Genomic DNA, 72,089 nt, shown 5'->3' with positions numbered 1-72,089 from the left:
ATTTTTTTTTAAGTCGGTTCAGTACCTCCAAAGTTGATAAGAAAAAAATAATTTTTATTTTTTATAATTCACAACCGGTAGACTGAAAAATATATCATAACTAGTGTGTTAAGATCGGCTTGACTTATGACAAAAAAATTCAAAATCTATTCGTTTAACAATCAGTTAAAAGAATAAATTAAATATATACACATACATAGATGTGCGCGCGCGCACGCAAACTCGCACAAAAATGCAAATAAAATCAACAATAATCAAACAAAAATCAACAATAATTTGATGATTATAAAGGATTAATATAAAAGCAATAAAGGATTAGGACGCGCGCCCGCGCGCCCACACACACATACACACGCACACACACACACACACTACAAGCAGGGTTGAAATAAGTTATTCAATACTATTTTTTAAAATATAATAAAAATGGTAATACACTACATTCTATATTAAGTATATTTACATTATTAAGTCTATATTAAAAAGCATATACCATGATGTTAAAATAAAGACGTTAATTTTGTTTAAATAAAACAACACACATTGAAACGTAAATTTTAATTTCGTTTTTCGCCCGTAACGCTAAGCGACTGGATCGAGTGAGTTAGGCTGTATACATGTTCGTCCATCTCCGCGTACAATCGGTGTATACACGTCTTGTGTATAATGTTACGGTTGTTGTTTACAGTTTTTTATTATCAATTACGTAACACGTACGCGCACCCTCACATATACATTAAAAATATATTTTAAACAACTAAAATAATAAAATAAATGTTAAAATAAACAGTTAAACATAATTAAAAATTTAATTTTATACATAAATATTTTTATTTATTATCAAAAGTTAATAAACTAAATAAAGGTTTATTTAAAAAAGAAAATAGATTAATATTAAAAAAATTTAATTAAAAAACCGTTTAGAAATCGAACTCAGATTTTAAAATATACTGATTTAATAAATTATATTAAGCTTACCACTCTTCCGATCACCGTGGCGGTGTGGTAGCGTCTCGGCGTTTCATCTGGAGGTCCCGGATTCGAATACCAGTAAGGTGTAACATTTTGCTTATGCTAAAAATTTCCATTTTTACATTCCTTTGTAAACTTGTACGGTGAATCATTCATCAGTTGTAGAAAAAAGAATTGATTCAATTGAATCTCATTGAATTTCAATTAAAATTTTATCTTCCCGGTAATGTATTATCTAATACATATACAATTATTTATTATATATACACAGTGTATCACGAATTTCTTCCGGGACTTTCACAACCTACTCGCGAAGATAATGGAGAAAATTCGTAATAAAAATGTGTCCTAAAATGCTTCGTTTGCGAGTTACGTCGGATTTCAGCTATCCCGGTGAAATAATGTCACTGAAATTTTTAAAACATTAATTAAGGGACAAAATTAGTGAATCGTTTTGTTTTTGACAAAAAATATATCCTAGAACCGTATCTGCAGTAGTAGTAGAAATCTAGTGTGAAATTAATAAATCGGGGTAAAAACCCTGTTTTTAATGTTAGACGTACAATAACTTTGTTAAATAACTTTTAAACAAAACTTGTAGAGGATTTAATTCTAAACAAAATGGTATAGAGTAAGTTGAATCAAACAAAGAAAACTTTTTCACGTCTCTTTCATTAGCCGTAAATCGCAAACGAAGTATTTTAGGACGAATGTTTAAATGAAATTTAAACGAGTAGATTATTTTCACGAGTAGAAAAGGTTATGAAAGGGCCCGGGAAAACTTTGTGATACAATCTGTGTAAATATATAATAATTTTTATGAGGCTGTTATTCTTTCACGCAAAATCTACACGGCCGATTGAGGTGAAATTTTGTACTAACATAGGTTTTATAACCGAAAAGAATTTACGACTATTAACATAACGAAATATTCCATCGTTTCATGACGGTAATCGTTTAAATTGCTTGCGGTAACAACCGGATTCTGTTCCTTTCCTATATTTAAATTTACTACGGTCAAACCGTTGATCAATCGAATTCTGACACCATTTACAGTTTTTGAAATTAAATTTTCTACAAAAAAAGGTCTCTCTCTATCTTTTGCGATACTATTTGGATTATCGGTAAATATACCTTTGAATGTTCGGCGTACATTCCTTTAGACTTGCCCTTTAGATTCAAACACCTTCGGTTTTCAAATAAAGTCGCTTGCTTTATGCTCATGTAGAAACAACGTATATATACATATTCCAGAGAGAAGAACTGTAATTCTGTATGCAATTTCAGCGTTTAGATTAAAGAAAATTGGTCATTTTCTTGTGGTGTTCGTCGGATAACGCTATGAATCGTGCAAAGTACATTTTTACCCGTACGAAAGAGCGTAGAAATAACGCTCAATTACAGTTATTTTTTTTTAATAGTTTTCTTATGTTCGAAATCCTGTTTAGATGAAATTTAGTAACTGAAATCTGATAAACTTCCGTTATCCAATCAAGCTGAAATTTCACGTGTATGCAAAACACGTGTTTTGCATTTCACGTGTGTCATCTAAACAGGATTTCGAACATAAGAAAACTATTAAAAAAAATCATACACGTTTGGCATGAATGATAATATAATATACCATATTTAATATCGTTCTAAAACAAACATGTCGAACATTTGTAAAAACATATTTATTTGTTTACTTACGGGTAACAAATCATATGTTTCGGTAACTAAGGGTGTGTTGTGGCAGCGAAACGATTTTGTTACGATTAGAAAATGGATTTGTTACTATTAACTATAGTTACTGATTTTTTACTGTAAGTTATCTGATTTTGTTACGACGACAAACCGATTTGTTGTCGTAAGTAAATGAATTCTGTTACTATAACAAAATCATTTTTCTTCGTGTAGTGTAGATTCTCATTGGAACAAAAAGATGAAACTAGAGTACAAAACAAAAAAAAAACTGCAACACACCGTAAAATACGGTTGGAGAAATAGCATGAAAAGCGAGGGAATGAAAGCGAAAAGGCAAAACGGGCGAGATTTGACGAGTTGATTTTTAGCGGGTGAAAGTTGAGTTTTTATTTTATTTATTACGCGCCCGCTACTAGAATAAGAAAGAATGAGAAAAAATTATAAACCGATGTGAATGAATCGATAGCATTTGAACGAACAAGCGAAGGCGGGAGACAAAAAATAAAAATAAATAAATTTAAAAAATGGTATTCTTTTAAAAAAATTTCTCTAAAAAGTAGGAAATAATTTTTCAGTAACTGTAATATAATCAAAGTAATTTTCAATATTTGTAAAAAGAAATCCATTGTGGCTCATAAAATTTTACTGAAGAATTGGAATAGGTGTTCTGCGAGGATTAATAAAGGTAAAAATGCGAACGAACGTAAATTAAAATGATAAAACTAAGTAATATTTTGTGAGCGCAAAATTTTTACTAATGTTGAAAATTTTTACAAATTACAAATATTTTCTAGTTTTTAGAGCAATTTCGTTTTAAAAGAAACCCATTGTTTAACAATTTAAAAAATTTTTTGTACGTAAATATATCAAAAATAAGATACAAACCCTTTGGGGCATAACTATCAATATTCCTGCAGAAGTAATTTTTAAAATGTTATCAATATCCTTTTATGAAAAATTTTACATACACGCGCACACACACACACACACACACACACACACACACACACACACATGTTAGGATTCAGTATGTAGCATATGTAAGCATTATTAGTGGTATGTATTCCTGGTTGAAGTCTTTGTTACGTATGTTATTTTATTCAGTTTTAATTAAAAAATCACTGTTAGCATTTACACTTAACATCGGCTAATATAATATAATTCTGGAAGAATATTTATATTGAAATAATTTTTTTATACATATAATAAAATAAAAAGTTTGTTTTTAAAAAAAATATTTATCATTAAGAAATAACTGTGTGTATGTGTGTGTCTCTATCTCTCTGCGCGCGCGCGTGTGTTACATGATAATTAGATGTACAGTTAAACCCACCTAGGTCTAGTGGTTAACGCGTCTTCCCAAATCAGCGGATTTGGAAGTCGAGAGTTACAGCGTTCAAGTCCTAGTAAAGCCAGTTATTTTTACACGGATTTGAATACTAGATCGTGGATACCGGTGTTCTTTGGTGATTGGGTTTCAATTAACCACACATCACAGGAATGGTCGAACTGAGAATGTACAAGACTACACTTCGTTTACACTCATACATATCATCCTCATTCATCCTCTGAAGAATTATCTAATTGGTAGTTACCGGAGGCTAAACAGGAAAAAGAAAAAGATGTACAGTTAAACCTGCAAAATATTCGACATAATATTGATATTTTTATTTGATGATATATTTTAACAGTTTGTTAGTTATAAAGTAAAGTTTGTGCAAATATCTTTTTAATAACATTTTTCATTATCCATCATAATCACCTTCTCCGTTACTTTTACTATAGTTTTATCAGTGCTTTCTTGATGAGTATTTAAAATCATAATCCATACATAGTTATACCTAAAACAATATTACCCTAAAATATGTAATTGGTTTTTATACTGCAAGATAAAAATTATTAAAAAAAAAACAGACTACTCCTGATTGTACACATCTACCTAGAATAACAAAAAAATAGTCGAGCGAGTTTTTCTTTATTTTAACGGCATTTTTTTCAGATTCATTAGTATAAAAAAATTAGGGTTCAAATACAGAGATAGAAGAACAATTGCTAACATGTACAAGAACCAAACAGCAACAGTAATAATTGAAGAACATAAGAAAGAAGCCGTAATAAGAAAGGGAGTCCGACAAGGGTGTTCCCTATCTCCGTTACTTTTTAATCTTTACATGGAACTAGCAGTTAATGATGTTAAAGAACAATTTAGATTCGGCGTAACAGTACAAGGTGAAAAGATAAAGATGCTACGATTTGCCGATGATATAGTTATTCTAGCCGAGAGTAAAAAGGATTTAGAAGAAACAATGAACGGCATAGATGAAGTCCTACGCAAGAACTATCGCATGAAAATAAACAAGAACAAAACAAAAGTAATGAAATGTAGTAGAAATAACAAAGATGGACCACTGAATGTGAAGATAGGAGGAGAAAAGATTATGGAGGTAGAAGAATTTTGTTATTTGTGAAGTAGAATTACTAAAGATGGACGAAGCAGGAGCGATATAAAATGCCGAATAGCACAAGCTAAACGAGCCTTCAGTAAGAAATATAATTTGTTTACATCAAAAATTAATTTAAATGTCAGGAAAAGATTTTTGAAAGTGTATGTTTGGAGTGTCGCTTTATATGGAAGTGAAACTTGGACGATCGGAGTATCCGAGAAGAAAAGATTAGCTTTTGAAATGCAATGCTATAGGAGAATGTTAAAAATCAGACGGGTGGATAAAGTGACAAATGAAGAGGTATTGCGGCAAATAGATGAAGAAAGAAGCATTTGGAAAAATATAGTTAAAAGAAGAGACAGACTTATAGGCCACATACTAAGGCATCCTGGAATAGTCGCTTTAATATTGGAAGGACGGGTAGAAGGGAAAAATTGTGTAGGCAGGCCACGTTTGGAATATGTAAAACAAATTGTTAGGGATGTAGGATGTAGAGGGTATACTGAAATGAAACGACTAGCACTAGATAGGGAATCTTGGAGAGCTGCATCAAACCAGTCAAATGACTGAAGACAAAAAAAAAATTAGTATAGTCAGCGATATGAAATTTACTATTACTTTTATGCGTTATCTTGTACTCGGGAGTTACCACCTCATATAGCCTACACAGGCACCCGACTACATCAAATATAGAAATAATATTAAATTTCACATCGCTAACTTACTGTATCATGAAAATGTGCTTGTAAGAAAAGAAAGAAAAACAAATATTTTTTGTCGTTTTTCATAATTATTCTAGGTAGATTTTTGTACAATTAGAGTAGTCAGAATTATTTTATTTAGGACTTTTTTGTTGTTTACATAACTTTACCTGGCGTACATATTTTTGTTTTTATCTCGAAAATGAAAAATATTTCTTTTTTTATCGTTTTATGTTCAATTAATGAAATATTTTGCTTTTACAAGGGGAAGGTACATCGGTTCGAATCCGACTTCCTTTTTAAAAATCCGATTTCCTTTTTTAAAAAAAATGGAAAGTACATAAAATTTTATTTCATTAATAACTACTGATTTTTTTTTCATATTTTTTATTATTATTGAATTATTTATTATAAACCTTTTTTACAATCAAGAGGTTAATAATTATTAATACATCAATATAATTTAAAAAGAAGTTGAAAAAAAAAGATTTCACCGGTGCTAAGGAGGAAATAAAAAAAATTGGCGATATCAAAAAACTTTACTTACAAAAGTTTTAGGCTCTTATCCAAAGAATCGTAGAAACATAAACTAATTCTATATTTTACTTAACAAAAAGGTTATAGCAATATTTTGTTTTTTTCGAAAAAGCCCTCCATTTCCATCCCCATCGTCCGATTTTGGCCGTTAACAAACTCGTACGAGATTTTGGGTCGCATCTTTTTTTCAGTGAACAGTTTGAAAGTGATTTGCGGAAAATTACGGCAGTTATCGTGTCCACGAGAAAATGAAATATATATAAGCTTTTGAGCTGACGGTGGTTTTGGAGTCTGGAGGATGTGAAACGCGAAGATATATCGAAATTTTCTCGAAGTCGAATCATGGTATCCATTACAATAGGTAGCTTTCTAATGAAATGTACCTAATAGCTTACCTACCTCCCAACACATTACGAATATACTAGTTGGAATTCAGAATAAAATTAACCTGTTTATCTTATTTATTCAACTAGTTTAGAGGAACATATATCAAGACTTGAACATGTTTTTGATAGATTTAGATCCGCTAATATTATACCCCGCATTTAAAAATACATATGTAAAATTATATAAATGTGAAATTCGTTTAAAAACAAATCGTGAAAGAATTCCTTTAAATTCAGAAATGAATTTGACTCCAACACCTAAACCACTGAAAATACTTCATATCGATAGGCTTTTTTTTTTTTGTTGAAAACAAAAGATTTTGTCAATTTAGATAGTTTTTTAGGTATACACAAGTATAATGGATTGAAAGATCACAATTAACAGAAGCAGCTGATAAATTATTAAATTAATCTACCCGTCATAAAATACCTGAAAAAATTTATTTCTAATAATGATACCGAATTCAATAATTCAAAAATGAATGCGGATATATAAAATTAAAATATATTTTACAAGCACAACATCCATCGTCAACGTGAAAGATTTCAGTCTACGGTAATTGAACATATCAGAATCTTTAATAACCGACAAGAAATTAAAAACGATAGTATTAAAAATGAAATAAAATATGCAGTTATTGCGTACAAGAGTAGTATTTATTCTGTTACCAAATTAAAACAGTTTGAAAATTTTATGGACATAACCCAACTTCATTGTTAGAAGCAGATATACAGCGGCAGATAATAAACGATTACGTCAAAAATCATAAAGTAAAGATGATGAAGTAAAGAGAAAAATAAATATGATGAAGGAAAAGTCAGTTCAGTGAAAAACAGCACGACATATACAAAAAGTAAAATACATTTAACGACCTCGAAAGGTTAAACAGATACAACAGAAAAATCCTCCGATACAGAAACTAATCTGTATTTAAAATATCTTGCAGGTCCTAACTATTAATTCGGAAACGGTCCCGATAGAATTAGATTTAGCCAAATTAGAGGCTTTTTACCGGTACATTTATTCATTATGATAAAGTAGTAAATCTATTTATAAAATTTGAATTATATTTATGAATATTTATTAAATTGTTTTAATTATACCTTTTAATTATAAATTGTATAATATAAGTAAGAACAGTCGTAAGTCTAGAGATGGAAGTAATTATTTAAAATTTATTACTCGTTCGAAAATGAATAAGTTAAAAATAGTCTTGGTAAGTAATAAAGTAAGAAATAAAAGACGAATTGTTAATGGTCTCGGTTCGATTGTTCTTTACTACCAATTTACATGCTTATGATGGAGAAAAATATAAAAAATTGTTAGAAGAAATAAAACAAACAAAATGTTATTGTAAATCAGATGAATGACCAGTAGTCTCTTAGTACAGAGATTTTCATAAAACAGTTAGTATAATTGAAGATAATTTTATGGAATTAAGTAATATGTAAATCATTCTGTTGAATTAGAAAAATTAAGAAATGTAACAGAATTAATTAGTAAAATAAAGTTTTTTTTCAAAGATATTATTCGTTAAAAGAAATAACTTATATAAATAAAAAATATAGATTGTCTTGTAAATTAATAAAATTAAAATTAGATTTTCAAACTTACCTTATTTTACATCCAATATCCAAAATATAAAATTTTGAAAAATGTAAATTAATTATACACCTTTATCCACTGTTACAAAATGTATTTGAGTTTATTTAAATATTTCTCCCGATTATGAATTCATGTCTGCTACTTTCAAAATGCTATAATTACTGTGAATGTTTATATTCTAATAATAATTTTTAATGAACACTGTGATACAGAATTTATAAATATTTAATTATTTAATTTTTAAGAACGTGCCTTTGATAAAGATGCTTTGGTTAAAGATGTAGTCCAAATACTGAAAACTTTAACCTAGATCAGTAACCAAAGAAATTTTAATATAACCGTTTTAAAATGAACCCACCGTGTTGGTCTAGAGGTGAACTTGTCTTCGCAGATCAGCTGATTTCGAAATCGAGAGTTCTAAGGTTCAAATCACGGATTTGAACAGTAAGATCGTGAATAACTGTGTTCTTTGGCGAGTCGGGTTTCAATTAATCAACACACCTCAGGAACGGTCGAGCTGTGACACTGTCTGTACAAGACTACACTCATTCATCCTCTGAAGTAATAATACATTATGTGGTTCCGGAGGCTAAACAGAAAAAAAAATTAAATGATTATTTATTTATATAAAAAACGTTAAAATTAGGTTGTGTTTCAATCGCTACTGAGATACATATTATTCGATAAAACTGCATACTACTCCTTCCTGTAATAATCCGACTGGATTTGGATTCACCTTTGATAAACATGTACATATTGCCAGTTAAAAAGTAAAAATCTACTTTTTGCAAGGAGAGGTTTGCACACTCGGTCCTGAGTTCCATTCCCGGTTTGACTTCATGATTATTTTATACATATAAAATTTAGTTACTTTAATCTCGTTTACTTTATCTAGTGAAAGGTTACGCTGTTATCTTAAAATTTAAAAATAAAAAAAATATAAAATAAAATGATCGCAGTAGGATTAGAATCACTGAAAAGAAAATATTACAATATAGAAATATAATAAATTACAAAATACCTAAATTTGAAGCAAAAAAATGAATTATTTTCGTAAAATAACTGACGTAATATTTAAATTGACAGGTATATTACCTCCGATAAACGATCTATGAATGTTCGGATAATCGAAATTTCAGATATTAATTTAAAAAAACAGTTACTTCAATTTAGATATTTTAATGTTATTTCAGCTGCAGAAAGAGAAACAAAGAGATTTGTTTAATGTTAACTTAAGAATACTGAAAACAACAGGAACGTTCGGATAAATGAACGAGAGAAGTCGGTAAACCGAGAATCTTATAATTAAAATACCTATAATAATTCGATTTTAAATAACAAGATTAATCCACAAAATAAACTGGCTTTCCTCTTTTTATTGTACTGGTACTTAAAATAAGTTATTTTACTTTGTAATCTTAAAAGCAAATTTTTATCTAGCGGACTGGCATTAATTTGTACGAATTAAATAAATTATTGTATTATATTTGACAACTTATATTATGAAAATAACAATATTAATTCGCTATTACTTTTCTTTCTTCTTATGACCCCCGGAATGTTTACTACAGTTTAAACCTCATTACTATCACTACTATATAAATAAAAATAAAAAACAAAAAACCTGTAAATAAATAGCCTAAAAAAAACTTTTTTTACTAGATTTAATGTAGTTGTATATGTCGAGAGATATCGCCTAAATCGAATGTTTATGTCTAAATCGATCGGTTTACAAACCAATTTGGTAATTTGTAAAAAAAAAATTAAAATATTTAGTTCATTTAATTTTCACCATTCCCGTTTATTCTGTCACCACATTATTTAGTACCGTACTATTTTTCTTAGTACAAAATACTAATATTTAAATTACTTACCGAGTTTGTGTAGAAGAATCCTTTTCTATTTTGTTTTTGTATTTATACAAAATATTCGTAAAACGCAAGATAAATTAACTACAAATAATGCATTTTTCATCGACGTAACACGATGTTTTGTTGCATGTAGTAATCAGATCTGACTGTTCGGTACAGAAAGAGACAAATAACGTATGAGAAAGACAGCGAACGAGACGGGTACAGCAGCTAGCCCACACACAGCAAACGCAATATAGACTACTTACTTCTCTTGTGTCTTAATACATCTCTCGTAAGCACACTACATAAAGTTACCCCGCTCTTTTCTTTATCGCTTATTTTGATTTAATGTCGTTTTTTGTTACTGATAGTTCTATATTAACGTAAAATTATTTGGTTTAAATTTTCGAATAAACATTTCATTATGTCCCATAGTTTTAAAATATTTACAATAATAATATATTTAAAATGGTATTTTTTATTTAATAAATAAGTTTTACAACAAATAAATCGGTTCGTTTTAATCGATCAGAATCGCACCATCTGAAATAATTTTTAACTAAATTGATTTCTGAGGTGTTAACGAATATTGAATACGATATTTAACATTTTATTTTTGAATCGGAAAATTTTGAAGTTTCGGAACCGTCTAAATTTTTTTTAGCTCTTACCGGTAGTTTACATAGTTTAATGCCCACAGGAACTCTTTATAACAGTATTTGTAAAACAACAAAATTTGATGTATTCAAATATCAACCGATGAACCGAGTAAATTTATTGATTTATTCAGTAATAAAAAGATTACTTATTTTAAAGACATTCTGGCGGTGTTGAAAATCTTTATATATAGTTAGTCATGTATCATAAATATATGTGACTCCAGCGTTATTTATGATAAAATAATCACAACTCTTCTTCGTAAACGTACAAGCCTATCTCTCTCTCTGTGTATGTGTGTGTGGGTGTGTGTGTATGTATGTATGTATAAAATTCATAAATCTAATGGTTGATAATTCATTTATCTAATGATATCTGACATGATACAAATCAGTGTGTGTGTGTGTGTGTGTGTGTGTGTTGTATTTGAGATCAATGTCGTAACAATTATTTCATGTCTTATTATTTTTCTCATTAGGTTGTCGTTTTATACAAAAAAACAAAATTCGGTAACCTAAATTGTTTATATTGAGACAAAATATTTGTCATATTTGTTAATTAATTAATTAAGATGGGTTAATTGAATATTTGTTTTAGTACAATCATTTTTTTGATAACCTAAATGGCAACATCTTGTTGCTAAGAAAGTCAACTTCCCCTTCTTCACTTCATTAAACTACAAGCGTTTAAAGTTAGACAGTTTACGACAGTCATTAGCAGTGTCAGCCTTGTTCAGTAGCGGTGTTATGTATATAACTATTATTTATAAAATGATTAAACCGAACCAAAATATAAAATTAAACTTCAACATTGTAATCGATTCATCACAGATTTATTTATTTTTTTTAATCGTGAAGATTATTTCGATTGAAATTATTGAAAACATCCTTGTAAGTCAATTCTTATCTACGAAACCTGGCTAAACAGTTGTCGGTGATGGTGTCTAACATGAGAGTCGAACCGCAGACCTTCAGTATATCAGTAGGTTTTTAAAATCTTTTATTACGAATTTATGTATAAATGTCGATATAAAAAATATTTATTTGCATAAGAAACCAATAGATTGTGATAATAATCACTATTATTAATAGCGATTGAGCATGTGATTATGTATATTGTAACCAAGAATTGATCCTTTTAGTTTACAGCAATATTTCTTTTTTTTTTAGTGAACGACATTTGGGTATGACTTACTAATGCAAATTTGTGTCCAAAACGAAAATCAATTCCAAACTTTCAACATGTAAATCGGTTTTTAATGATAATTAAAGCCAAGAATTAAATCTAGAACCTTCAGTAATGATTTTTTTTTGGGAGGCGATAGTCATATGTGAATACCTTGTGATCTGGGGGTGTCCAAGTTAACCCACCGGGTTGGTGAACGCGTCTTCCCAAATTAACTGATTTGGAAGGCGAGAGTTCCAGCGTTCAAGTCCTAGTAAAGCCAGTTATTTTTACACGGATTTGAATACTAGATCGTGGATACCGGTGTTCTTTGAAACCCAACCGGGTTTCAATTAACCACACATCTCAGGAATGGTCGAACTGAGAATGTATAAGACTACACTTCATTCATATTCATACATATCATCCTCATTCATCCTCTGAAGAATTATCTAAACGGTATTTACCGGAGGCTAAACAGGAAAAAGAAAGGGGTGTCCAAGTTAAAAATCGATCCCGACACCTTAAACTTCACATATTACTTTTTGATAGTATTAAAAAATAAATCTCTCTCTCTCTTTCTTTGTGTGTGTGTGTGTTTGTGGGCGCGCGTATTTTTATTGTAGATGTGCTTACTGTTAACGTACTAATCGGCTAAGTTAGATAAATTTATAAATAGTGAAATCATATCATTACATCCTTATGTACCACTCGTTAATCTTTTTTATAATATATAATAATTTGTAGTTCAGTTATTTTTCTTTAAGATGATTAGCTATTGAAGAAGTTACAGTCTAGTTGTGGAAAATTCTTCAAATACTAATCTGGAATCGAACCCATGATCTTTGGTGTATTATGTAGCAAGGAAGTACGCTTTCTGTGACACGGTCGCGGCGACATTATATTTTTATTGTTAATTACAATATTCGATTTTTTAAATTTCTGCTTTAAATTAAAATAAAAATATTTAGTAATATTTACAAAAAAAAAAAAGTATAAAAGCGCGCACGCGAATGTACATATATATATATATATGTGTGTGTGAGTGGAATCATCACGTTTACGTGCGCGGATGTAATTGTATATATAAATTGAAAAATTAGATAAAATTAAATTAACTATGTTAAATTAACTAATTAACTAAAATTAAATTAACTATGTTCTTTAGCTAACACATACAAGTGAATTTTAAAAGTTGCTTTCATTTATTATGTTGTAAGTTATCACGGTTTATGAAAAATAAAATCAGAATAAAAATTTTAGTTAAATTTTTGTCAAAAAAAATTAATAATAAGTCTGACCATCTAACATAAAACCGACCTGCATAACACATCAATGTAAGTTTCAAGAAAAGTAAGAAAATATTTCTAAGTATTTCAAACTGAAGAACAAAGTGAATTTACTTTCTAAAATAGATAGTTAATTTATTAATCACCAAATGTAAACACAGGCAAACGGATTTGTTATTAACAGAAATCTAATTTTTTTTTAAACAAAAAATATAATTTCAATAAAATATTGATATCCGAAATAATTAGTAAGAAGAGCAGATTTAAATAGAAATAATAATATTATTTTATTAAAACGTAAATAAAACGTTTAGTCTACAAAAGAATAATTTGCTTTCAAGCAAGTACCTATTCTCTTCTAGTGTACCGGTACTTACTTGAAAGCAAATTATTTTAGTTCCATATTTTTATAAAGTAAAATGTACTTAAACAAAATGTTTAGTTCATTAAATTCCCATAAGTTAACCATTATTTAATTGAGTACTATTTTTCTTATTACAAAATATTATTTCAAAGAACTTACCTAGTTTACATTTAGAAATATTTTCTAAAAAAACACCACTACAGATCGTAAAGAAATAACCATTTACTGTACGACAACGTCGTTAATAACACTTTTGTTAGATTAATAAATTATCAGAAAGAAAATGTTAAATAATATTACTATATAAGATTTGTTTATTTTCTCTACATCGCTTAATATAATGGAAACAACTAATAATATAATAAACACAATACAATATAACACATTTTGACACACTCAGTTGTTTTTGATGAACCGGTGGAAGAACGAGAAAGTCAAATGCACTCAATAGTTATAATACTATCTTGTTCCATTCTCTGTGCACACTCCCGAATAAATATAATTTTTCATCTACGTAACATATTTTGACATACGCAGTTGTTTTTGACGAACCAGGTGGAGAACGAGAAAGTCAAATGCACTCACCTATCTTGTTCCATTCTCTGTGCACACTCCCTCTCACAGTCTCCAATACGTACAAACTTACCACACTAGTAATTTTTTCTTTCATTATATAGGGTTGTATTCATAAAATACAGTTCTAACATTTAGTGATTAACAGATGCTATGTTGCCATTATCCTGACTTTTCCTTCCCCCTTGGCCCCGTACCTGCCAAGTTTTGGCATCATATAATTCGCTGCTTGCGTTTGAATTATTCAACACTACATAGAATAAATCTTCCAAGGTAAGGGAGTGAAAAAAAAATGTAATTTTTACGGTAATTTTTTTTTTTTAAATTTAATAACGAATCAATATATTATAATAATTTTACTATTATTTATTAAAAAAAAATTCCTAAAATAATTAAAATCGATGTTATATTCTCCGTGATATATTTATTTCTTCCTTTAAGTTTGTTTTCTTAATATTGTTTTTGTATTAAATATAAATTTAATAAAAAAAAATTCGAGTACAAAATCTGACCTTTTCTGCTCGAAGAAACGATAATACTATTTTAATCCAATAATTTATTATTATTTAATATTCACTATATTCGGTTGGAGGTTGTGTGGGGAAGTACCGTATTGAAATTTTGAAGTGAATTAAAGTTTCAAGCCTGACCGGTATACGAACCGGGACCTTTCGATGGATAAGAAGGAATACAGCGCTTATTTGTATTATAGATGTGCTGGGCTGTACTGTGAAATACGGTAGTCGACTTGAGATAAATTTGGAAATAATCGTTTTATATCATAATCCCCTTTTGTACTATTCATTAATATTTTTTATCATCTGAATTAAAATAAATGGTCCTTTTGTGTTTTTTCAGATTAGTTCGTAAAGATGATATGGTCTAAGTTGTAAAATTTTGTTCAGATCCTGACAGAGAATCGACCCCGACACCTTTTGTGTAACAGGCTAGCTCGCTACTTTTTGTGATACTAAAGTGGAGACTTAACATTTTTATTTTTAATTGCACTATTATGTTTTTTAAAACTGATGTTTTTTATATCAAAATAAATAATAGCGATATTTAGTAAAAAAAATATATGAAGGACGCAGACTGGGGTTTTTTTTTATACAAGTGCAATTATAAAGTAAAGTAAGTGTAAATTATATTAGGTAAAAAGAAATAATGGAAAACCTTATTACCGTTTGGATATCTTGATTACGTTCGTTTGTTAACGTTGTTTAAAAAAATTAATATTAAACTCTCCGTGACGGTCGGTCGCTTGTTATGAGAGATGAAACAATGCATTACCCCAGAATTCAGTATTCTGGGGTAATGTCTTAAAATTAAGAGATTTTAACTCGATTCTAAGAAACAAAATAACATTGTAAACAGTGAATCACAATTCCTGTTTAAATCAATTTATAACATCGCTCATGTAATTACGGTATATTGTGTATTTTCAATATTTTCTTTTACCTTACAGTAAAATTATTATGGAATATTCTTTTGTTCTAAATAAAAATCAACAACCATTATTCTTGTTAGTTTCAAAATAAATATATTTATTATAATAATGAAGAATTGTGATATATTATGATGATATGTAGGCACGATGAAAACAAAATACTGAAAATAATACTGTTTTCATTGCTATACGAGATACACAGTTATTTGTAAAAACAAGAGAAGTAACACCATTAAATATTAAAATTATGTTATTGAATTAGGATATATATTCTAGATTTTAGGAAAGATTGAGACAAACATTTCATAAAGTCTATAAAAAGTAGAACATATTCTATCTGGTGATTTAGTGTATATTTATGTTACAATAATGTTAAATGTTATTAAATAAATATTTTACTTTACTTATAAATATATATCCAGGAATCTGTGAATGGACTTATTAATATATATATATATATATAGATAGGTTAAAAAAAAAAATAGTAAATTAACTCTGCTAAATATTGCAATAATGTTTATTGAGAAACATCTCTGTAAAAAGAAAAACAGATACCTATCTAATCTCTACTAAGTAATTTGATGGAAATAAAATAAATTTTGGATAAAAAAATTAAAATGTATGTGTATATAGAAAAAAAGATAATGAATTCGTGTGAATAAATAATGTAAGTATAGTATTTTAATTTAATCTATCCTTATTATTAGGTTTTTATAAGTTCCAGAATAATGCTGATTTTAATCCATTTATAACACTCACTTGACTTGTTTCCAGGGTAGATTTTTAAAAAACGCATCAAACATGGCGGCAGATTAACATTGTTTTCTCTTAAGCGACGTGAGAATGCGTTAAATACATCAACTCACATGGTTGTATACTGTTGACGTCTTTTGTAACGGTACTGTTTACGGCTATTTCTCAGTTAAACGATTTAGATTAATTTGTTATTCCAAGTAATCTTACTTGAATGCTTACTAAGAGAATTTGATAGAAAAATAATTTGACTGATTGGTTTCAGCTAATAAAGAAATACTATTTTGCGTCGTGGTTCTTACAAAAAGTAAGTAATGACATGTATAGTTAATTGTACACAATATGAATGTGAATTTTTGAACCCGTTTTACATTATTTACAGTTAAACATACTAATAGTTTTAAATAAAATTATAAGTAATTTTAAAGACGTTATGTTTATAGTGTATTTAGACCTAATTCTGGTGTATCTTTTAACTGAAACTTTTTTAATATTTTTTATGAACGAAGTTACGTTTTATTACTTATGCTTGTTAGTTCTAATTTCCATGTTAATAAGTATTTTGAATATTATTAAGGCATTAATCTGAAACTGATAGTCAAATTGTAACCCTAATATAGAATCATTAATTAAAATTAAATGTAAAAAAATCCTATTTAGAGAATTAAAACTAGAATTCAGATTTTTATAGGAAGAAAAAATTAATTGGTTAATGAATCAGTTTCTCCAAGGGAAGAAATTTTGTTTTAATTGTTTTAAAACAAATTTTAACTTTTCCGTTTTACAAAACAATCCAAATTTATTTTTATTTGTGATTATAGGCTCAGGTTATGTCATTTGAACACTTGTCCAAAATTCTACTTAACATTTTATCTCGATGTGTTTAATAAATACTATATGTTAATTAATTGTTAACATTATATCTTATAATTACGGTAGATCATTCTTTCCATTACTAAATTTTAACTAACTCAGTGGTGGCAGGGAGGCTTGGGTTAGATAATATCAAACCACAACTCCTTACAGTATGATGATTCCACAACAATGTGCAGAATAAGATCCTGGAAATTGAAGATTATAAAGTAAAGTAAAATGTTATTGGCCAAATGATGAAGAGCTTGACAAAACCCTGGCCAGCATAGTTGTACAGTGTAAATATTCACAATGTTTTTTTTTTTGTTTTTTTATGTAATAATGTTCTTTTAAACAATTGATTCTTAAACTTTTTCACCCACCACCCACATTAAGAATCAAAACGTTTCTAGCCTAAAACTTACCATCTGTTAAAAATAATAATTGTAGTTCTCTTAAAAATAAAACAACTGCAATTGTTTTTAAATGTGGCATATCCTATTTCTGAGTTGAATCGTACACTTTAAATGAGAGCAATTAAAATGCATATTTAATTGTATAGTTATATAACAATATATATACATCATCATTCATTCTATGCAACCTCCTACCTGCAAAGACCTAAATTTTTCAGGAGAGCAGAAAAACCTTTGGAATTGAATTAACAGAATGCAATATTACAGTTATATCGTAAATTTAATCTAAGACTTCTAATTACCTGTTTTTAAGATAAATTCTTTTTTTCATCTATTTAGAAGATTTCTTACAATTAAAAAAAATACTATGTGTTTGTTTTGCCATGTAGGTGATTTGAAACAATGGTGATCAGCTACATAGGGCCTTTTGAACTTTATTCTTGGATGTTTTAGTTATAGTTGAAAAATATGCTTTGAAAAACATCTGTCTGCCTAAAAACTTAATTTTGCCTGCCTTTTTCTTAAACTGAAACCTAGTACGTTTATGATATTATTAGGTCCATATTATAAAATGTTTTTCTTAATTATTGAAATTACTAGGAAACAAAGTAATTGCACAGATAGAATGTGAAATACATAGAGATAACAGTACAAAAATACATTATAAGAGATATTTAATTAGTTAATTACCTTTAGGCTTGCAAACTAAAAATAAATTAATGAATAACTATTCCTTCATTAGTACACTGAAAATATAAAAACACTCTTAAAAATTAAAGTAACAGTTAAAAGATAAAAAAAAAATATAGTAACATTACAAGGAATATTTAATTAGTTTCTTATCTTACTGACTTATATTATAACTTAATCAGACTTTTATAAACAAAAAATTAAACTTTGTATTGAATTATTACAATTAGGTTTACCAACTAAAAATAAAACTAATGAATAACTGTAGCTTCATTAGTATACCGTGAAAATATAAAAACACTCTTAAAAGTTTAAAGTAACAGTTCTGTACATTATAGTTTTACATAATAAATGTACAGTATAATATTATTTTATTAAAAATATTAATTTGTTGACACCTTTCTTTACATTTTTTTTTATTTCTTTTTACCTTAACATGTTCTGTTGCTCCTCCTTTTCCTGCACAAATGAATGGAAGACCATCATAGAAGGGCCAAAAATCTGTATAACTTTTTTAAGCTCCTGGAGATTTTGATTTTTTTGTGTCACTTATTGGGACTTACCTCTTTTTTTTGTAATCTCTCTTTTGCTTCTTTTCTGTTATTTTATCAGTCTGTCCATCTAATTCATCAATTGATTCTCCATTCTCACTTATCTTATTGAGTAGTCCTGATCTATAAACCCATCTTTTAAATGTATCCTCTCCAAGATCAAGTGTCTAAAAAAAAATTCTACATACCCTTATCTTCTCTCCACCATCATTTTCCAGTAGGTTGTCATGTCCCTCCAATTTGACGTATGCAGCTTCTTCTTTTAATAATGGGCCTTGAATTAACTAAAGTTGTCACAAATGTTTGTTTTTCTTTCCAAGAGGTAGGACTATGCCAAAAATGATTAAATATTTCCTGTTGCTTGGTATCAGATACCGTAGTGCACAAAAAAGTTTGATTCGTTCTTTTCGAAGGTTCGGGTAATAAGACACGGTTACATTTACCTTTTAGGGATCTAGCTTCCTTTACAAGTGTTCCTACAACCTGTCTTTTATCTCCTAAATACTTTTTACTTGAAGCTCTATGTTTTTTGTTTTTTTTTAAATTTATGTTTCATGTTTTTTTATCTCGGCAATACTTAATTTTTTTGGCTTTCTAACCTTATTTACTTCCTCACAAGAGGTGTTAGTCGCAGCAGGAATATTTGAGCCAACTTCCTCAAAATAACAGTCAATTCAATACTAGGTCTTTCAGAATTTACCTCAGAGTCAACCAATGATGAAATAGCTCTTGAATTATTGTTTGGTGTGTTATTTGAGACAATTATATCAATAAACTCTAGCTGGTCTTGTGAATATTCATTATTAGAATCTAAAAATATATAGACAGCAGTGTTACCTGAAATCGGTATCAACGAATTACAAAAAAGGATTCTATCTTCATTGGCTTCATCAAAAGAAGATCCATTTCGTTGAACTAATTCGATACTGGCATTTGCACCTATATGGTAGCGAACAAAAATTTATGAATGTTGGAATTTTATTTTGTTGACAGAGCTACCAGATATTATTTAACCGATTTATATTGTTTACTTAATAGCATGGGATCATCACGCAAGGCATTCAGCATGTTAGATGTGCAAAGTGCAGATCTAAAAAAAAGTAATTATCAAGAAATTATCAGCTTACTAGAACATATTACCAATTTTAAACTTATTAAAATAAAGTTAAAGGATGGATTGAATTTAGTGTGTAAAATTGGCTGCAAAGACTGCAATTAAAAAAATCTTTTAAACATCAAGACTTACCAGTTTTGTCTAAAGGACAGGAGCTCTGGACTGCTTCTGTTTCAATTTCATTAACAAATTCATCTTTTGTTTCCCCTTGGGTTTCTAGAAAAAGAACATAATACAACAAAATCATAACAAAAAAATGTGTAATGACACAATAATAGTTTTGTAATAGTAATAGTTTTGATTAGCCTAATCACATCTGCAGTGCCTCTATTCCTTGTAAATCTATTTTGTTTTAAATCGTGTGTTTTTTTTTTTTACTTGGTCTTTCTGTTGAAGAGAAGATTAAAAAACTTAACACAATGTTTCTTGGAAATGGAATCATGATTGTTTTAAGAAAATCTGACAATATCCCACTGTTATCATTACATAATTTTGTTATTTCCTGAAATCCTCTTATAAGAATTAATCAGTTATGTTGATGCTAATAAAACTTCCAATTTTAGGTTTGCTGCTTCTGTTTCAGGTTTTTCGATTTAATTACAGCCTTCATAAGAAGATCACTTGGTTTCATTTTGAGCAGTGTTGTACTTATTCCAACTTTCAAATACATTTTCTTGTTCCTATAACACTTTACTATTTTTACTGGTAGTTTCTTTAATACATCAACTTATTTCATGTTGCTGTTTTTACTTTTTTGCACATAAGTTTGTACTTCCCTGCTTTTTCTGAATTTTTTACATATCAGCAGGCGTCTCAAAAAGCCATTTCTTCTTTACGTTTTGTGTTCTTCTTAATTCCTTATTCAGTTTTGTACATGATTTCTTGTAAGAAGAATAATACCCCATGGCCGCAGAGATGGCTTCACTCACACTTACAATTTGCCACAGAGCTTGCTTCAGTCGCCATTCCAATCTAACCAGGGGGCTTAACCCCTTCAACCAACTCACTGTATGTTATCCTCATGGTTATGAGAATAATATTGATAAATAATATTTTTAGTATTCAAACTTTATAGAAACCTGAAAAAGAAAGTAAAGATAGAATAATAGTAACATGGTAACTAACGTACACACACCTTTGACAATGGAAAATTCATAACTTATTTCTGTTGCCATGATGACAGAAATATAACAATAAAAGGAGGATTAATGTGTGTTTTCCTTAATGAATATTTTTAATATCATAACCATGTAGACAATGTCTTTAAACCTTCCCTGGGAAAACATGAATATACCCTCCAAATTTGAAAGTAATTGGTTGGCTGGTTAGTTAGTTCTTGCATGATGTGATAACAAACAGACAAACTATGTACATATAGTTTGTCTCTGAACAACCGTGATCTGTTAAATGGAGAGTACAGGATGCATGCAAAAGTTAAAAGTTAGCCTTCAACTTGCTAAAAAATACAGTTTGAATTTTGAAAATCGGACGATTGTTTGCAGAGATATTATGAGAGCACCTCATTGCACCTTCCAAAAGAACGCCCCATAGGCACCCTTTTTGCCTTCCGTGAGGAGCTCGCATATCTCACCATTCTAGCCTCACACAGTCTCCACGGGAAGCCTATTAGCGTTAAAAAGAACTTTATTTTCTGTAACGTAAATATAATTCTATTATTTTTGTAACACTCATTCGACTCATTCAGTTCAACCGCAGCTCACACTCACACTTTGTTAATTCAATTATTAAATGCCTTCCCAATACTAATCTGTATTACTATCGGAAGGCAGAAATCATTTGTTTTTGTAAGTTTTATGTTTATTTATAGTTTGTTTGATTGTTACTGTTTGAGCAACTTAATATTACTTTTTTTCCTTTTTCCTGTTTAGCCTCCGGTAACTACCGTTTAGATAATACTTCAGAGGATGAATGAGGATGATATGTATGAGTGTAAATGAAGTGTAGTCTTGTACATTCTCAGTTCGACCGTTCTTGAGATGTGTGGTTAATTGAAACCCAACCACTTTGGTTATACCGGAATTATCCTGTTCACTTGTACCGATTCATTGTATCCCATAGAACTTACAAATTATAATAGGGTAGTGTATGATACTGCAATAATTTTTTTATGTACTGTATATGTTTTATATGCAAATTTAACTACAGTTGACATAAAAATTTTAGAATGAAAAATTAAGTCAACCTCCGTGGCGCGAGTGGTAGCGTCTCGGTCTTTCATCCGGAGGTCCCGGGTTGGAATCCCTGTCAGGCATGGCATTTTCACTCTACAAAAATTGTCATTCACCTCAATCCTCTGAAGCAATACATAACTGTGGTCTCGAAGGTTAAAAAAAAAAGAATAGATAAATGTGATAAAAAAATGAATCCACCGGGTTGGTCTAGTGGTGAACTCGTCATCGCAAATCAGCTGATTCCAAAGTCTAGAGTTCTAAGGTTCAAATCCTAGTAAATGCGGTTACTTATTTATGGAAGTAAGGTTGTGAAATATCGAATTGATTTTTTTTATTGTTACATAAGCCACCATACTCACCATAGCTAGAGTAAGAATATTGATGTGTTCTCTTCTTTTTTATTATTTTTTTTAATATATAATTATAATTTAATTATATAATTATACTTTTTATTCATAAATGTGATATTTTGTCTTTAGTACTGAGAAAGCTTTAGAGTTATTCTACAATATATCTAATTTAACTAATAAAAATGAAAAGTTAATTAACCAAATAAAAATTAAAAGTTAAATTTAAGTACAGTTAGAAAAAATTAAACTATTTTTAAAAGTTTGAAAGGAATTAAGAATAAATATAGCAGCTAAAAACAAATGATCACTCAGGATAGCGAACTACCAGTAAAATACTGGAAAATGTGGACAAGATTTTGGAACTCATCTGTGAATTATCTATTAATTTTGTAATTTGGTTTGGGGTTTACCAAGAAAAATCTTAACCAAAAACTTGAGCATGCATCATTCACATGACTGTGAGGTTAGCTCTCAGATACTGCCACCCAAAAGCAGCTATGTGTTCAGGAGAAAATGTGCCTGTTTGTTTAATATCATTTGTCCTTTAGACAATTTTTCTTCCATTTTTAGATTTTTTTAGTAAAACTAAAGTCAGGCTAAAGTTAAAAAGTGCTACTAAAACCTAAATTAAATTATAAACTATGTAAAATAAAATAATGTAATTAAAATCTAGCAACGTATTTCCAACCTATTCCACAGTTCATGTTATTGTAAATTTGGTCGCTGTAAATTTAAATGAAATTAGGTCAAATGACTATATATGTCAAATGACATATCTCTTTAAATCTTTGAGAGTCTTGCAAGAAATTTTAGCTTGATTTCTGGTAACAGTTACGGAATTTTTAAATCGCATTAGGAACAAATTATAAACACATCAAATTGAGAATTTTTTGTTCTTTGAAAGTCTTAAAATACAAGTATTAAAGTGTTGTGATTAAAAATATATTTTTTAATATGACCATTAGTAATTATTGTTAGTAAAAGTAGCGATTGTTGGGTTTACGAACTATAATAAATTAAAATAATATTTTAACACTTATAATTCACAGTTTATATGATTTTGGTGTGATGAAAACTTTCAATGGCAGTAATGAGAACTGATTTTGATTGTTTATGATGATGTTCTGATATGTGAACACATTCTTAATAATAATGTAATTAAATGGATAAATCTCAAAGAGCTGCCAGCTTTTGTAAATTGCAGTCGGGCTCATATCCTTACATTCTCTTGCCGATTTTGTCCCTTCTCCTTTTGATATTGACCTCAATATGTGTCACACTCTTCAACATATTTTACTCTTCTTGCCTCTTGAATATATGTTGCTCTTTCATCTTTTTCAAAATACTTAGTTTAGTTCAAAATATTACAGTCCGCATTTACATTACATGTAAATCTCCATTACATTTGCCATCCTTTCCTCACACTTGCATTCCGGTGTATACAGTTAATATTCTGCTTTTGAATTCTTTACGTATTTTGTTCTTCAAAGAAACCAATGTGCTTTACTAGTCATCTGGTGTTTATTCAACATCTGATATCATCTGTAAATTTCTTGTCATGCTCTCTTCAATAATAAAGAGTGTTATTTACAGAAAGTAAAAATGCTAGTTTTGAACACCGTTCTTCAAAATCTCATCATAAATATCATTGTTTTTCTGCTTTTCTTGAACTGTAATGGATTTAATGTTTAGTCCCTTTATGGATAGTCCATCATCGATTCCACCATTTTTCAATCGTTTAAACCTGGAGTCTTCACCATTCTGAACTAACTTATTTTTATTTGCCGAGGGGGACAGATAAGCATTTTGTAGCTACGTCTTTTTTTTATAAAATTAATGTAATTACTATTGCGTATCGGTTGCTATTTTAGACGCTTATTATTGAACGGGCTGAAACATTTAGAAAGGATGAAAAAAATAATTTCTTGAGATTATTTCTTTGTTATATATTACTGCTGGTGTAAAACTACACAAGTTTATTAAAGATGACAAGAAATTTGCTTCGCTTTTATTCACTCGTGTAGTAAGTACTTGAGGGGTGCATACCCTCAAAGGTATTATCTTACTAATTTTCATTTTTAGTTATTTAAAAACATTTAACATAATTTTTATTTAAACTGCGGATAAACCTGTAAAAATAAAAACAAGTTTTTAAGAAATGCAAAAATGAAAAAAATTGCAGAGAAATAATGTAATGAAATCGCTATCAAATGTAATGTGTCTGAAATGAAAAAATATATTTTTCACGCGATTATCAGAATGGAATCAGGATATTTGTCATTGTAATAATTCAGTATTAAGCAATGACACGGACAATGTAATGATGACCTATTTCTTCAGATTGTCAGGTAGATAGTTTTTTTTCCTTCGGTACCACCGTTCAGTATTACTTCATCTGAAGTAATACCTAACTTCAGATGAATGACAGTTTTTGTAGCATTTGAAAATGTCATGACCAGGATTCGAACTCGGATCTCCGGATGAAGGGCCGAGGCGCTACCACTTGTGCCACAGAAGCTGGCACTTGTTAATTTATCTGAACATAACTGACAAGACCATTAGAGGAAGTTCTTTAAAATAGAATTTACATCTGATCGATGAGGAGTATGATGTGAACATACATACCTACATACATATTCGTATATAAATTTCATAAAAGTTTTTTGTTGATTTCAGACCTTTTTCTTTGTATTAGTTAAAACGGAAGATAAACCTACAAGTAGGTTCAAAGGTTCAAAGTAGGTAAATTTAATAAATCGATATGAATATGCCACTATAGTTTAGCCGATGAAAGAAGAAATTAGAGTTTGAGCTGTTATAATTTTGATGCTAAGCGCTAAAAAAAAATAATATCCATGAAATAAACCTATCACATTTTGTACAATTTTAATGAGACATGTAAAACTTGTTGAAATAATACATTCATAGAAAAACATTGGAATACTTGATTCTCATTCCTTTTAAATCTTTATACATTTCCTATATGAATTTCAGAGCTTTATAACTTTTACATATTATGTTTATAAAATATTAATTTCAAGTTGTTTCAGTGATTATTTTGAAGATAAATTGCCCTTATAAAAACATAAAGTAATAGCTGTGTCTTTATCGTATCAAAATCTTTCTGTTTTACTTTTTGAAATTTTACTCTTCTTGGTATATGCAATTTCTGAGCCGTATAACTTACACTAAAGTATTCTGCAGAATACCTAGTTAATTTACATTAAAATCTGGAATTCTATTCGTTTATATCCTAACAATTATTTGTTTGAGGAACAAATAATTGTTATATAATAATAATAATAACAATAATAAATTGTTATATAATAATTGTTATATAACAATAATAACATTTAGTTATTATTACGGGATAATAATACCCCGGATATTTTGGTCTATTACAGGGATATTTTGGTCCATTATATTATTCTTTCAGAAAATAAACATTTATATACGGCAAAAATTATCGGATCAAAAGTATTTTCTTTGCTGTTTTGAAACAAACTTAAAGCACACGACTAAGTGCAACAATAAATCTATCTGTTTATGATTAAATTTCCATAATGAAGGTAATATTGCTATTAATTATGTTGTTCAACGATGCACTTGGAGAAAATAATTACCTTTAATTACTACTAAGGCATTATTTTGAGAAAATAATTGCTATTTGTTAAATATTATCATTGTATCAGTTATTTTTAGAACCCATAGTTTTTAGAATTATTAGCTAACTCGTATAGAAAAATTGGAGAAACTAATACTACGGCTATTCAAAAATTTGCTGCTCCAACATTTTTAATAGGATGGATAAATATAAACCGGTTGCCATAATTACATGTTGCACATGTAGATTGGCCTTTAAGCATCCTTGATTACTCAAACCTAGTGTAAGATGCAAATTCAGAAGGCCAAGTGACTGACAGGCAGAACAGGTATAAAAGCGTTTTGATGATATTGCCTCATATAATTAAAAAAAAAAAAAAAGTTAAACTATGTATTTTCTATAGACTAATCCTAAGACTTTGTAAAAAAAAATTTTTATCGGTCTATTATGTTTTTAGATAGAAGAAAAACCTATCTGGCACAAACTTTTTATCGCCCAAATTATTTGTTGAAAATTTCATTAATTCTTTGAAAACTGCTGAAATGAACTACATTATTCATATATAGAGAATCATTTTATTCCTATGAATTTAATTGACATATTTTTTTCTCTCCGATGACAATAAAGGGGTTGTTGGACGTTTTTCTTTTCTGAACATTTGATTTCCCATCATCAAAGGATGAAGGAAAAATTCTTGAATGTGATTTATTCGTAACCTCACTGCCGTATATTTTCATTATCTGCTTTTAAATTATTACTGGCCGGAAAGTTTCCTGAATTTAAAAACCGTATTGCACTTTTAATTTCAGAATTATATATTGCAATTATAAAACTTAGCGTGGGTCAGACTAATACTACAGAGAATTAACTTAGTGCTACTTTCACATATTCTTTATTTTTCTCGTGAATATATTATGTGTTAATATATTATACCGTTGAAAAATTTGATCAAAGACTTTTAAATTTTTAGCATTTCGAATCAAACTAAAAGAAAAACAAGCATCAGCATACAGTACCTTATTGGTGAAAGCTTTCACTTGTTTCATCAGTCGTATGCATTATCAATAATGGATTTATTTTTGTTTTTCTCTGTTAAGTTTTACCTTCTCAATATTATTTTACCTTTTATTACTCCTTATCAAATAAATAATTATTTAAGTAATAAGATAGTTATTAAAATCTATTTAAAATAGTTATTTAAGAAGGTCTCTTTACTTTCCTTCTTTTTCTCCTTTATTTATTTATAAATTCTAGGTGCTTTAGCTAAAATGATTCATTCTTTCCCTTAATTTTTAAATATATCAGTCCGTTTTGGCCCTTCCATCCGAAGGTCCTGGGTTCAAATCCTGGGCAGGCATGGCATTTTCACACACTACTTCATCATTCATCTCATCCTCTAAAACAATATCTAATGGTAGTCTTGGAAATTAAAAAAAAAATAAATCAGTCAATTCCTGAGCTGGTTAAACGATTAAAAAAAATTGAAAAAATCTTGTTAAATTTGAAGCAGTTCAATAATAATATAATGATATAGTAATAATAAAGAGTTTTCCTTTTCAATTTCTAATTTTATTATAACGTTATAACATCTTAACAGAAATATTAATCCGTTGATTTTTATTGTAAATGGCACCACTTTTTTAAATATAACGCTGTAAGATATATGGTTTAACACTTTTTATTTGACATTAACTTAGTGTACAGGTATCCCAAGAAGTGTTGGCAAAATTTTCAGGATATCGAAGTAAACAAAAAAGTTAAAAGTAGAGAAATGCCGTATCTTGATTATTTTCCTCTCCATGCCATTTTGTTTGTTCAATAAAAAATGTACATCTCAGAACAGATTTTAAAGTTTTTTAATCAAATTATGTATTAATTAAAATTTTAAGCCTTTTATTATGAACAAAATCGCATTTCATTTGTACAAATCGGTTTATAAATGACTGATGTACGGGTAAAATTGTTTAATGTATTAATTATTTGTTAAATACAAAAAATTATCTAAAAAACAAACCTAAATATCTGAAGAAAAATAATAAAATAAAAATAAATAAAATTAATAGTGATAATAAGCTTTGCGCTTTATTAAAATACTTACAAGCAAGCAATAATGCGGGTTAATTTTGTTGCAAACTAATCAATTTCATTGTACCACAAGGATTTGTTATCAAATAAATATGATTATATAAAGTATATATATATTACATAGGATATTATATATCCATTTTCAATTTTTTTTTCCTTTTGTTATTATTATTTTACATAAGCTTTTTCTTAAATTTTTTTGGTAGAAAGTTAACAGATTGAAGGTTAGGGGGCATATCTATATCTAATTACAGTTTTGACATTTTATTTTGAAATATTTTTAATTTTGAATACCAATTTGCTTTTCCCAGTCATCGTCAGCCATCTGCTTCAAAGAAGATGTGCATGCTTGCATGTTAGTTTAATTATTTCAAACCAGGGTCAGCTGATTTTGGAGGTGCCATAATAAATTCTCATTTTATTCACTAATTTTGTTATTAAAAAAATTAACTTTTAATGAAGAATTGAGATATGACATATAGGCACAATGAAAAAAGTAATAATGATACTATTTTCATTGCTATAAGAGATACACAGTTATTTGTAAAAAAAGAGAGTAACATTATTAAATATTAAAATAAGATAAGTTCATATATCAGAAGTTATAGTATTTTGTACTTTAGCTGTTGAATTAGAAAGGATTTATATTCTAAATTTTAGGAGAAGGGTTGAGGTTTACCTGACTTATACCTCAGACTGGTTTTGTTTGCAACCTTCTAGAAAAGAAACAAGAGTTCCTCGACACTACGACAGGGAACTTAAAAGCAATTTAGGAAAGAGGGAATGGTAAATCAAGACAACAAATACTTGATTGGGACTATAATACGTTATTGTTTGGTGATTTAGTTCATATTTATGTTACAATAATGTTAACTTAATGTTATTAAATATTTTACTCTACTTATTATAAATATATATTCAGGAATCTGAATAATCTACACACACACACACACACACACACACACATATATATATATATATATATATATATAGGTAAACAAAAATAATAAATTAACAGAGGTAAATATTACAGTAAACTTTTATTGAAAAACAATTGGTAAAAAAATAACTATTTAATCTGTACTAAATAATTTGATGGAAATAAATATTGTGTTTTTTCTGTGATATATTAAATAATAAATTTCAAACCGACAGACAGACCAAGAGAAATAATTTGATAGGTCTATTGATTGGTTTCAGCATATAATGAAATTATGGTATTTTGTACCATGGTTCTCTACTAAAAAGTAAAGAGTTTTTGAACCTGCTTTACATTAATTATTTTTCAGTCGTACTGTATGTAAATCATAAAAGAATATTACAAGGTAATAATAATAATAGTCATCTAAACTATAATGTTTGTGAAAAAAAAAGATAATGAATTCGTGTGAATAAATAATCGAAGTATAGAATTTTAATTTAAGCTGTATTCTTTATTATGTTTTGATAAGTTCCATAATAACATTGATTTTAGTACATTTATAAGACTAACTTTACTTTTTTCCCGCGTAGATATTAAAAATTGCATCAAATATGGCGGCAGATTAAAATTATTTTCTCGTAAGACACGAAAGAATGCGTTAAATACATCAACACACACGGTTGTAAACTGTTATCGTCCTTTTTAACGGTACCGTAAACGGCTATTCAATTTATCGATATAGATTAATTTGTTAGTCCAAATAATCTTAGTTCGAGTGCTTACTAATAGAAATAATTAGATAGGTCTACTGATTGGTTTCTGAGAATAATGAAATACTATTTTGCGCCATGGTCTTCTACTAAAAGAAAGTAATGACTTGTAGTTAATTTTCTTAATTGTACGTTATGTGAATGTGTTTTACATTAACTATTTACAGTTGTACTTCATACTAATTGTATTATCTAGGTAATATAAAACTATAAGTAACTTTTAAGACGTTATTGCTTATAGTTATTTTATACCTAACTTTTTGGTGTTTATTTTATCTGAAACTTTTTTACTATTTTAATATTTTGCGGTCGCGAACAAAGTTAGGTTTTATTATTGATGCTTCATGATTTTTTTCATAAACTATCATAGAATTATATATAATCCAACAGAAGAAAATGGAACATAAATGGGTGAGATCGTAGTGGTTATGTTACTTAATTGGCTTAAGTTAATGTGTAGCATTAAGTATCTTCAAAATAATTGTTTTAAACTATATTAAAAATGACAAGTTTATTCATTGCAATGAAATGTTTTTAAATGAAATTTCTTTTATGACACTTTTACAGATAAAACATTGTCCCAGTAGTATATAATTCTGAATGAGTTTGTAAATGCACTATATTGTTTGTTTTGAAGAAGCCACTGTAGTTATAGTTTAAGTTATTAAAAAAAAGTTATAGTTTAAAAATGAAATAAGTCTTAAGAATTCTTAGAGAAAATTGTTTTTTTGATCAAGTTATTTTAATTTGGCATCCTAATCCGAATGAAATTATAAAGTGAATTCATCTAAGATCTTTTATTTTGATCTTCCTGATAAATTTGGTAATTACAGTCATTCAGTTAGGGTGGTTCAATTATAAATGTGTTAATCCTATTGTCAATGAAAAAAAGATGTGAACTATAATAAAATAATGTGCAGAATCAATAGCCAAGAGTGTTGTAAAAGATTGATTCAGTTTTGTTTCTGATAGCTATGGTACATTTCAAAAGTTTATAAACATATCTTATTGTTATTTTATTATTATTTTCCTATCATATCTTCTAAGGATCACCCATGTATAGTCCCAAGTTCTTCTTTTTCCAAATTCTTTCATTTTTCCCCTAAAATTTTCTCCTTTCTTTGGTCGATTCACAGTGTTTCTTTTTCTGTTTCTCTGGAGATGTAGATTCTTCCCACTAGTTTTCTGAAAGATTTTATTAAAAACTATTTTTTTGGAAATATTTAATAATTTGAGATCTTCAGTTTGGAAATTAGACCTAAAATTTGAACTTTGAGTATGTTTGTTTTATAATGTTGTAGTGTTATCGTCATAAATATTTTCAATATTTTAACCAGAAATTCTCTATTGAATCATATGCCTCTAGGAATTTTAGAAAAATAAATATTTCAGATGTAATTTTTTGATAAGATTATTATCTTATAATTAATTTTTTTTTAAAGATCAGCTGTATCAAACCAACTAATATTTTTAATTTAACAGTCATTTTCAATTTTTTATCTTTACTAGTAAGAGCTGTTTTTAATTGGCTTTTAAACTGAAACTGAATAACAATTGGTAATACTACTTTTTTTATCTAAAGAGAAAAAAATAGATTTTCTAATTTTTCAACTGGAAATAAAGTACCGATCACTTCTGAACGGTGTAATCATTCCCAAAAATACTTATTTTTTTTCAAGTAAAAATATTGTGTTTAAGTATATTGCAACTAGTATTTCAATTACAATAGACTTAAATTAAGTAATATTTAGAGTAATCTACGTAAAACTTATGGAAAGCCCACTTTACTTTTGTTATCCTTTTGAAAAACAACATTTTTTTAATTTTTTGTAGCCAGCAAGGTCAGGGGGAATTGAAAACATCAAGTTTAACTTTGTACCATATTGGATGCCTATAAATAAAGAATGGAGTAATACACTAATATGCAAAATTATACTTGCATATAAGATATATTTTTTCATTAATTTTTATTTTATTGAAAAAATTGTTAAGATTTAAAATTAAGATTTTAAAATTCTGTCAGGTTTTAACTTATTTATTTTTAATTTTTGAGGTTAATTATTTAGTTGAAATTATTAAGTTTTTATTTTTTGTATTTTCCAGACAGAAATGTTGGACTGGTATGTAAACGATTGGGTCCAGATCATAGTTCATTGTTCAGCGATCATCATCAACAATAAAACCATTATCAAAATGGAAAATAACCATTACCATTTGCAGTAAGCCACATGAATATAAAAAAAAATACAGTTTTAGAAGGGATTCTAGAGAATGTCCTACAAAAAGCAGAACATTATTCTTACGATTCTTACATTTGGCCTACGTCGGATACAGGTTCTGACCTTTCCAACATGACAACTCTGCAGCCCTGAAATTATGGAACCTTACAGGTGGTTCAAAGTTATTTTGTACTAATTATAAATTGAAGGGGGATTCAAGTTATTGATGAAGCCATTATCAAAGTGGCATTCATGATGTAAAAGTATTTTTAAAAATTCAAATCCAATGATGTTTTGATCTCATTGAATCAAACTCCTCTCATACACTCGTATCTTTTTACTCCAATTATTATTTGCCTGTTGTAATAGTTAATTCTTAAGTGAAAATTTATCCTTGGAGTAGATTTACAATATTATAATAAAACAGTATACTGCTTTCTAAGTAGTTACGCATTTTCACAACTGTTATTACAATTGTTTATCGACAAAGATATTGAATATCATTACATATGAAGTTTTATTGAAAGTAGTTAAATATGTGTATTCTTCAGATTTACGATTAATTGTAAGTATCAGATTAGAAAGCATTCTAAGATAATAAATTATGTGAAGGTTCTTTTGTAGGTTGAAGAATGATTTATTGAAAGTAGAAATAAAGATTAATTAAAAATTTCTTTCTCATTGGCTTAAAGTATTGCACTGCATCACTAAAAGTAATTTTGTTATCTGGTTTGATAAAAGTTAATATTATTATATTTTGTAGGAGTGATATTTAAAAAAAAAATTTGATACAATCATAAATGTAAGCGCAAGAAAATATTAAAATTTTTAATTTAGTAAAAGGTGGTTTATATGATTTTTTTTACTGGCATAAAAGATATGAGTGCCCATTTTTCTTCTGATTTTTTTAAAGTAAATGTAATATTATATTTAAGACAGAAATATGTATGGGAATAACAGTTATTTATGACTAGCTTAGGGATTGAGTTAGATGCGTCAAAACAAAACAAGTGGTTTAATATTGAACTAAACAAAATCAATTTAATCATTCTATGAAAATTTATCATCTAACAAGACATCTCAAACATTTTACACAACGGTTCAAAATGTAATTCCATTATTCATTCAAGTGTAAAATGAAGAAGTTTCTAAATTCAATTGTCTCATTTTCTATTTTAATTTTTATTTATTGTAACTTAGAAAGGAGTACTATTGTTGTATATAAAATTTGTTTATAATTAAAAAAATAATAAATGGTGGTGTGGTAAGTTAATGGGGGTGTAGCCTGTAGTTGCTGGAATGAATGATTAAATATAAAAAAATATATAAACAAAATCAGAGGTACTGTAATTATGGTATAACAATTAATATTATTTTAATTTTAAAATAGGACCTAAAGCTTTTATTAGTTGTAATAATAAAATTTTTCTTTATAGCATGATAAATTTCTTTTATAAATTATATTTTATAAATCATTATGTTTATATAAAAGGAACTTCACTCTTTTAAAAATCACATATTGCAAGTAGTTGCATTAAAAGCAATTAAGGGGAATGTCAGTACGGAAATAATTCTAACATTTGATCTCCAGTTACTAATTATTTTCAAATAGATTGTAATGCTCAAAGATCGATCTTATCTAAAGTTAAATACTGCAAAACATCTTTATTAAAAAGATAATGAAATGTTTTTAATTGTTTATATACTGCATAGTAAACAAGAATGAAAATAATTTTTTCTTTACCCATAAATCTTTTAATGTAGACTCTTTTCATCATAAATTTACTTGTCCCTGACTGAGAAATACCTCACAAAAGAATTTTGGATTAATCAGAGAGGCCTCTTTGTTTACTTGTCATGTAATCTCACATTTTATTTCCAAAATTAAAATACCTTGTCTAGATCGTTCATGTAAATAACAATATGTAAAATAAAACCGGTAATGCAAATAAGGGGACTTCATAATAGGATGCTTTCTTGTTAAGCTATGAATCAATCATAAGCAAAAATCTTTACTATTGTATTAGCCCAATAGTTAATTAAAACATACGCAGGAGCAGACATTGATTCTGACTACAATTTAATAATGATGTAATGTATACTGAAGTTTTAAAAAAAGAAAAAAGTATGAGAAGGAAGAGATGGGAAATAGATAGAGAAAGATTAATTTTTGTAAACATCACATTTCAGCCACGGGCTTTTAATTCTTCTTCTTTTGTGTTTACATAATTCAGAGTCTACTTAGGTATTCTGGTATCATTAATTCTTTCTAGGTACACCATCCACCCAGTCCATATCTTATAATTAATAGAATCCACATTTAACTTACTTTTTATAAATTAATTTTTACGTTCATTTGTTCAAGAAACTTCCTTCACTCTTAAAAACAGCATCTTCATGTCTATCTGATTCTTTCTTGTCACAGATATTGTTGTTCATTGCTATATAGGAGCATTGGGACAGTTATATGTTATATAATTTAATAATGGTGTCCATCTGGACTTTATTTCTTAAACAGCAAATTATAGTACCCACTTGTATGCGGAAAATGGATTATTTTATTTTTAATCCTATTAAATATTACAAGAAATATTGCACTGCATGTAATTAATTGAAATATGAGTATATAAGCTGCTCCAGAATGATTAAAATAAACAGGCACAGAATTTACTGCAACTGAAGATTTGAAAACAAATAAAAAAAAAAATAATTAAAGCAGAGGTAAAGTAAAATTTAAGAGTAGTAAAAGACTTAGGATAATGAAAATGGACAAAAATGAAATTAATAACAAGAAATGTAGAATGAAAACTTGTTGAAAGAGAGATCTATTGAAGTAACAAAATGATAGATTGTAACATACATAAAGAGATTAAAAAAAAGAATTTGGAAAAATTAAACAAAGATGTGGATGGTAATCTTTGTTACAGAGAGAAATGTATGGTAAAAATACATAGAAGAAGTATGTAGGAGAGTTTTTTTATTTAATTAAGTGCAAGAAGAGACAAAAGAAATTGATTACTTTACAGATAACTATATTTTAAATTCAATTCAATAGTATTTTGAAGGATTTAAACAAGAATAAAGTACATAAATTGGGTGACATATCACCTGAATTATTACACTGTCCGAAAGAAATAAAACTGAATAAACTGTATTTATTAGTAAACTAAATTTATGAAACTGGGAAATAACTTCTTTCTTTAAAAAAAAATGTAATTATTGCCATTTATAAGTAGATTAAGATAAATTTTTGAGTACTATTTTACCACTAGTTTATTATGCATAATAAACAGGGTAGATCACAGGAAAATAGAATATATGATAGAAGGCATATTAGGTTGATTTGGTTTCACAAAAAGCATTTATATAAGGAGGGGCCATTATGGCTCTTAGACTAATCTTAGGAACAGTCATAAGAAGAACAGTCACCTTTTCTACTTTTCTGTATAGTTATTTGCATCTATTACTTTCCTGTTTCTTCTACCCAAGCAGTAAGGTGATTTTTGTCTATATCCTCTTTTTCCTGTTTCTGTTTTTACTGGTCTTATTATTTCTTATTCTTTTCCATTTGGATTTCATCCATAACACTGATAAATAACAAAGGTTCTGCACGGGATTTTAAACTAGTTTCCACCAAAAAAAACTGTCATTCTTTTTGAGGTTCTAATTGTGCTTTCACAATTTTCATTTCCTCTTTTATGCTGCCCTCACAATTCTTCTAGACAGGTTGCTTTCTTAATATTTATAAAATTATAATCCACTTTTTCTACACTCCCAACTCTTCTCAATTATCAAATATTCTTTCAAGGATCTTTCTGTGTATGAGTTTAAAAACTCTATAATTGACATCTTTTTAATAACTGGAAACATGAATATTATTAAGCTATTTACTTTTAAAAGTATTAGTTTTTAGAGTAACCTTTTTTTTCTGGGAGTGTTGGCCAAACTTAAGGGACTTATTCAGGGCATCAGAATAAACAAAAACGTTCCTGTGAACAGACTTCATTTTCCTGTGTCTGCCATTTTGTGTTTTTTTAATAAAATTGTATATCTTAAGAACAGATTGCAATATTTTAATGAATTTTGGATACATCTACTCAATGGCATCTTCTACATAATAAATGTAAAAACATAATACATATATAATAAAAAAAACAAAAATAAAAACATATGAATATATTTAAAATATGTATAAATATTTATACAGTAAACATATATAATTTTTTGAAAATTCCAAAATGGTGGTTATGTAACTTTTTTAATCATTAACCGCTCTAATTTTAATCATTAATAAGGGGTTATTATTAATTATTTTTAATTCAATTAGTGAAAAAAGTGAAAACAAGCACAATTATCAAATTGCATCATTTTTGTGATCCACTGTAACAATATTAGTCATATCTCAGCTGTTTATCAATCTATTTGAACAATTGAGGTGTCTTTACAATAAAAGGCTTAACATATTTTCTAATAAAACTAATATTTATGGAATTATTAATATTTAAAGATTCAAATGGCTGCCATTTTGGAATCTTCAAAAGGTAGAATTTTCAAACTTACTTATTTTGTAGGTTTTGAGTATACATGCACATTGAATTTCATTAAAATATTTCAAAGCTTTCTAAAATGCAGGATGTATTTTTTTCATCCTAAGTTTTCTATTTTGTTTTTTTAATTTACATTTGAAAGTAATCTGCTTATCAGAACAGATCATTCTGTATTATTATACCACAAAAAATAATACTAAGTAACATTATTGCATCCTCTTATGAATGATACATTTCATAGTGAGTGTAAAATACTTAGTCATTGCTTCTAACCAGTGGCGGCTCTTATCTAAAATTAACGAGGGTGCTGCTCCAGAAAAGTTTTAGGCTTTGTTTTAAAATTGTGTAAATGGAAGCAAACATGTATAAAACGAAAATTTATTGAAAAACTTGATAAAACCCTAAAAGAACAAAATCAAACATTTTTTACTTACTTTAACCTAAATTGTTACAGTTCAAGAATGATCTACTCATTTAAAAATGAAATCCATTGTTGTTGTTTTAAAAAAAAGAATCAAATAGAATAGCTGGAAGCAGGATAATAATCTAATTCTACACTTTATCACATTCAAAAATATAGTACACAATTTTTAACACTTTATCATTTTTAACACACCCAGAGTAAAAAAAAAACTATCTTCCACCAATACGCACGCCAGGGATGGCACTGCAGGAGTAACAGTGCTTTCTCTCCCTTACAGCCTCGCGCACAGCTATGTGCGCCTGTGCACAATAGCCAAACACCACACTGCTGGAACTATGAAGCGCACAGTTTCATACCAAGATTTTTGTATGTTTTATGTAAACTGGGGGATGGCTACTGACATTAAGCTCAAGGATTATATACTGTACAAATATAAAGAAAAAGGATCTTATTATATTAAATGTTATCAATAAAATCAAGTGGAAATAGGGGGTGCTACAGTTCCACAGTGCCTATACGTGAACCACTACTTCTTCTAACGATCTTGTCTGTTGCCTGATGAGGTGCAAAGTGACTGGAATGCTACCATGAAAAATACACTTCACTCAATTAAGAACACTGTTTCACCATGGAGCTTCTCATGCAGAAATAACTGTCGAGAAGAGGTCATTATCTGCCGTTTGTCATTATCTGCCGTTTTTAATTATCTATGTAGACAAAGTATTATGACTAAAGATGTATGTAAAAAGTTTACTATTGAACCCTCAGAAGAATCTCATCTCAAAATAAAAAAAAAAATGTTTAAAAACATCCTTTTTTAAAGAGGATGTTAAAAAAACTGTGAATTTAAAAAGAGTAGTTATTAGGGATATACTCAGATTTGTGACAAGATGGCAAGTAGCTGCTGAATCCAACCAGACATTTCTGTAAGAGGATTTTGGAAAAGCATACTCTGTTGTTAATGGACCAGTGGCTTTTATACTGTTGATGAGTATTAAGGTAACAATAAGAGTTTTGTGTTTTTTTTCAGGATGCTATTTCTTAATAGCATCCCGAAATGTTTATTTTTATAAAGTATAAAGAAATAACAATATAAATATAAAGAAATATAAAAAACTAAGAAATATAAATATAATATTTATATTTTTTAATAGTGTTTTTTCAGGATGCTATTGAACATTCAAAGACAATTGAACATTCAGTGTGTCCTAAAGGCTGTACTCAGAGAAGGTGTTGCCTGCAATCTGGAACCACAGGAGACCCTGGAGATCTGAGATCCGAGATTTGAACTGTGTGACAAAGAAGGGAGGATGTGGAAGCAGTACTAAGAAGAGATCTTGGAGATATAGGAAACTGAAGGGTTAGCATTACAAATACTAATGTCAGGAAGCAGAAGGTAGTCATGATAGAGATTGGCAAGAAGGCTGCTTTCAGATTACTCAGCCAGTCTATGAAAAAGATTGGCTGGGTGTACTGCCAGATTAGGTCTAGAGCACAAGTGCCTCAGTGTTTCAGGTCCCATGGGTATGGGATCTGGCTTGTGGATTGTTGAACGCACTGATGTTGTCCTTGCTGCTGCTGGTGAGGTGGTGGTACCTGGTTACTTCAACTTCAGGCTGTGGAGTGGGGTATGGAGCATAATGACTCAAGAGGGAAATACATTCTGGATGTGGCAGCACATACTGGACTCGCAGTCCTCAATGTAGGGAACATGATGACGTTCCCGGTCTTCAGATAGGATATCCAAAGACCATTCTCGTTATTTCACTCATCTCATCAAAGAGCTGGTCACGCTCGTCAAAGACTGGAGAGTCCTGCACTGTCAGAGACTACCAATGCATCTCGTTTAGAGTCCTAGACGGTGCACGGGAGCGCCCAGAGGCTCCACGGCTGGTGAAAAAGTACAATTTCAATAAAATTGATGAAAAGAGATTCACAGGAAAGATCTCCTCAAGGGCGGTAAATCCCTGGGAACATAACCACCGGGAGGCCATTGGCGCTGAAGCCGTGGTTCCTTAGACCATGCGACTGATCGCTTCTGCATGTGTCGCCTCTATCCCCCACGGGAAGCCGAGGCACTGGAAGTGACCCGTTTACTGATGGACGCAGGAGATTATGGGGTTGCGCTGAGAATGTCTTATTAAGGAGTTTTAGAGAACTATTAAGTAAGAGATTGGTTGCGGCGATGAATCAGGAGGTCCTACCAGTACGGTTTTCAGCAGGGTCGGTCGACCCTGGATGCAGTTCGAGGTTGTTGAGGCAGTGCGTCGGCGAGCAGAGGCCACAAATATTTTTCGCGCCATGTGGTCCTTCTCGTTTCGTTGGACGTGAAAAACGCGTTCAACTCTCACAATGGAACGACTTGCTTCGGGATATGGAGAATTCATTGTACGTGTTCTCGATACCTCCTCAGAATGGTGGATGCATACCTAAGGAACTGCGGTCTCATCTATAAGACAGCGGCAGGCTGGCATAGAACCACCATCACGTCAGGGAGGTGCAGGAGTCGATCCTTGCCCCCGACCTTTGGAATGCTGTCTACAATGGCTTGCTGAGGCTGGAGATGCCGGAAGATTCGGCCTTGGTTGATTATGCTGATGACGTTGCGCTACTTGTTGTAGCCCGCGACGTGGGATACGCCGAACTAAGGTTCAGCCGAGCGATGCACAGTGTCAGCGGTTGGCTGGATGACCAAGGATTGTCTCTAGTCCTAAGTAAGAAGGAGATCATGGTTCTAACAAACTGTATTGACATCCTCCTCCCCTTGCGTGTCAGGGATGAGGTTGACGAGATCAAATCGTCCGCGAAGAACCTTGGTATGATCATTGGCCGGAAACTCAGCTTTGCTGAACAGTTATGAAGAGCCACTGACAAAGCCACGAGAGCATAACCGCTCTCTCTCATAACGGCATGGAGAGCTGCTCTACTAAGTGACCCAGTTTTTAATGTGTTACGGTCAATTAAAAATGGTCAGTTCCAGGCAGAATCCTGATAGAAAGGTGGGTGGTTTTAACCAGTAGTTTACTAGTGGTGGTTTGATAAGACCACCAGAGGGAGCCCAACACTCCATACGTAAGTGCATTTCAACTCTCCACCTAGAAAAAAAATATTATTGTTATTATTTTCTTTGAATTTATTGATGCTGAATTATATTAAAATTTTATACTACCATTACTACTTTGTTTTACATATTTTTGCTTAAAGAAGATTGTTTTATTTCCTTTTTTTATATATATGTGTATTCTTTTGTTCAGTAGATATTATAAATAATGTATTCATTGTAAATAATTTTCTATGCAGTAATATTAATATTTTTCCTGGAAGAAGAACTTTAAAGAAAAAAGCTTATTCCTCTGTTACTTATGTACATTTATTTAATATTAGCCTCAATATGTTTTTCTTTCTGCATTTAATTTATTATTTCTTACAGTTCAGTAAACTGTAAAAGTTAACATATAACTATTGATTTTATTTTTTTCCTTTATTAGAAAAATTAAAATAAATTAAAAATACAGTATTCTTTAATAATATACCAATTTTATTGTATAAAATTTTCTTTCTTGAAAACGTTTTTTCTTAAAAAAAATTACATAGAAATAGATAAGTTATGGTTAATATAAAATAAAATTCAAATAATTTGTGAATCTAATTGAAGAATTTACTATTATTATTTTTTAGTTTGACAAAACAAGTATTTTTAAATAACAGATTGTGCTCTGATAACAAAAGAATCCGGGTACATTTAATTTAAATTCTAGTGATTACACTAAATTCTCCATTGGCTAGATTGGATGTATATTCACCCTTAAATACAAAAACAGAAATATTCATGCACTTGACACAATAACAGAATAATCTTTTGAAAATCATCTAACAGAAACAAGACATCCAGTCATCTCTTCTCTTCTTTTTCTGTTTAGCCTCCGGAACCACTGTAATGTATTACTTCAGAGGATGACATCCATTCAAACATTTTAACATGTACATTATAACTAACAATCAACATGTTTGTACAATTTTGCTGATCAATATATAAGATATTTTGGAAGTCATCTGATATCCAGAGCAGTTTTCTTGATATGGGTCCTGTAACTAGCTGTCACTTGTTCATATAATGAGAGTAAGTAACTTGTTACATGTAGATTCTCAAGCCAGGATATGTGAACTAAACAATAGAATGATGGCCTCCTCAGTTAGGAGTTACGGCTCCTATTGGGAAGCCATTATTGTTAAAATATAATTGGTATCAATTTCCTGGATAGAAAGGCTAGCTCTGACCATGTATATCACTCTGATACACATGTTTGAACAATATGAAATTATAAACGCACTAAAAATAAAATATGTAAAATAAACAAACAACATACATTGAATATATTAACTATATACTAAAGAGGTTTTCTAATCCCACTTTACAATAGATATCAATCAAACTAATTTTCTAAGAGTAATGATGTTCGATATTGTTAACAGAGTAAAGATATTGCTTGTAGGATTGAGTATCATTTACATGTCAATGAGATTAACATTCTTTGATAAGCAAAATTATACTTGGTTTTATGAAGAAAGCCTGGCGAGGGAAGTTTTTTCTTGGTGAGAATAGCTGTCATTTTTTTTGAACTGGCTTTTTTTAGTTGCATGTCATCATATATATATATTTAAGCATGTATATATGTGTTTATTTTTGTTTATTCAAGTACAAGACTTTATATTGTCATTGTAGATTACAGTACAATCAAATATCATTAATTAATTGTGAGAGTAAAGTTATATTTCACTTCTTGACTTTCTAGTCAATTATAAAGAATCCTCATATGCATGTATAATCTATGAACTCAAGTACTTTGTTTTTTTGAATAGGTAATGTTGTTAGAATTAATTTAACATTTTTTAAAAATCTACTTTTCCAGAATATCCCATCATTTTTATTCTTCTCCACATTCCCTTTCCTTTGTCTTATTCTCTTGATATCCCTTTATATTTAAGTAACTAAAATTATGAAGGTTTAGTCTGTCTGCTTTAATTAGTTAACCTATTCAATTTTGAATAAATAGTATAACAAATTAGTCATATGTGCCAATTGATTTAACAGCTATGTATCAAAATTTTGCTGTTCTATTTCTTATCATTTTTATTTCATATTTAGATACATGGTAAAAATTAAAAAAAAAATTAAGTTTACTGATGAAAGTTAAGTTATTTTGATGAAGTTTAAAGCGGAGGTTTCAATTTTAAGGCAAAGGAGAACTGTTTCAATTTTAAACTGAATTATAGTTGCTGAACTGAATGGTGGAGAGCTAGCGCCTGCAGTTTTTATGAGAATGTCCTAGGTTCAGATCCCAGTCAGGCTTAGTATTTTTCATATGCAACATAATTTTTATTCCACATTCCCATATAAGATGAATTAATAAACTAGTTTTTAAGTTGCTTTTTCCAAACGAATCACATTTAGAATCATAAAATAAGATTTTTAGGTTACTCATCAGATGATAAATTTTCAAGTGCCAATTATATGATTTCGTTTGCAACATGGTCAAACCATATTGTTTCTCTCTGAAGCATCTTAGTCTATAACTAAATTTGCCATCATCATTCAAGATTAACATGCCTGTGTATGATATAGTATTGCTTCTTGAGATTATTTAAAAATGTTGGAATAAGTTTTCAGAATTCAAAAATTGGATGTCCAATATTTGTTTGGTGCCAATATATGTAACCTTATATATAGCCAATAGCCTTCCTCAAAAAAAAAAATAAAATAATACTATCTAAAAAAGGAAACTAACAATATTTACGCTCATGTATTAAATTAGACAATCAAATTATTTTGATGTTATATAGTATAATACATTATACCTACAAGAAAGGGTCTTATTTATCAGTTTCTAACAAAATTTGTTAGAAACAAATTTCTAACAAAATTTGTTAGAAAATTGTTAGAAATCTGACAAAATTTGTCAAGTAATTTTTTTTAAATTAAAATTTTCTTTTTATATGAACAATATTACTGAGTAGGTGAATTTTTAAATACTACTAATTACATAAATTTGAATTTTTCATATCAATATTTACTTACATCTACTTAAATTTGCATCCAAATATTTATTAATACCTTCAAAATTTTAATTTTTTCTCCAATGATTTTATTTATTTTCATTACATTGCTATGTCCATATTATTCTTATTTTTATAAATATTTATTAATACCTTCAAAATTTTAATTTTTTCTCCAATGATTTTATTTATTTTCATTACATTGCTATGTCCATATTATTCTTATTTTTATATATTAATGTAGACAGAACTATTAATTATTTTGTATTTAATAATATTTTTTCTGATCAAACTTTCTGTATATCTTTCATCGATCCTTTCAGGAAACTGCTGGACTAAATCCTTTCTGTTATTTGTTAAATAGTACATCTAGTAATTACAAAAAATGATCTGCACGGGCAGTTATTTTATTTATTTATTTTTGTGTGTCGTACACTAAAATTGATTACTCTTATATTGTCCATAAACTGTTCGTAAGTACTTTGATTCATAATTATCAATACATAAGTATTCTCATTTTAAAATCAAGGTTCTATTATCCAACGTTTCTGAGACTATTCTCTTAAAATTAGCTTGGATAAGTTAGTATTTTTACCTTCAGAACAATTGTACTGATTTCCATGAAATAAATATCAGACAGTTTATTTCAATTTCACAAGTGATTATGATTTAAACAAATATAAAAGATTGCTTGTACTTATTCATATTCAAACAAAGCTCTTTAAAAACAATAAAAAAATAGTCATCACATCAATACCGTATTTTTACATTTAGTTTATATATAAACTAAACTTCTCTAATTGAAATTTCCTATTCAATTTAATTTTCTATACTTCTCAAATGATATGCAGCTTTAAATAAAGATACAAAGAAACATTTAGAGCTACAATATATAGTCAACAAGATACAATAGAGTCAACATTTTCCAATCATTTTATCGATAAAAGAATTTACTTGACCTTTGTCAAGTATGTAAATACAAAGAGATGTACAATAATAATGTGCTACATTATATATATATATATATATATATATATGTAATTCAAATCAAACACATTTGTCAACTACATTCATAATTGATGTCTGTCTAACTTAAAAAAAAGGTGAACATTAAAATCAACTAAAATCATTCATTTTTAAATCGCTGCATCAGTCACTGAAGATAGTTTCATGAGCGAATAAAAACATAATGATTTAAATTTTCAAAATGTTGTATTTATTAAATTTGGTATAGATAATTATTTAAAAAGTTAATTTTTTTTAAAAATATATCTATTGTATTAATGTACTGCAATGCTCATACAAACAATGATTAAAATATTTTTTTATTTATAAACATATCTGGGTGGTTGGTTGATGTAGACATTTAGAAAACAAAACTAAATATTTAAACAAATTTTGCTGCTTATTTCTTTGGAGGTTATTTTTTATAAAAAATTAATTTTGGTGTATTTATGTAATCTGGAAATTAACTGTTGATAATTGCAGTTGTGTAAACCCATATCTTTAATTAGATATTGTCAGTTAATTGGTTTGGGATACACTGATTATTATACCATAATCTATATTACATTAATGGAACAATATCGTTTATTCGTCCTTGCCAGAATATTAACAGTAAATATCATGTTATAGTCTCTATTGTACTGTTATATATAATGTACGAAACAGTACGTTATTCTATCTCAGTACATATAAATATATGTGTGCAGCTTTGTCTGAGCATGACATCTCTCAAAGAGATCTCTTTGACAGGTAGAGGGGTATATAGATAGATAGATAGAGAGAGAGAAAGAGTATTTGAATCCTGGTGGTATCAATTTATGTGCTGGATTAATTTATTTTTGTTTATTCATAAAATCTATTACTCTATAAATAATTTTAAAATTATAAATTTATTTACAGATGACTAAAATAAATTTATTTGTTTATTAAAAATACTAAAATAATCTCAGTAAAGCGTTTTGGCTCTTAAATAATTGTAGAATGCATGACACCTATATGTAGAAGGTAGTATTTGATTATGTAGAATCTAAAAGAAATTAAATTTTAATAAAAATATAACTGAAATATATGAAAAGAAGACTTTACAAGAATCAAATAGCATCAATAAGTGTAGAAGATGAAAAAAGGTTAGCTTTGATTTACGATAAAGGAGATAAAAGAATGTTTATCCAGTGCTTATAAACTTGTATATATAGAAGAAACAATACAGGAATTTAAGAATTCATACAAAAAATAATAAATTTAAGAATTGAATAAATAAAAGAAGAAAAAGTTAATTTTAAGATTCACTGATGATTTTCTTCTTTTGGTAAAGACCAAAATTAGCTTACAAAAAATTCTGAATGACTTGAATTTATTGCTAGGAGAGATATTCAGCTTTAAAGAGGTTGTATAAGTATGATGGATGCCAAAAGCAGACTGGTACAACCAAACAGATCTTTCATGGCAATAAAAGTCTGATATTATTAAATATAATATCATGTAATATAATATCATATTATGTTTAAAAATTAAATATATATTTTTAAAAATTTGTAAGGAGCAAAACATTTTGTGCTAGTGAAAGATGAAGAAAATAAAAGTGAAAAAAGAGGCTTTTTTAAAATCATGTTAATGAAGGAAGTTGAAAATTCAATGGGTTGAAGTATAAAATGAAGGTATCTTAAGACAAATAAGAGGGATGGAGAAATGTGCAGTAGAATCTTATAAACAGATGAAGAAAATTGTTAGAAAGACATTCAAGTTTAGTTAATTTGATACTGGAAAGATGTTTGTATGGTAAATTTTATATAGGAAGATAAAGATTGGAATTTGTAAAACAAATAAATGAGGTCCTAGGAAGTAGAGCAATAGTTATTGCTCTACTTCAGGTAGAGCTTCTATTCAGGTTATAATATTAGCACAGAATTGGAAGGGATGTAGCATAGTATTAAGCAAGTCAAATGACTGATGACTCAAGAAAAAAAATGTTTGCATATCAATAGAAAAATTATTCTGTTCTTTTCGATTACTAATTCCTTACAAAAGGTCACAAAGCAGGTATTCAATCATATCAATCATTTGGTTATCTACCTTGAAATAATCCGTTGCCCCTTCTTGTTCAACTCCATTTCCATCTACTTCTAGTATATTTTTTGAGTTGCTGTTAGCATTATTTCCTTTCATATTATCCACAATATTTACTCTTATTCATCCTGTCTTCTTTGGATTTTCCTTCTGACACTGTTTTAATTAACCTTTATTCTCCTGAAAGTCCTAATAGTTTGCTTTCCTATTCTGGTTTCATTTAAGTTCTATTCTTCTTTACTATTTTTATTACTTCATTTTTCATCCATCTATCCATTCATAAATATTATAGATAACATCTCTCACGAGTCTGTTCGTTCGATTTTGGTGGATATTTTGGGCATGAGATGCGTCGCTGCACATCTTGTTCCAAAAGAGCTGAATTTTCTTCAAAAACAATACCGTGAGTCAGTCTCTTTAGACATGCTGAATGTCGCCAATTCTGATCCAACATTCATGGAACGCATCATAACTGGTGACGAGACATGGGTCTACGAGTTTGCCATATATACCATCGATCAACCACTGGAATCACCAGATTTGCCCCCATGTGACTTCTGTCTGTTCCCGAAGTTAAAATTGCCGCTTCCAGGCACCCATTTTGACTCGATTGAAGCCATAAAGCAAAATTCATGAAAGAAGCTGAAGGCCATACTGGTAAGCGCCTATAAAAAGTGTTTCAAAGGCTAGAAAAAATGGTGGCATATGTGTGTTACATCAAATGGGGCCTACTTTGAAGGCGATAAAATAAATATTGATGAATAAATAAAACTTGTGCATTTTATGACAATTACCAGTACAATCCCGTACTTTTTTCACAGTACCCAGTATTTTTTTGACAGTGGAGTACGTAATCAAATTAAAAAAAAATAATTATGGATTTGTTGTATGCATATTACCATAATTGGCATGTAAAATATAAATTTGTATTTTAAAAAGTTAACTGTTACTAAAAAATAAAAATTCTTTGGTGTGCATAAAAAAAATGTTAGAAATTAATATAATTAATTCTAAGTAATCATCTGATTTATATTATCCTTTGAATAATATGTAAGCAGTTATTATAATGTAAAATATATCTCAATTATATTTCTTAATCGGGAGAAAAATAATCTAATTACACCTTCCTACAGGATTAGATATAACAAATTAATAATTTTCTAATTTTACAGAAAAATTTTCAATAAACATTTATATTTATTTGTTTATTAGATCAATAATGAAAAATCGCATGAGCTTTCTAGTGCCAATCATGGACTCTTATAAAGATTTACCCTATTGTATTTTATATAATAATTCAGCACAGATAATTCCTGTCATTAAAAATAATTACAGCTTTAATACAATCTGTTTGAAACATTAATCCTTAATACATCCCTTGATGAGTGAAATAATATAATATATAAAGTATTGTTTTACAATTGATAGGGGTACATAATTTATTGTCTTTTATTATTTATCTCATTATTTATCATGAATGAGACTAGAAAAAAACCCTGAGTTATAGCCCTGTTATATAAGCTGCTTTCTTTGAATGTAATGCTACACAGTCTTGTACAAATTAATAAGAACAAGAATATATTTTCAAAAATAATCACATTTATTACATATAAAGAATGTTCAGTATTTATTGTGGTATTTTTTGCATAGTATTTTTTAATATGTCCTTCTCGCTTTTTAATAGCCATTTCAATTCTTTTAAGCATTGAACCTATAAGTATTTTTTTTACATATTTCTTGATCGTGAAACCACACCTTTATCACAGGACAAATCATCTTCTCTTTGCTAATGCAGTCAATTTTTTTCAGTCTTTTCTTCATAACTACCCACAAATTTTCAATCGGGTTCAGGTCTGGTAAATTTCCAGGCCGGTCTAAACACTGAATTTCTTTTTTAGATATGAAAACTTAACTTTTTTTGATGAGTGGCAGCGAGCCAAATCTTGTTGAAAAACAGTGTTTTTGACTCCAAGTAAATCTGCAAGTTTTTAAAGTTCTGGTAGATTTGGTTTTGGTTTGCTTGGCATTTCTCCTGCCACCACCCAAGTTGGTCACCCTAGATCATAAGATTGAACGTCTGTGCCACAAACAGCTACAGAGCCTTGAAACAGTTTAGCGACTAGTGTTCTAAATAGCTCCTTGAACTTACCTAACAGCGTGAGCAGACTAAGCGTGGTACCATACACCACCGGCGTATGTGTCTCAAATGCTCACTTGTCATATATTTACTAAAATGGGTAGACGCATCCCGTCAATTACTAAAAATATATATGACATCCATAAATTAAAATTTACTTTGTCTAGACATTAATTTGCTGCCACGCCTAGGTCGCTGAATACCAGAAAGTACCTGTCCACCATATTAAAGTACTTGGAGCCTTAATTGGCTGTGGTTAGCCATATATTTCTAGGTTAGCTTATGACAGCAGTATGGTAGGAGTCTTCCCTTAAGTAAACTACTGATGTTGGTTGAACATAGCAACCCCATCAAGAAACTCCCACACGGTCCGACAGTGTGGCTCTCGCCACATTGACTCACCGCTTGTGAGTGGTCAGTTTCCCCTTGACTTCTAAGTTCCAGGGTGGCTCCCCCGAAGAGCAGGGCAGTCAAACATCAGGTGTTCATTTGACTGGACCTCCCCACAGACGCACAGGTCATCAGCTGCCAGGCGGATGAGTAAAATGAAATGCTGGTGTAACAAGTTTACGATTTGATTTCCACGAATTATGATTTTTTGATGTAAATAAACCGTCACCCATAAGAGATCGAAGCACATCATATTGTTGACTTTTTGAAAATTGTTTTACGTTACCTAATATTGCTTCGATATCACTTGGTTTTGATAAAATTACAGCTAATTTGTGACATAACCATACTCGAAATGGTCCTCTGTTGTACCTAAAAAAAACAAAAAAAAAAAAACAGATATTATAAAAGATGAAAAAATAAGTTGAAATAATTAAATTACGTGATAAAGTAATTCATTAATTTGTTGTTTTAAACTATTTCTCAAATATTTTATTTCATTTTTTTGGTAAAACGAATCTTTGAGTTTCTTTAAGAGTTCCTATTATTTAAAAAAAAAAAACCTAACAAACTTCTGTAATTACTACTAACATACACCGGAGACATGGACTATTAGGAAAGGAGAGGAGAGAAGATTGGAGGAACGGAACGGAACGCAAAGATGGCGGGTTTCATTTCTCCCTTAGAAAACGCAGAGCCTGGACAATGTCCCTTGCTGCTGTATCTATCTATTATTCGGGCGTGTTTATGGGTTTATTTTAATGTCGGGTATGATTTTAATGGTTTCTTTAAGTTTTATGGACGGATTTTTTATAGCGTTCCGTGTCCGTTCATGTCCAGCGTTATCATACCCGATTCTGGGTCAGTCCGCAGGAGGCTAGGCTTTTTAAAAGCCCGTGCTCCCGACGTGATTCCCCTTCAGTCCGTCCACTGAAGTCCTTTCGGTGCTAACGCTTTATTGGCTAGCAGGAACACGCCACAAGGGGGCATTGGCTATTTGGAGGGAGCAATGCGCCCCCTTCTCCGGAGGAAGTCGCAATTGCTGATTTAATTGTAAGTTATGTAGGAAAAGGTTAAGTAGAAGCTCTTCATCCACTTCTTTGATGGCTGCCCTTCAGGACGCATCTCTGCTGGGCTTTTTCCCGGACTCCCGTCCGGGACGTTGGGTCGCATAGACGGTCTTCTATCTTCTTCTTCTCCTTCCGATGACCTCTTCGTTCTTCTTTGGCCTGCACTTTGCGAGAATTGGCAGTAAACGAAGTTATATGCCATTAACCTTGATATTCCCGTGGCCCCGGAGGGCTGAATGGGGAAAAGTGCAGCTTTCTTCGTTCTTCTGTTCAGTCAGTGGCCGCTGGGCTGATGGCTGCTGCGCTCGTTCCCTTTTCTTCTTTCTTGAAAGGAAAGGGAATAGGGAACTTACAATTTTTGGTGGTGCCTATTCGCGATCGCGGTTGTGGGGCGGCGATCGCCTTTTGAGAAGAAGCAAATAGCAGGTTCTTTACACAAGATAATTATTAATCTCCAGACACACGTGTGTCCGGGAAGGGTTTGGGGGGACCGGGTGGCCGCAGTGAAGAAACCATTTATGTTTGTTGTGGTGGCTGTTGTGGGTTTCTGTAACAAAAGAAACAGAACACACACACACGAAAAAAAAGGAATTTATATTTTCTTTTATATTTTGGGATGGCGGGATTAAAAGGAAAGGCGTTTCCCTCTCTATTTCGGTGATCCAACGAGCAAGACCAAGTGGGCACGAATCGCTCCACACACACGTCTCTCACGTATTTGTAACAAAAGAAACAGAACACACACACGCGAGAAAAAAAAACGCGCATTCCTGAAGCCAAACTCTATTAAGGACTGAATACAGTCCTTGAGAGATTATGCCTGGAGCAGGCGTGGCAAGACCATCATAATATCTGGCAGGACATCCCTCACTGTCATTTGTGACAGGAAATCCATGCCGGTACTCTCCTTCGGGGTGGCCGGTTTGGGTTTGCCGCTGGAGGCGCCTTTTGGTGGGGCGCGGGTCTCAGGGGCCGCGGTTTTCTTAACTGCCTGCTTGGCCTTCCCCGCCGGAGCCGGCTTGGCCGCAGCCTTCTTAGCAGGCTTTTGTTTTACCACCTTTTTGGTGGTTTGGTCTGAAGATAACTTACATATTATAGTCGAGTTAAATTTCCAACAATAATTTTCACTGAAAGTTTGGTGTGGCAATTAACAAGCTCTTTCATACTAGAACAACGTGTAACGGCGAAAAATTTTATATAATTTAAAAAAAATTAATTTCTTACACCGCTTGAAAATTTCTCATACGTGAAACGAATTAAAAATTACAACCATGATGGAGCACCATCACATTTAACGAATGAGATAAGACACATTAAAAGTTTACTGGAAGTAGAAGACCTGTAAATCGGCCACCTAGATTATCGTACATTACTCCCTCAGATTATTGTTAATAGCGATCAATGAAATGCGAAGTAAATGCAAAAAGTAGAAGTGTGAGATGAACTGGCTACTGCCCTCATCAACGACCGCGAAGATATCATTAGATTAGCGACAGAAAATGTAAGGAAATGAGTGGAAAAGCGCATCGATGTCAATGGTGGAATTTTCGAATATTTATTTTAAATGAAAAAAAACTATAAATCACAACGAATATCTTTTTAAAAGTAAATAAAAAGTATTTTATTTTTAATTTAGTGTACTGAAAACAACTGTTTTTTATTTTTATAAATCCATAACATTTTTTTAAGGTTTTTTTTATAATAACAGTTGATTTTTTCTTCATAAATCTTATTTCATCAATTTTCTCAAAATTAAATTCTCTAAAAAGATTTAATAATAAAATTAACGCTTTTATTAGTTTACAACAAAGTTATTGTAATTAAAACTTAAAAGCGAGATACTGAAGGTGATTGTGTGTTTTCATTTGTTCAAATACTACCGGCTTTCTTATTCTGAAAACACTGTTACTATTATACTATTGGATAGCGATGAATGTTCAATGTAAGATGAAATACTGAAAGGTGAATTTGTGTAGTCATTGGTATAAATATTATTGACTTCTGTATTCTGATAACACTCTTACTGAGTTACTAATGGAAGGCGATGAATATTCAGTGTGAAGAAAGATACTGAAAGGGGAAAGTGTGTTGTCATTTTTCAAATATTACCGGCTTTCTAATTCTCAAAACACTGTTACTACTTTACTATTGGATAACGATGATTGTTCAATTTAAATCGAGATTCTGAAAGGTGAACATGTGTTGTCATATGGTCAAATATTATCGTCTTTCCTATTCTGATAACTCTTACTAGGTTACTATGAGTGGTGATGAATGTTAACTGAAAGGTGATAGTGTGTAGTAATTGGTTGAAATATTATCAAATTCCGTATTCTGATAACACTCTTACTTACACTATTACTTACTTACTTACTCTTACTCTTACTAATTCACTATTGGATGGCGATGAATGTTAAATATAAAGCGAGATACTGAAAGGTGAATGTGTGTTGTCACTGGTTTAAATATTAACGGCTTTCTTATTCTGATAACAATGTTAGTAAGTTGTTATTGGATGGCGATTATTGTTAAATGTAATATGAGATACTGAAAGGTGAATAAGATCTGTCATATGTTTAAATATTACCAGCTTTCCTATTCTGATAACACTGTTACTAAGGTAATGTTTGGTGGCGTTGAATGTTAAATGTAAAGTGAGATACTAAAGGGTGAATGTGTATTGTGATTTGATTAAATAATTTCGGCTTTCCTATTCTGATAATACTGTTAATAAAGTAATATTGGATGACGTTGAATGTTAAATATAAAACGAGATACTGACAGCTGAATATGTTTTCATTCGTTGAAATATTATCGGCTTTCCTATTCTGATAACATTTTTACTGAAATAATCTTACAGGTTGTTAATTGTTGCAGGTTGTCATATTGAATGGTGAATTTTTTTTGTCGTTTGTTAAATATATCGGTTTTCTATTCTGATAACACATTTTGTAAAGTAATTTTAAAGACCGTTGAATGTTAAATGTAGGGCAAGATATTTAATGGGAAATGTTTGTTGTCATTGTTTTAAATTTTATCACCTTTCCTATCTGATGATATTGTTAATGAAGAAATGTTAGAGGGCTTTGGATGTTAACTGTAGGGTGGGATATACAACGATGAATGTGTGGTCATCGGTTTAAATATTAATCCGTCTTACACAACTCAGCTAAATGACTTGTCTTACCATAGTTGAAGGTCAGTGCTGTCTTGGCTCACTACGCCTTCCAACGATGTGATAAGTGCTCAAACGCACATAACCCCCGGCCTCCTGGTGACAGTTATTCACAACCTGCAAGTTACCTAGGCGACTATAAATTGTGGAGTTATAGTCGACGCATTTGTATGTGACGATCGCATGACCAGTCCCTTGAAGGCCTGTCTTTTTGACAAATAAAATAGTTTATTAAGGAGATGTCAATCAATTATTTTGATTATATATACAAAGTTTTTTATCTTAACACAAAGGTCAAAAAGGTTTTTTGTTTCACATAAAATTTATTAAAACCAATTATGTGCAGTTTTGATATACCACCTTTTGTCATCTCTGACGTAAAAATTGAAATCCTCTCGCTGTAGACTAACGTGTTTTCTGAATGAACTTGTTTTAGTGTCTGCGGAGATTAAATAAACGGTAGTCGGTCAAGTACCAAGTCAGGTCTCGTATATAGTGGTGCATCAAAACTTACAGTTAAGCTTTCTCAATTTTTGATGGGTCACAATGATGTGTTGGGTTCAGTATTGATAAAAGCTGTTACCTTTCCTATCGGCCAATTCTGCTCACTATTTTTAGCTTAAAATTTCCATTTTTTGACAGCAAAGATTAAATCGGTTGTTTCACTTGATGACAGCAGCTCGTAGTCCTTTTTGATCCATCATACATAAAACATTACTTTTCCACAGTTTGTGCAGCTTCCCCTTGCTTAAACTACAATCTCTTCCGTAAGGCCCATTTTTTATACAACTGCCCAAAAAGGAGTGTAATGAATTTAGGGTGTACGTATGTATGTTTATTCCACCATAGCGGTTGAATGGCTGAACCGATTTAGATGTATGACCCGGCATTGTAATCCTTACATTACCGGAAGTGTCATAAGCTATATAAATATGTGTATATATTTGTTTACTTGTAACTACAAGGCCATAAAGAATCATACATATGATTCTAAATTGATAATAGCATTTTAAGTATCGATTTATTTGAATCAAAAATAGTAGTTTTATGATCTGCTGTGATATTAAATGACTGAATTATGGTAGTAAATTTTATTAATTTACTTCTGTTTAAATAAGTTTAAAAAGTTTAAAAAAAAATTACAAAATTGTCACTCGGACGCTTATTTATTATCCTTTATTAGTAATTTATTAAAGGGCAATGTTTGTCAGCGACGTTTTTTTTTGGCAGTCAAGTTTTTTTAATTTTTAATATTTTTTTCTCTTGTTCATCACCTGTAATGAGCTATTTCAAAAACGGTTTGATTTCATTTTGTTTTAATAACAATTTGTATTAAAACCAATTACGTGCCATTTTGATATACCATCTTTTGTCATCTCTGACGTAAAAATTGAAATCCTCTCGCTGTAGACTAAAGTGTTTTCTGAATGAACTTGTTTTAGTGTCTGCAGAGATTAAAACAAACGGTAGTCAGACAGTACTAAGTCAGGTCTCGTATATAGTGGTGCATCAGAGATGGAAATTTGATATATTTAAATTTTCATTGTTAAATCATGTGACTCAAACATTGAGTTTTTACATACATCAATGAACGGTTAAGTAAAAAAAAAAATTATTTTACATTAACTTATTTTTTTAAATCAAAATAATAAACATTCTTAATTTTAATAAAAATATTTTTTTTAGAAGAAGGTATAATGATAATAAAATTGTGTTTAATTTTATAAACAATTTATTAAAAGAAATTTTTTTTTAATACAATTATATTTTAATATAATAAATAATTTACAAAAAACAAAAAAAAATTATGTATATAAATTTAATAAAAATATTTATTAAAAATGTATTTTTAATTATTTTTCAATGAAAAATTACTAAAAATACATATATATATATATATATATATATATATATATATATATATATACGGTAATCTGTTAATTAATTTAACAAATGTAAATTCATTGTTGTAATTTTTTTTAAATTAAGTTTGTGAAAAAGATTTTATTTTTACTTTTACGACATATAAAGAAATAAATATCAATTTTTACATAACATAGTTCATTAATTACAGAAGCAAAGTTTAATTTTTAATAACTTGTAAATAAACATAGAAATCTACATACTATCATAATAGATGTATATATCTGTATTGCTTATGAAAAATTATCAGAGTGATAAAAAAGGCAGAGTAGCAGCAGCAACAACATATTTCATATGCTTTATTGTAAACATTTAACATAAATCTCAGGTACAATATCTTTAAAGTGGCTTCAAGTTATAAACAAATTTAAAAACAAAAATAAAGAACTGTATTTAAAAAAAAGGTGTAATAACAAACGAAAATGTGTATGTTAAAAGTACAATCCACATTATATAATCGTTAACATGTAAGAAATAATAATAATAAAAAAATTGTCCTAGGTAAACATATCCCAGTGTGTGAAGTGTGTGCTTAAGAAAAATTAAAGTTATTTTTAATACTCTGAAATCTTAGCTCAAATAAAAATAAACATACAGGCTCACCGAATAAAAATACATGAAACGATAAAGCCTAGCTCCAAAGTAGTTTTGAATAACCTAACTACACCAAAATATAACTCACAATGAGCTATTTAATTCTATAATAAAATACAGTTCATAGATTCAATTTTTACAGCTTTTTGGATTTATTTATTACTTTATTTATCTAAAAAAAAAATTCACGAACTTAGATCATCATGATAGATAAGAGAACAAGAATTGTTTTATTTGATTTTTTATTTACTACTTAATGAACATCTTAATTTTACTTCAAATTAATATACTAAAAAAATAAAAATTATTTTATATCAATTCAGGTGAGGAATAGTTAAAATTGTTCAAGAAAGATTAGAAGAATTACTTAAATTTAATCTTAAAATATTTAAGACATACTGCACGTGTTCTATGCATTTATAAATAATTAATAATACATTGCGGTTGATACCTTTTATGTTTATATCAATATTTAGAAAATACCAAACAAAAGAGAAACGGCTTCTAGATTTTTACATAACTATATTAGCTCTATTTACATGTCACATCCTTTAACAAAATTAAACTGAATTGAACCTATTACAAAATATAATACCATAAGAAACATAAACTTTTAACACAAAAAAAGTAGTAGAAAAATATCTTACAACACAATAGCATTTATGTATGACATTTAATAAAACAATGGTTATCTCGTTATTTATATAATTACAACATAATTATATATTTAATTACGCAGGTCAAATTTTTGCCATCACTGTAGTCTACATATTTATTTATATGGCAATTATACTTTTAAAATGAAATCAGTCTATGACTGAAATTTGGATTATTTTTTTTTAACTTCCATATGATCCTTTTTGAAATTAAAAAATTCCAATTTATGAGTTTTAATTAAACAAGTAACATTTCAAAGCAGTCATTTCAAAGTTATTTTTCAAACTTACCGTTTCAGAGCTGTAGCTTGTGAAAGTGTTACTATTAAGATTCTTGACCTGTGAATTGGGCACGTGTTCAAAACCGGTCTAGTTGCTGAACAATGCCGATCTCCCCGGCTACAGTAACAATAGTACTGCGTTGTCATTGTACCACTATAACTCTGGAATGCTAAGTCGTACAAGAAAATTGTTTGAATAAAAGTTGTCTGTTTTTTTGAGATCGACTTTTCCAAATGCAATACAGACGAAAAGCAATTTTTTCCGGTGAAAAAATAAAAAAAACACGCTTTTTACAACTTCAGCGCCACCTAGTATTTCAATTTCAAATTATACAGCATAACTTCAAAGACATTAATTGTAGAGGAGAATGTCCTGTACAGTTTTTGTTTGAAAAACATTTCTCGAAAATGCATAGATTCAGAGAAAAACGCACTTCAAAAACCCTTTGAGTTTTTCAATAATCTATGGGAGGGGATGTTAAAAATCTGGGGTTAAGCTTCCCTCATCACTCCTAGCGCATGGACAAAAGATCAATCGATAGGTAAGGATTTTCAAATACAGCCTACTTTGATGACAAATTGCCTGTACTATTTTTTTTAAGTTAAAGTAATTTAAAATTTTCTTAAAGATTTGTGCATGTTCATGGAAAATCATAAACATATGAAAATATAGCAAAATATTTTTTTTATTAATTAAACAGAAATGTGATGAATTATTAAATTATGTAAAGAGACTTTTTTAATAAAATCAATTATACTAAGTCATAATTAATTAAATTTTTTAAATTACTTTATTTGATCATTCATTCATAATGTACCCTACTGAATACTTGTTAATGGAGTTAATGGTCATTCTCGTGCAATTCAATGTATTTTTAAAACTTAGTTTTCTTGTTGATTGATGTTTACTGTGTATAAATTTATTTCAGTCACATATTTTATTTATAATAGAAAGAAAGATTCATGAAAATCTTAACATTTTTATTCATAAAAGGTTGTATTGCCTTATAATGCCTATTAAAGAATATACTGTTAGATTTCATTATCAAATTCCTCATTCTATAGAAAAATACCATAGAAAGTATAATTCCTCCTTAAAATATTATAGAAAGTAAAAATACTGCTTGTTCTAATGCAGATAATTGTATCAAATTTAACCCTATGGTAATTACAGTAAACTGTTATACAGTATGCTTTTGCATTAATGGTTTGATGTAATGATAATTATGAGACAGCTAGCAAGTAACGTTGGGTGTTTCATTTACATTTCATTCTTAAATGGAAATATTATGTAAATGCTACTTATATGATCGAAATATGAATCAATAAGTTGGAGGCAACAGGATTTTTACTAATAGAAAAGTCATCAGAAGGATGGTTTTTAAATTATAGAATTTTTATTTTATTTTTATTATTTTTTTATTTTTATTTATATATTTTTTGTTCAAATATGAGTCAGGTTTGATTTGTAAGAAGTATTTATCTGTAAGTAGTTAATGTAAAATATTCTCACTCAAAGAAACTTACATGTTCCTAAGCTAACATGCTTACTTGCTATACACCTGTAAATTACATAAGTTGAGTTACAACTTGTGCAATTATTTTAATAACAATAATTAATCAATTATAAGTTAGTTCAGTTATTATTTGAATATGTATATTTAGTTTATAAAAAGTCAATGCCAGTCCATTTCATTTTTTTAATACTTAAATAAAACTTAGATTTTATTGTTATTATTATTTTAATTTAAATATTCTATGATAAAAAAAAGTAAAATTTACCTTTAGGAACTACAAAATCGCCCACTTTTACGTCCTCTTCTAATTGTCTACCAATAGCTGGTAATGCTGGAAATAATCTCATAGTCTCTTTTATAACCCGTTCTAAATATTCTAATTTATTAAGATCATATAGGCCTGGTTCTGTATACTTATCATTACCAAATATATAATCTAGCTCTTCATGAACCTGTTCAAAAAAGAACAATGAAAAATTAAAAAGTTTTTAATAATTTAGTCATTAATCCTAACTAAATATTTTACTAGATATAGAAGAATTTTATTTAATGGGCAAAGGCTAATACTAATTACGTATTAGCCTTTGCCCATAAAGAATCTTATTGCATAAGATTCTTTATAGAATTTTTACGAATTTTAAGATTCTTTATAGAATCTTACAGATTCTATTGCATAAAGAAAAAATTGATTAGAAAAATACTAAATGATTTATTAAGATGTACGCTGATTGATTAGAAGGCTCTTCAAGAAAGTATATTTTCAAAGAAAAGGTAGAATGATAGAATAGTTGCTAGGACATTATAACATGAAACTATAGATGCATGACAGGGGAGGTAAAACAATAAACTTGTTAGTAAGTTTATCTGTCACATAACTCCATTAATTATTTTAGAGATAACTTAAAAAGTAGATGGTCATAGAGGATTTTTTAACACATTTGTTCCCATGAAAAATCACTGGTTAGGAAAAATAAGAATTATTTATAATATTTCATGTAAGCTGAGAGGGTACATACTGTGTTATTTTTTATTTGACCACTAGAAGAGGATTTGCAGAGAAAATAATGCTTGTATCAGCGTGCGAGAGAATCTTCGGAAATATAGGTAATATTTAGTATTAGGAAAACAAGAAAGAATTTTACATCTTTTTGTACATCAAATGATGAAATGTAGTCAGGAGGTATATAATAAACTGATGCTTTTTTGTAGAATTCTCCAGGTTTATAGATAGTTAGGGTAGTTAATTAGAAACGGGTTCTGGTGTTAACTTTAATGATTGGGAAGTAATGGATTTTTTTTTATTTTTGTTGTTGCAGATATACCAGGTTTATAAATAAACTAATGAGTATGGTTCAGAAAAAATTTTTATTTACAGTCCAATTATACATCGACTATAACACCTTTGAAATAGTTCCCTTGGGAAGCCACGCAATGCTTCAAATGGTTTCCCCATTCTTCACAGCAGTGTTGGAACTCAGAAACTGGAATATCATTCAGATGTTCAGTTACATTTTTTTAATGTTTTCTACTGTTCGAAAATGGTGTCCTTTGGTGTTTTTTTTAAGTCGCAGGGACTCAAGTCAGGTGAATAAGGTGGTTGAGGAACTACAGTAATGTTTTTCTTTGCCAAAAAATTATTAATTGTGAGTGCAGTGTGACAAGGTTCATTGTCGGGATGCAGCATCCAGTTTGATGGCTGTTCTCATGCAGGCAACTTTTTTCCGCAGTCTTTCAAGAATTTCTCAGTAAACATATTGATTTACAGTCTGTCCTGTAGGCAAAAACTCCTTATGGACAATGCCATTACTGTCAAAGAAACAAATTAGCATGGTTTTGATTTTTGATTTGCTCAGTTTTGCTTTTTTAGTATGTGGGGAGTTTGAAGTGTGCCACTCCTTGCTGTGGCATTTTGTTTCTGGGTCGTACTCAAATATACAAGATTCATCTTCAGTAATAACATTAGTTTTAGAAAATCAGGATTAGTTCAATTCATCCAAAAAGATCACGGCACACTCCCACATTGTTGTTTTTCTGTTCAACATTGAGGTTTTTTGGGGCCAATTTTGCACAAACTTTTTTCATGTCCAATTCATTTGTAAAAATTTGATGGACAGTGGTATGGTTCAAATTCAATTGTTCTGCAATTATGCTGACAGTTAATCGCTGGTCTTACCATATCAAGTCAAGATTATCAAGCCATATCATATCAAGATTTGTTCAACATTGTCATCACTTTTTGACATTAATGGTCTTCCAGAGCGTGGATCGTTCGCAACTGATTCCTGGCCATTTGAACACACGTTTTAAAACACGTTGAAAATTGGGCTCATGACAGAGCATCATCTCCATACGCCATTTTCAGTAGCGTTCTCACAGAGTTTAACACAAAACTTGATTGCACAATATTGTATATAATTAATATCACTCATTTTTGTAATGCACAACAAAAACCTGTTTCACAAAAAGTTTGTTTACTCTCATGTGGTAACAATAGACTAAAAATATTAATACTGAATATAAATCAGCTGTTCATATAATTGTATGTTTACTTTGGCTGCCAAAAAAAGTTGTCTCATTACTTTATTTACAGAATTTGTAAGTTGGTAATCTTATTAATATTTTCATTGATCCATTTCTGTTCTTCTTGGCTTAAAGGAATGTTCTTAATGGCTTAAGGGAATGTTTGGTAAGGCTATGGGTTATTTCTATTTTATTTTATTTTTAGTCTACATGTAATGTATGAACAACATAAATATTGCTTGGAAAAAATATTACCTGCAGTATATATGATGGATAAACCTGGTTTTTTTGTACCATTGATTATATTATAATTGTATTATCATTAATCAATTAATTTGTTATTGATAAATAAATCTACGTAGTGCTTTCTGCAACTTATTTTTGTTACATTAATTAAAATTAAAAAAAAAATCATATCTATGAAGTTGTTAAAATTCAACACTAATGATGCCTTTATTTTTTTCTGGAGGTTACACGGTAATCAAAAGCATAATTTCAAAATAAACATAAAAAAATTAAAATGTAAAAGAAAATAGTGTTTCTTTTTATTTAGATGATTTAAAATTGAGCATATTGATCCACAGAAATTATTATTTTTATCACTATAAATGACAAAAGCAGTCTTAATTAAAATACAATTTCTTAACTGTTTATATTTAAATTATTAAAATAATACATACCAATTCTTGTACATCTGGATGCATGGCGATTAATAATTAAAAGTGCAAAACTCAATTCAGTAGCTGTAGTTTCTTGGCCACCAATTATAATAGTCATTGTTTCATCTCGCAATTCATTATCAGTCATTCCATTACCTAACATCAAATCTAAGAATGCCAATTTACCACCATCTTCTGTAAATGATAAAGAAAGTTTTACTTAATTACAATCTTTAAAATATCTTTTAATGAAAGGCTTACAATTTATTGTTAAGAAGAATCCTGAATAAATTATCCTGAACATAAGCAGTACCTTGGTCGATTGTCTTCTTTGTCTACTTCTTTCCTGATGAAAAATAGTATATATTGTTAAGACCTCAAACATAATAAGATGTAAATTTTGTTTCTACATAATTGTAGATCTCTATTGAGATTATCTATTGGATAAGTTTTTCACAGTTGTCCCAGTGTTTTTCAGTTGTCAGTTTTTGTCTAGTACAAAGAAAGAAAATTCAGTCATAAAAAAAGAGAAAAAAAACCATCTCTCATATAAGATTTTGAAAATTTTATTTATTTGAAGTTTTCTTCGTAAAATCTTATTTTTTGATAAAATGCCTCCTATACAAGAAACATATAAAAAACTTATGCAAGAGAACTAGAAATCTGTTTAAACTTCCTGTAGTTCTTATGGAAAACAGAAATAAACAACAAAATTGCATACAGGCTAATAATACTTTAATTTAAAAAAAAAAATTAATTACACTGGTCAACATAAAATTTGGAACCGAACAGGGAGTTCTATATAATAATTTGTATGCTGAATCTGAATATCTATTTTGAAACAAACCATCACGTAACATTCTTAAGTTACAAAACACCTTAAATTTATTTATTCCATTATTCTTGGAACGAACAATACAAATAAGTTAGAATCTCTGTATGTTTGCTCACATCTGATTTATATTGCAATGCATGCTGTAGAACCGTATTTGATACATAACAGTTGAATGCTGTCATTTCATGCCAAGCCAGACATGTATAAAAAAGTCAGAGAGTCAGATAATGAGCAATTCAACATGATGAAATTTTCTTCATGTTGTAGCTCTTGGTATGACTAGCTGTATTCTTTAATTGTGGTAGTGGTTTTATCATACATATATATATTACAAAGATTGTTTCTAACAATCAACAACATTGTTTATAAGTAATGCTATAGATGTAGTGAACGATTTTTATGACAGAACAAATTTTGGTATTATTTTATTGAACATCAAGATTTGTTAAGTTGTGTGTATGTGTGTTTGTGTTTTATTGCACTCCATGGGAAACAATTTTATGCAGAATTTTGAGTAATTAAGTATTAACAAATTAAAACTTAATTATTTTTATAACTAAGTATTTTTGTAGTATTTCAGTTTACTTTCTTTCATTAAAACATTTTGAATTTTACAATAAATAAAAATCGGTTTTGTAAAAATTCTCCAAATATTTTTTGTTACTTTTGCGGAGAATTCGCCACCAAAGGTTAATAAAAACCATATCAAATCTGCTGAAAACTGTTTACAGACATTATTTTGACTGTCCCTTGGGAGACCGAGATAAATCCTGGGGTCCACATATAGCATGTATCAAGTGCTACATTAAACTAACACAGTGGTTAAAAGGAAAAAAGAGCATTTACATTTTGGCATACCTATGATTTGGTGACAGCTTACTAACAATTATGATGACTGCTATTTTTGCTTAACAAATAATAAAAGCAGTATTGCATACCCAAATGTTCGTTCAGCTATAAGATCAGTACTTCATGGTGTTGATTTACTGATTCAGATTGCTCCAACTTCTTGGAAAGAAATTTCTGATTTCCCAGAAGGCTCAACCAATGAATCCTCTACTTCAGTAGATATTAATTACATTCCAGAAGAATCAAATACCTAACCTCACCTCATCACACAAGCAGAACTGAGCGACCTAATTCGTGACTTGTATTTGTTGAAACAACATACAAAATTCCTAGTTCATGTCCTAAAGAATGGAATTTATTAAACAACAAAACTAAAATTTCAGTATATAGAAATCGAAACAAAAATTTACTGAAATACTTTAGAAGAGATAGTTTAATTTGTTCCTGCCATGATGTTAGGGAGATGTCTGAATTGGACATTGAATATGTTGTTCATGATTGGCGTTTGTGCATAGATTCATCAGAAAGAAGCTTACGGGCACTATTATTGCATAGCTTGAATAAGTTTTCTTCTATACCGGTAGCACATGCTGCAGGAACGAAAGAAACATAGAGAAGTATGTCAAAAATTTTAAAAGCTACTAAGTATGATGAACATGGCAAATCATTGCTGGTCTGAAAGTGATAGGGCTTCTTCTTGGTCTCCAGAGCGGCTTTACAAAATATATGTGTGTGGAATAGTTGGGCTACAGATAAACATTATGCAGTTAAAGACTGGCCAAAAAGAAATTCCTTGTCAAAACAGATTGTATTATTTTACCACCTCTACACATAAAAGTAGGCCTGATGAATTTTGTATAAACATTAGATAAAGATGGAGGTGACTAAACATTTAACTGAGGTTTTTTCACAATTAAGTGAAGCCAGATCAAAAGAGGAAATATTCATCGGGCCACAAATAAGAAAATTAATTCGTGAAAATATATTTGACAACAAACTGAATCCTCAAGAAGTGGCAGCATAGAAATCATTCAAAAATGTTGTTACTGATTTTCTTAAAAACAAAAAATCATGATCAGCTTATAAATGAACTCTTAGTGAACTACAAAAATTTAGGCTGCAGAATGTCATTGAAATTCATTTTTTACATTCTCATTTGGATTTTTTCCTTTAAACTTGTGTGACATCAGCGACGAACAAGGAGAAAGGTTCCACCAAGATATATTGCAGATGGAACGTTATCATGGCAGATGGGATGAATCTATAATGAGTGACTGCTGCTGAATGATAAAAAGAGAAGACTTCACTGAAGACAAAAGGAAAATAAGAAAAAAGGAATTAAGATAAACATAAATGCCTGCAAAATAAAAGTAGGAATTTTAATTGTAATTATTATTATTTTTGTATTCTATTATTTAAGAAGTTTCTCAATAATTTAAAGGGTTATTACTAAAAATCTGAGGGTGATGAAAAAATTGATTTCATTTTAAGATTCAGCATAAAAAATACATTCTAATTCATCTACTTTTATCTCAGTTCCAACTTATTTATTTCTTTTTCTGATGACCTGTGTTGTCTGTGTATATGTAGGTACTTGAAATTTTCTCAGTAAATCATTGTCTTTTATCCCAGATTTCTCAAAAACTACTAAAAATATAGTTGTGGGACCTATGTTTTTCTTCTATTTTTTAGGTCAGATTTCCTATAAAATCACTGAATTTATCCCTTAATTTGGGTCCCAAGAATACAGTCTGGCTTAATTTTACCAAAGGTGCAGAAATCAGGACGAAATCTTAGCCTCGTTAACAAAGGATTTCTAGACCCATGTTTATATAAATATTCTCTTTGTTTTCACTAGTAGAAAATGTCCTTATAGTTTGTTACATTGTTCATAAATCACCTTTTTCTTTTTCTTTTTTCTGTTTAGCCTTCGAAATCACTGTACGGTATTACTTCAGAGGATGAATGAGGATTATGTAAATGAATTGTAGTCTTGTACAGTCTTAGGCTGATGTGTGGTTAATTGAAACCCAACCATCAAAAAATACCAGTATCTACAATCTAGTATTTAAATCTATATAAAAGTAATTGCCTTTACTAGGATTTGAACCTAGAAAAGAACTCTCAACTTCAAAATCAGTTGATTGGCGATGATGAGTTCACCACTAGGCCAACCCGGTGTAAAATAAATTATACACTATACAGTAAATGTTTGTACAAATAATATAATTGTTGAGCTTTTTAAATATTAAACATTTAGTTTTAATCAAAAGGTTTTTCTACATAGAACTCTACTTCGATTTTAGATCTGATTTAGCATTATTGTCAGTGTCTATATTTGGTTCTATTACAATAAAAATAGCACATTAATCACTCTTGTGTTGATTTTAAATTCATATTATCATCTTAGAATCCATGATATCAACACTTTATTTCTAATTTCACAGGTAAGAGCTTACAGTAGGTCTAGATTTACACTGTGTTGTTGATGTCATTTCTAAGAAATCTCATCAATTAATAATTTTGTGAAAATTTGCTAATAATGTTGCCATAGTATAAGTTTACAATTTATATATTGTCAAAATATTATCTAATCTTCATCCTGGAAAAATTGAAGATTATAAATAATTGAAACTGATTGTTCATCAATAAAATGTCCTCCCATCATGCAATGTCAATTTTCCAGTAACATTTAAAAATTTAAAATTCCAGATCAGTTTTTAACAAAGGTTTTTCAATTTTACTTCTGACAATTTTAGACAATAAAATTATGAAGGAGAAACCATTACTTACCTAATTTTTTATAATACTCATCCTTGCTCATTTCCCATTCTTCATGTTTTTCTTTTATAACTTTTTCTGTGAACTGTAGAGTCGATTTAACTGCTTCATCATGAACTTTTTTTATATTACTTAGTGAAAATAATATTGGTATTTGTAACCATATTTGTACCATTCTTTGTTGCCAAACCTTAAACAAAAAAGTTTTTAAAACCTATTTCTTTAACATTATTACTAAGAGTAGATGACACAAGGGAGATATTAAAAGTAGATTAGCAAAAGAAAGATCCTCCAAGAAAAATAGACGTTTTACTAGTATTAAATTTAGATTTAGAATTTCTTAAAAATATTTTTTAAGTGTATCCTTTATGGTAGTAGAACATGGATGATAATTAATTTAGAAATGAAAAGAATAGATAGGTGGTTTCTGAAGTATGGGTTACAAGCGCACAAGAAAAATTAGATTGGTTGATCAGGAATAATTTCTCTATAACCCAGTAGGCTATTGTCATTAATACACCACTTTCAGGATATCAAATATTTTTAAATTGAATAGTTTTTTATTACTTCTATGTATATTATTTATTAGATTTCACAATTACACTTAATGAAAAAACTTAATATTCTTTAAAAGAAGTAAAGTACTTCTTGATGCTTGTAATTTGTGAAACTGTCAAATAGCTGAAATGATATGTGAATACTCTAAATATCAGCAGAATAAATTTGTTTATATATTGGTAGCTCAATATTCTATATTGTTGTGTCATATTCATTCTTAAACCTAATTTCAGAGAAAATGAAGTGATTGTATTAACATATTTTAATTATAAAGAGAACCTATGTAATAACATATCCTGAACTCATTGTGAAAAAAAATTAAATCTTGCTTAGCAAACTACATAGTTATAATTAAATTTATATAAAAATTAAACATTTTTATAAATGGTAATTAAAATTAAAATAAAATTTAAAATTATTATGTTCATAACAGTTGATTGTCAATAGTTAAAATAAGTCAACGTTAAAAGAAAACATCTTGTCAGTAAGATGTTTACAACTGTTATGTATTGATTAAATTTATAAAAATTTATATGCACAACTATAAAATTCATAATTTATCAGTAATCCCTGATGATGGAGGAATAATCCGAAAGCGCTTGGATAGTTGATACTCACAATTGTTGGTAAGTGGATTCTCTATTTTTATATAAATTGTATGATACTAACAGTGCCAGATGTTAAGATAATTGAACCTTATAATTAAATGTTTATAAAGATTATAGTTTTTATATTCATCCCCACTAGTGTGATTAAGATTAAATTTACACGCAGAACATTCCAAATCAGGTTGCTCTGGATTGACAAATGTAAATTTCATAAATGTAGTCATCCATCAATCTTTATTACTGTTAGAAACAGCAGGTATCTGATGATGAATGTGTACAGTTTGGAAGTTGTTCTGGTTTCACTGAGGTTATAAAAAGATATCAGTCATTGAATTCACATCCTTTTTATATTTTCAGACATATGTGGTAATTGTAGAATAGTCTTCTGCAATTCTCTTTGCACATAATGGATTTTATTAAAATGCTCTCTTTTGATTTTAACGTCTCTATTTTGACATATAATTCAATCAATACTCCGTTTGTTGTTAGGAGATGTATAATTAATAATATGCAGCAACCTTTTTACTTCTAAAAATGTACAGTCTTTAAATACCATATTTGATCTCCTAGAAACAATCTTGAACATTCTTGGAGATGTCTGGTCTAAGGACATTATGGTTTTGAATATATCTCAAGATTAAGGAACAATTTTGATTTAGATTCTGTATTTGTAGTATTAGGAGCACAGTGATAAATAAAAAGGAAGGTATTCAATCATTTTTATAAAGTACCTTTGTAATTATTAACATGGCTGCAGTATTTTTTTTATGCATATAATTTTTGTGAGTTACAAGTCCCCTTTGTCTGGTATTCAGGTGCATTATAAGGCACCTGCATCTTGTAAGCATTTTCCTCTTCTAATGCTAACTGTCAGTCACTGATAGAACTATTTGTAAATTTTATATTCAAATGGTGCGGTACCAATCACTCAGCAGCAATACAAATTTAATCCTTCTAATGTCGAAATTTAATCTTTAAAATTACTCATTGAGTAAATCCTGTCCTGTGGACTGGGATCCCTAGCTGTGAGCATTGGTTGTATTTGCAGGTTAAGGGAACAGGTATCAGTATGATGGTTTGCTGAGATTAAGGGGCAACCCGAATAAGCAGTAACAGGCAGCAAGGCCTGAATAATTAGCAAGGTCTGAAGTGGTGTGATGAGATACTGTCAAGAAAGAGGGACAGTGCACTTAAAAAATGCAACTAAGCCAAAAACAGTCTTGTGAAATGGTGAGTATCAACTACCAGTAAATAATTTGACTCATCCCTCATGTGTGGCGGCAGAATAACGGCTGTGGGCCATAAAATAGCTTCCAGCAGCTTAAAAATGGCTTTGAAACAAAGCGACCTCTTTGTAAGAACAGCTTATGGAAAGTTTGATTAGGAAACAACCACGGTTAGGGCGTTCCCCTGAGGCAATGTGTAGTACTTAGACTTCCAGGGGTGCTATGAGAAATAGGTTACTAGGAAAAATGAAAGATGGGAAACAGCACAGGAAAGGTAAAGAGTTAAAGATTGGAATACAAATGTGGGACATTAACTGGGAAGATAGAGGAAGTAATAGACATAGTGATTACATAAGGTTTGGATATCCTAGGTTGAGTGAGACAAAATGGCATGGAATGGGGAATAAAAAAAAAGCGGATACTATAAATTGGCGTGGAATGGAGGTAAAGAGTGTAAAAATGGAGTAGGAATTATCCTATAAAAGGAGTGGTATAACAGACTAAAGATGTGGAATATGTAAATGATAGAATAATTAAATCAAGCTTTCCTATCAGAGGAGAGGTTAGAGAATTTATCCAACTCTATGGTCCTCAACAGGGAAATAAAGAGAATGATCAAGAAAAATTTCTGGAGGTTGTAGAAGGTTTAATAAAAAAGAATAAGGTATGAGATACATGAGATATGAATGCACAGATTGGTAAGAAGAGGATAGGAATGGAGGAGTTAGTTGGTTCATATGGTTAGAGAAAAAGGAATGAGGAAGGAAATATGTTACATGACTGTCAAAGGAACGAACTTGTAGAAAAGACATGGTTCAGAAAGCAAATGTGAAAGTAAACAAGGTATGGTTGGGATGATCGTTGGGAAGTCATTAATTGACTAATTCCTGATAAAATAGGATGAAAGAGAGAATTAATGGATATAGAGGCTGCCCTGGGAGAAGCATTTGATGTTAAACACAGGTAGTGAAAGTGAGAGTAAGAGGGTTTGTGAGTAATTTTAAGAAAAATACAAAACATATTATTCTAAGGAGTGAGGTAGGAGAAATGGAGAAGGAATAGAAACAGTTTAAAGATACCATGTGGTAAAATGTGCTACAGAACATTACAAATTGCACAGGGAAAGATGGAGATGTTTTGTAAGATACAAAACAGAGAGGGAAAAGAAAAAAGGGTGTTTCTAGAATGAAAGGTGATGTGATAGTCTAAAGAAACAAAATGTGTCAAGAAGAAAAGAGGAATTGAAAAAGGATAATAAAGGAAGATAAGGAGAGGTGTTGGAGAGAGTTTGTAAATGATTTAGAAGAGAATATTGGTAGTAGAAAGAAACAATTGTACGGCCTGGTGAAGAAGAGGCAAAATAAAAATGAGATAGCAGCGTTGATAAAAAACAAGGATGGAAAAGATATGGTGAAGAATAATAATAATAAAGATAGATGGGGAGAGTATTATCATGATCTGGTGAATGTTGGGCTACCCCAACGGGGAATATAATGGAGAAGTTTAGTTTAAATTTCTCTCTTAAATACGTAACTATTAAAATTTTTTGATTCATATTGATAAATAGGATGAGGATTTTACTCTTGCAGATTTTACATTCTTATTCTACATATAATAACTGGATTTAAATCCATTAAGTCCAATTAATAAATATATTTCAATCTAGTACTGATGCAAAGACAAACTTATTATCAAGATTTATACTGATTATAAAATTGCATATAAATTTACCTTGAACACAGTTTCCAAATTTTTAACAAAATCACCTCCATTTCCATGTTGAGCTTTTCCTGATACACCCATTGCTGTTCTACAAATTGCATCTAATGTACATAACGCTACATATGGATATACATCTGTACATTCACCAATTCTTGAATTGATCTGTGAAATTAGAATTAATTATTCTTAAATCCAGTTTAAAGGATTTTGAAAAAGTAAACCGATAATGAGCGTATTTAAAAAAATGAATTGTATTTAGTACCAATTTGCTTAAGTTGAATTTTAAAACTTCAAAGTAAATAAATATGTTTTTCTGATCAGAAAATAATTATATATTATTTACATTATGTTAAGAACAGTGTAAATGTATTATTCCACTGATAACAAAGAACAGCTGCTTTAATATTTCACTGGAAGAGAATAGTGTGACAATGAAAAAACCAATGATCAGTTAAGCATTAAAAAGAACTTCATGAATCATAAATGAGAAGAAAGTAAGTGTTTACAATCCATGTATTCATATATAAAAATAATAATTACATAAAATAATTTTGAAGAAATTATGCAAAACTTATAAATAAAATTGAAACATACAATATAAAATAACAATTTTGAAGGTTATACGTTCTAATATTATAATAAGTAAATGTCTGTTAAGAAAGCAGAAAGTTCAAGTTTATCTAATCAGTATTACTTTTTAGGAATGTGTATATATATATATATATTTTATTTTTTACAGAGGAAGGATCTTAATTTAATTTTAAATAAATTATGTGAAGGTTCTTTTGTAGGTTGAAGAATGATTTATTGAAAGTAGAAATTAAGATTAATTAAATCCTTTCTCATTGGCTCAAAGTATTGCACTGCATCACTAAAAGTAATTTTGTTATCTGGTTTGATAAAAGTTAATATTATTATATTTTGTAGGAGTGATATTTAAAAAAAAAAATTGATACAATCATAAATGTAAGCGCAAGAAAATATTAAAATTTTTAATTTAGTAAAAGGTGGTTTATATGATTTTTTTTTACTGGCATAAAAGATATGAGTGCCCATTTTTCTTCTGATTTTTTTAAAGTAAATGTAATATTATATTTAAGACAGAAATATGTATGGGAATAACAGTTATTTATGACTAGCTTAGGGATTGAGTTAGATGCGTCAAAACAAAACAAGTGGTTTAATATTGAACTAAACAAAATCAATTTAATCATTCTATGAAAATTTATCATCTAACAAGACATCTCAAACATTTTACACAACGGTTCAAAATGTAATTCCATTATGCATTCAAGTGTAAAATGAAGAAGTTTCTAAATTCAATTGTCTCATTTTCTATTTTAATTTTTATTTATTGTAACTTAGAAAGGAGTACTATCTGTTGTATTGTTGTATATAACATTTGTTTATAATTAAAAAAATAATAAATGGTGGTGTGGTAAGTTAATGGGGGTGTAGCCTGTAGTTGCTGGAATGAATGATTAAATATAAAAAAAATATAAACAAAATCAGAGGTACTGTAATTATGGTATAACAATTAATATTATTTTAATTTTAAAATAGGACCTAAAGCTTTTATTAGTTGCAATAATAAAATTTTTCTTTATAGCATGATAAATTTCTTTTATAAATTATATTTTATAAATCATTATGTTTATATAAAAGGAACTTCACTCTTTTAAAAATCACATATTGCAAGTAGTTGCATTAAAAGCAATTAAGGGGAATGTCAGTACGGAAAGAATTCTAACATTTGATCTCCAGTTACTAATTATTTTCAAATACATTGTAATGCTCAAAGATCGATCTTATCTAAAGTTAAATACTGCAAAACATCTTTATTAAAAAGATAATAAAATGTTTTTAATTGTTTATATACTGCATAGTAAACAAGAATGAAAATAATTTTTTCTTTACCCATAAATCTTTTAATGTAGACTCTTTTCATAATAAATTTACTTGTCCCTGACTGAGAAATACCTCACAAAAGAATTTTGGATTAATCAGAGAGGCCTCTTTGTTTACTTGTCATGTAATCTCACAATTTATTTCCAAAATTAAAATACCTTGTCTAGATCGTTCATGTAAATAACAATATGTAAAATAAAACCGGTAATGCAAATAAGGGGACTTCATAATAGGATGCAAGATTCTTTTTCGGAATCTGACACCCACTTTTTTCCAATTCTTTCTTCCAAATCAGTTGGTATTTGGAGATATTTGCAAAGAAATTATAATTTATCTATTATCTAATTATAATCTATCCTTATAATTTCTCTGCAAATACCTCTAAA

At 29.2% G+C, this 72,089-nt stretch overlaps 1 protein-coding gene and 1 long non-coding RNA gene across 2 annotated transcripts; both read right to left on the bottom strand.

Annotated features, from left to right (window-relative positions):
• Positions 1-4,376: 4,376 nt before the first annotated feature.
• LOC142331283 (uncharacterized) lies at positions 4,377-10,337 on the bottom strand. Its single transcript, XR_012757951.1, has 3 exons — positions 10,207-10,337; positions 8,691-8,921; positions 4,377-4,499 (listed from the first exon to the last, which is right to left on the bottom strand). It is a non-coding gene; the product is annotated as an uncharacterized LOC142331283 (long non-coding RNA).
• A 48,013-nt stretch (positions 10,338-58,350) lies between these two features.
• LOC142331679 (cytochrome P450 4C1-like) lies at positions 58,351-71,879 on the bottom strand. The gene is made up of 5 exons (XM_075377708.1): positions 71,862-71,879; positions 69,805-69,957; positions 65,694-65,871; positions 61,238-61,411; positions 58,351-58,489 (listed from the first exon to the last, which is right to left on the bottom strand). The coding sequence occupies exons 1-5, from the start codon at positions 71,877-71,879 to the stop codon at positions 58,482-58,484; spliced, it is 531 nt and encodes a 176-aa protein (XP_075233823.1). The 3' UTR covers positions 58,351-58,481.
• Positions 71,880-72,089: the final 210 nt, after the last annotated feature.

This window comes from Lycorma delicatula, chromosome 10 (genome assembly GCF_047948215.1).
Source record: "Lycorma delicatula isolate Av1 chromosome 10, ASM4794821v1, whole genome shotgun sequence".
NCBI classification, from domain to species: domain Eukaryota; kingdom Metazoa; phylum Arthropoda; class Insecta; order Hemiptera; family Fulgoridae; genus Lycorma; species Lycorma delicatula.
This window is presented reverse-complemented; position numbering and strand designations above follow the sequence as displayed.

Bases quoted from the DNA above. Each gene is read 5' to 3' on its own strand.
- LOC142331679 (XM_075377708.1), bottom strand. The intron at 65,872-69,804 runs GTAAATTTATAT...TTTTTGTTTAAG, and splicing joins ATTTGGAAACTGTGTTCAAG to GTTTGGCAACAAAGAATGGT. The intron at 61,412-65,693 runs GTAAGTAATGGT...TATCATTTACAG, and splicing joins TGAGTATTATAAAAAATTAG to AAGATGGTGGTAAATTGGCA.